The 72,089-nt window shown below is 46.7% G+C and overlaps 1 protein-coding gene across 1 annotated transcript; it reads right to left on the reverse strand.

Annotated features, from left to right (window-relative positions):
• Window positions 1-6,348: 6,348 nt before the first annotated feature.
• MXRA5 (matrix remodeling associated 5) lies at window positions 6,349-31,827 on the reverse strand. The gene is made up of 7 exons (XM_045874189.3): window positions 31,209-31,827; window positions 28,922-29,137; window positions 23,674-23,803; window positions 23,054-23,444; window positions 15,771-20,729; window positions 12,176-13,076; window positions 6,349-8,631 (listed from the first exon to the last, which is right to left on the reverse strand). Exons 1-7 carry the CDS (start codon window positions 31,253-31,255, stop codon window positions 6,723-6,725), a joined length of 8,553 nt encoding a protein of 2,850 aa, XP_045730145.1. The 5' UTR covers window positions 31,256-31,827; the 3' UTR covers window positions 6,349-6,722.
• Window positions 31,828-72,089: the final 40,262 nt, after the last annotated feature.

Raw genomic sequence — 72,089 nt, forward strand, 5'->3', positions numbered from 1 at the left:
CTCTCTGCTGCTGCTTGTGCATTTCTCTCTCTCTCAATAAGTAAATTAAAAAAAAAAATCTTTGAAAATAAAAAGAAAATTTTAATGTATGCCATGTTTAAAAATCCACCTGAAATACTGCCCTGGACTGCAGGTGATCGTTCTCTGGGGCTCACAGATGGGAGAAATGTGGGATCGCCCTTCCACTAGTTCCTTGATCTAGAAGAAATCATGAACACTTGAAGTCCTCTCATACATTTTAAATCGCAGCGTGTGAGAGAGATTTAGAGAATTACAACTCATGTTCAAACTTGAGTTATCCTCTCTACCCATCAAGATGATCACAATAACGATAAAGGTAAGAGTAGCTGGTTTTTCCACATTTCCATAGAAAGCTTTTTCCAGATATTACCTCATTTAGACATTGCAGTGTTTTTGTGGCTCATGGTCTTTTGTGGGACTATGCTGTGGGTAAAATAAATAGTTTAATCTCTTATGTGGGACCGTTCTATGGGTAGAATAAACTTCAGCCTTGCAGGGGCATAAACCCAATTAGCATGGGTCTCTGCTTTCAAGAGCATCATGTTGGCCTGGAAGGGAGACACCTGATTGGTGAGAATTAGTCACATGACCCCATCTGGAGGCAAGGGAGCCTGGGAAAGGTGGTGTCTCCTTTCTTCTTCATCAGCTTACCCTGGAAGGGAGACATATCATTGGTGAGAATTAATCATATGACCCCACCTGGGTGCAAGGGAGACTGGGAAATGTGGTGCATCCTTTCTTCATCAGCTTAGACTGAAAGGAGACACCTGATTGGTGAGAATTAGTCACATGACTGGATCTGCAGGCAAGGGAGCCTGGGAAAGGTGGTGTAACCTTTCTTCTTCATCGGCTTAGCCTGGAAGGGAGACATATCATTGGTGAGACTTGGTCACATGCCTGCATCTGGATGCAAGGGAGACTGGGAAATGTGGTGCATCCTCTCTTCATCAGCTTAGACTGAAAGGGGACACCTGATTGGTGGGATTTAGTCACATGACCCCATCTGGAGGCAAGGGAGCCTAGGAAATGTAGTCTGTACCTGGGAAACTGCACTTCACCAACATTCTGCAATATGGCAGGAGATGCGTGAGACTTCAGGGATAGCTAATCACCTTTGAGTCATGGAAATCACATTCTTATCAACATCTTAGCAAGGGAAGGGAACTATGAGCCAGATTTAGATCCAGGCTACCGTCTGTGGCAAGGCTGCTTTTTAAAAATGTCTTCTATGTACTAAAATGGGAGTAGCATACCAAATAAAATATTACCAAGATTTTTTTAATTCCTTTTTTGGGGGTTGAACATGATTACAGAGTTATGTTTTCCCTCCTATGTGTGACTTTTGAAATTATCCAGATCTACACTTGGAATCCCATCTGTTCATTTCTCCATCTCTTGTTACATATTCTAAGAGAAAAAGACTTTTAAAATAAGAAATAATTATTGAGACTATATTAAGATGTGTGAAAGGGGCTGGAGACCACTCAGGATTGTGGCATTCTCCTTTATGGATGGAAGGCTTTTCATACGTCAGAGTTATCTGCTCCAATGAGGTACAGTCGGTGGGGCAATGAGTCCTGAAAGGTGCCAGGTAAATTTTTATGGTGTGTCGACAAGGTGTAGCTAGGCCATAGCGCACACACTGTGAGATTTAGGTAGACATTTTGGAGAGTAAAATATTCAGCAGGAAATTTAAAAATTGATTTAGTAGTCTGCTCAAATATGAGTCCTTGAATCTTGAATCCCAATATATTCATACATATATGATTTTATATCGATTTGCATATATTTTATACATTTATGTATTATGTACTCTATCTACCTACCCCTCTCTCTCTCCTCTGTTTTCTCACTGCTTTGCTCTCACATCTCAACGTGTTTCTGACACTACAGACCGGGACTGGACTTTCTTTTTACACAGTCAAAAGGTGTCATAGAGTTTCTAAAACAAAACAAATGCTTTTTTTAATCTTTCAGATGATTGACGCTTTTTTTTAAATAGGACTTTTGACCATTGTCCCATGATCCATATGTTATCTCAGTGGTTTTCCTAATAATCCTTTAAAGTGAGTGGTGTCGTTGTCATCTGATAGACAAAGAAACGGAAGCTCACATAGATCACACCTAGGTTCCCACAGCTGTTAAGCGACAGAACCTAAATTCATTCCCACATCTCATTGATTCAAAGCCTTGTTTGTCCTGCTCCATTCTAATAAGCCTCATGGTTGAGCATAACCCAACCTAGCACACAGGTTGCTTCTGGTTCTTGTTCTGCTACATGGCTCTGGATGGGCAGGTCACAGCCAAAGTCACACGGTGTAGGAGCAAACCATGTCATCACTAAGAACTCTTCCTCAGAATTCAAGTCTTCCAAGAGCGTTTGTGAAGCCTAAATCAAATGCAGTGTGTAACGTGCTTTGGAAACCACAGCTAGTTTAAAAGCTCCGGAAATAAAAGCTTAAGCATGGACATAGCAATGCATATGAACTACATGCAGTGGGTAAGTCTCTGTTCTAAGCACGGTATTTTCTATCTTAACAATTACCTATAAAGTGGGTGTGCAGTGAGCTTCCTCTTTTTCCCAAGTCTGGAAACATAAGCACAGGAGGTTAAAAAACACATACCGAGGTTTGGTTGTCTATTTGGGGAGGAGGACCCTGCAACGTGGTGGAAATGGGCATATTAGACAACCCCCCAGAGCTTTAAACCATAAGAAAATGCACAGTGGGCCGTGGCATAGACTTGCCAGACCACCTATTGACTCTCGGCACAAAACCCACCACTTGTTCATCTCAACCTTGACAGATTATAATCACAGAGGCTTCTCCCTCAAAGATTCTGGTTTAATTGGTTAAAGATATGGGTTGGTGTATTGGGTTGAATGATGGCCCCACAGAAGATATGTCCACATCCTAGACCCTGAAACCTTGAATGGACCTTACTTAGGAAAATAATCTTTGAAGACATAATTAGGTAAAACATCTCTAGATGAGCTTGTCCTGGATTATCCAAGTGGACCCTAAATTCCATGACAGGTGTCTTTATAAGAGACAGAAAAGGAGACACAGACACAGAGGAGAAGCCACGTGAAGATGGAGGCAGAGATGGGAGGGATGCGGTCACCAGCCCAGGGATGCCTGGAGCCCCAGAAGCTGGGGGAGGTAGGAAGGACCCTCCTGGAGCCTCTGGAGGTGGGGAGCCTGCACTGCCCGGGTCTCAGTGGCCCTGCCCTGCCTTGATCCTACACATCTGGTCCCCAGAACTGGGAGATCATAAATTTCAATTCTTTTAAGCACCCCCCGAATTGGTGGTAATTTGTTACACCAGTCCCAGGAAGTGATCACACCAGGACGTGAGGAATTTTTAATCTCCCCAGGTGATCACAACACGAAGCAAAGGAGGAGAACCACTGGCTTCTTAGGATGTAACAAAGTTAACTCTGTTAGGAAGCCTGAACGGCCAGACACTCAGGATGGAGTTAAAATGACCTTTTGGGCTTTCCTTTCCAGAAATATCGGGTCCTCCTGGAACCCAGAAACTCACTGTACTGCCCGTAGTTTGGGCCTACTTGATAAAAAAGTGCAGAAAAAGCGCCACAGGATGCAGCATCCTGCGGTCTGGATTTAGTGGCAGGATGGAGGCATCCCTCCCCACATCTAGACTCCAGTCCAGCTTCCCTGGAATGAAAGCTGCATGTGCCATTAGAAACCAAATCTTAAAGAGAATCGCCTGGGTTGGGTTTTGTTTTCCAGTGAAGCCCTGGGAGCAATCAAAGACGGACAACTGACTGCTAGCTAAGGATTTTGCTTCAGCATGCAGATTTACAAGCACATATACCAGATGTTAGAAGTTTGTGGAGAGCGGGAGTGGGGGGAGACTATCTCTTAGTTAACATATTATCTACAGATCATAATAGAACCATGTGTGATTCCAATTAATGATCTGAAGTCACACACATCCCCATTCTGGGCAAACTGATTTAAGTGTGTTTGCTCCTGGGGGAGTGGTCCTTGTCTCCCAGCCATCTCATTCTGCCCTGACATCAATCTTATGATTTCTTAGCCATAAAGATGTTGCTTACCCTTCCATCTGATGTGGCCTTTGAGTCCCCTGGAATCCCGAAAGCTTTCTGAACCACATGTAAGGAATCTGAATGTCTCAGGGTTGTATTAAGCTGACCTGTACATTTGTTTTACATCCTTTGAGAAGACAATAAGTGCAGACCATCAAATGCCTCTTCCTGCCATCCTAGCTTGCCTACAGTGGGACATGGCAAGTCCTTAAGGGCGTACATAGAGCCTACCTACAGAAGTGTATCTATCTACCTACCCATCCATCATAGCTATCTATCCATCCTTCCATCTTATTTATGTATCTATCTATCCACCCATCCATCTATCCATCCATTCATCTATCTCTATATCTATCATCTATCTATCTATCATCTATCTATCTATCTATGTATCTATCATCTATCTATCATCTATCTATCTATCATCTATCTATCATCTCTCTATCATCTATCTATCATCTATCATCTATCTATCTATCTATCATCTATCTGTCATCTATCTATCTATCATCTATCATCTATCTATCTATCTATCTATCTATCTATCTATCATCATCATCTATCTGTCAATCACCTGTCATCTTCATCTTCATCACCATCATCCTCCATATATCTAACATCTATGGCAGTGGTTCTCAACTAGAGACAAATTAGCAGGAGCATTTGACAATATCTAGAGCCAACTTTTAGTTGTCACACCTAGAGCGGGGCATGCTACCAGCATCTATGGGGTAGAGACCAGGGATGCTGCTCAAAACCCTACAGGGCAGAGGACGCCCCACCCCACAGAGTCATCAGCCCCAGATGGGTGCAGAGGTTGAGAAGCCCTCTGGCTGAAGCTCTGTGTGTGGAGCATGAACTCTTGAGGCAGGATGTGTTTCCTACACATCTCGGTACTCGCAGGGCCCCTCCCTGCATCTGGCACACAGTAAAGGCTGTGCGGATATATGTGAGCAAATGCACGGGCTAATGAGTGAGACACCGTCTGTGCATCCCACAGCGTCATGAAAAGCCAAGCTTTTTGCTTCAGTGACTGCCGTTCATTAAAGATTGACAATCACTGTCCTTCTGTCAATACTGCCAGTCATGTTCTTCCCAAATCTTTCTCTTGACTTTTGTTTTTCCTCTTCGGGGAAGCACAACAATGACTGATTTGTGTATTTGAGGAAGACTAGTGCATGTACCCCACATGTGGTTTTCCTAAAGAAAAGTTCATGAGGGATTTGCTAAAAAGGCACCACATGCCCATCCCCAGACCGTCTTGCTCCATATTGGAACTGTCACCCCCCGGGACCGAGGGATCCCACCCTGAATTCCTATCAAATACATCGCTGGAGCCACTGCCTTTGACTCTGTTTCCTTGCCTGATATACCCTTGCAGAAAATAGAATAATTCTAATGTGGTGGGGAAAAAGCAGTTTTTGAAAATTGCGCTTTACCTGCAAAATCACTTGAAATGCCCTTGCCCTGGAAAATAGTTTTATCGTTGCCCGGTTATTTGGAAAATATTATTTTATTATCAAATGTACATTATATTGACCTTAAAAATACAGTAAAGCAGTCATGGGGATAACATGTGTCCTATTTTCCATGAGCACACATTGACGGGGGGCGGGGGGTGGGTGGGGGAGACACTTCCTGGCTTTTCCAGGAGGCTCTGGATTCATTGTGCAGGGTCACCGCTTAGCTCTCTCCTGCCCTCTCCCCCGACTTCAGCTCTCAGGATAAATCCACAAACAAGGACATTCAATACCCCAGCCTCCCATACCATAGGGTTGCTGGGGAATGTAATATAATAGCGGTTACTGAATTTGCTCAAGGAAGTATAGGGGATTTGTTTTTACAATTGTATTTCCATGCCTGCTCTCATGTATCCAAGTCTTGTAAAGACCAATAATTTATTATTTTTAATGAGACAGAAAGTCTTTCTTTCTTTCTAGCCTCATCGTCTGATTGGAAAGAAAATATAAAATGTCTTTATGTAAGACATTATATAAAAAGTGAGTTCCAGGGAGAAAGTGAGTTCCATTATATAAAAAAGTGAGTTCCATATAAAATGGTAGCTGTATTGTATGAAACATGTACGTTACAAAAACATCAGTCACTGTGGTTCTAAGCCCTTATAGGGCAAGCTGGAGTTCTAAAGTGACAGGAAGTAAGTGAAAGACGGGTAGTCATTCTAGAACATTCTATCATATTAAGACTGCAGCAGGTTAACTAGGGGATGCATCTTCAATGGGGCAACAAGGCACTGGTCATCTCTACGGTTTATTTTCAGTGAGTGCTCCTCAGGTGTGCCACAGATGCCCAGTAAAGCATAGACGTGGCGTCTGCAATGTTCGCCCACCTCCGGTGAAACGCCCCAGAGGCACAGGCGGCATGCCATAAACATCAACCAAAGTCCCCGGAGAGGCTGAACCATCCTTCCTGCGTCTGCATTGCTTCCTTTTGCCGACAAGGCATAGGTCAAAGTCAACATGAACCTGAAACCCAGCTGGGGGCCACCGTGCACCATGACAGATCAGTTAAGAGTTCTGACCATCCGGCCGCGGCAGCTTTCCTCACCAATGACGCTTTGTTCTGACTTTCCAAGCAATGGTCGTGGAGTCCATGTACTGGGGGTGGCGTTTCAGTAGACGTGGATATAAGTAGTCTTTGAGTCAGTGCCTAGGATGTTCTTTGCGGTGCACTTGTAGAAGCCTGCATCTCTGTGTGTGGCCTGCTGGATGGTCAAGGAGCCTTGGGGATGAAGGAATCTGTTCCCATAAAGACGGGCCTGCGCCCCGGCGGTAAGGTGCGATTTGTCTGGCAGGTCCCAGGTGATCTCAGCCTTGGGAATCCCCATGGCCATGCAGTTCATCTTGACGGTGTTCCCGGGCCGCGTGTAGATGACGGGCGTTGGCTCACTGGTGATCCGGGGAGGGTACGCTATCACGATAACTGGGAAGTTCATGACGGAAGGGCCGTACTCAGTGTCCACCTTGCACACGTAGGTCCCCCTGTCGAACACGGAGGCGTCACGTACCGTGAGGGTGCCGTTTTCCCAGAGGGAAAAGCGCCCCCGTGTTTGGGGGCCCTCTAAGAGCAAGGTGTTGGGGAGTGTCCAAGAGAAGCGAGCCGGCCGGCCCCTTGGAGGGATGCAGTGCAGCTGCAGGGTCTCCCCATTGATGATACTCACCAGATGGTGATACTGGTTACTGGTCTCGGGTTTCAGCCCCACCTTCAGAGAGACCAGCCTCTCCGTGTAGCCGGCAGAGTTCCGGGCCACGCAGCGGTAAGCCCCAGCGTCCACGGAGGAGAGGCTGCTGATGTGCAACATGCCATCACTCTTATGGTAGAACCTCTGCAGCTGCTGGCCGCTCTGGAGCTCTGTCCCATTGGGAAGGACCCACAGCAGGGTGGGCGTCGGGGTCCCTGCGGCCGAGCAGTTGAGACTGATGGTGTGGCCGGCCATGGCCGTGATCTTCTCGCTGACAGGGTCATGGAAGATGGGCTTCTCCACGGGCTCCAAGACAGTGAGCTGGACAATCAGCCTGGCTTCCCCTCCCTCGTTGCGGCCAATGCATGCCAATTGCACGGAGTCGCTCTTCCTAAGACTCCTGATGTCCAGCGTGCCGTTGCGATGGATGGTGATCCGATTCCCATAGTAGGGGGCCGGCAGAACCACGCCCTCGGGAAAGGCCCACAAGACTCTCGGGGTGGGGATGCCTTCTGCCTGGCAGTCAATGAGTTTGCGGCTCCCGCCGGCAGCGATCTCCCGCACGGTGGTGATGGCGTTGGGGTTCCCGTTGATGGTGGGCGACTGGACGTTGACATGAATCCAGACGGTTTTCCTGTCCTCCCCCGCGCTGTTCCTGACCACACAGGTATAATTACCGCTGTCTGAGCGCTGGGCTTTCTGAATGAGGAGAGTGCCGTCCTGATATATCTGGTACTTATCAGAGGAGGCGGGGATCAGCCTGTTGGTTGGAGAAAGCCACGTCACCTTGGGCGTGGGCTCGCCTTTGGCTTCACAGGCCACGGTGACCACGTCGCCATAGGGGACCTGGACCACGGAGTATGTCTTGTTCCGGATGGCAGCGGGCTCAGTCACCACCTTGACCCGCACCCTCATCTCATCCTTACCAACCTGGTTTTCGGCAAAGCAGGTGTAATCCCCTTCCTCCCGCATGCCCACCTCATTGAAGTAGAGGGTCCCATTGTTGAAAACCACGTAGCGCTTGGTACGGCCACCGCCGTCATCAGACTGCATGAAGGAGTTGACCAGGCTGCCATCCGGGAGGCTCCAGGAGATCTCAGGGTTGGGAAGACCAGTGGCCACACAGTCCACCTTCAGGTCACCCCCGTAGAAGACCTTGTGGTCATTTTCCTCCTTGTGCTCAATCTTGGCCGGTTTCATGACCACGTTCACCTTGAGCACGACAAAGTCGTCTCCAACCTTATTCCGGGCAACGCACAGGTAATCCCCTGCATCTTTGTCTGTGACGGATTTCACCACCAGGGTCCCATTGGCGAACACCTTGATTCTGGTGTCAAAGCTGACCGGAAAAAAAAGAAAGAGGAGGACGTCAGTCTCCCATATGCTCTATCCTGGCTTTAGGTCACTGGAACAAAATGAAAACATGTGGTTCTGGAAACTATCTGGCCACGTGGCTGCTACTGCAAAATGTCACATTGGTTCTGCAGCCTGGAGGGGACTGCGTTGGACTGCATTCACAGGCGGAAATCATTGATTTACCACAAATAAGATGTCGACTCGGTAAGAGTCTGACCTTTGGCTGGCCTGGTCCTTGACTCAAGGATGTGAAAGGCAGTCAAAGACTTCCAGCCTGTTAGTGTGGGTGTGCGTGCATCTCGTATTTGCAGGGCGGTCAGGGCTCAGCTTACAGTAATGATAAAATCAGGCAAAATGCGACAACCATGGAGAGAATGAATCTGAGTGAACTCCATAAAGAAGTGGAGTTCTTCCTGAATAAAATGCTTCAGCTGTCTATCCTTGATAATCTTGTATTATATTATCTCCCATTATGAGGCAAGAGACTGCCAAGTGGCTACTCTATGCACTGTGTAATTGGGGTTATTCCCAGAGTTTTAATGCTAACATTGGGTTTTTTAGAACATGGCAATATTGATGTGACGTTTCTTCCCAAGAACTTGTACCTAAAGCTGGATGACATTCACCAGCCAGCACCCCAAGCCAGCGTTCCATTCCCCCATGTGAAATGATGACATTGGACCTAAGCCCACACACCTCTGGGTTAGTAGTTCAAAAGCTTTTCAAGCCCACACACCTCTGGGTTAGTAGTTCAAAAGCTTTTCAGTTTAAAGGAGCCGATAATGGGGAGAACAATAGGAAGGTCTTCACTATGTATGTGACCTTTTTTTAAATATTGAGGTGTCCTTGTGTGTCAGACTAACATAACATAATAAAATTAAATTAAATTTAAAAAAAAAGAACCCATGTTTTGAATAAGAGGTGGAAAGACTTGGGAGGTTCTTCCTTTAGAAGTGTCCAGACTGAAAAATCTCGATTACACATAATTTATAATGGTGGTATTGGAGAAGGAGGGGGTTGAATTTAAATGCATAAATAATTCCTGAACTTTGCATTATTCGAACAGCATGTGTGGAACTGTGTTGTAGAGCTACCAAAAAAAAAAAAAAAAAAAAGGAAAGAAAGAAAGAAGAAGAAGAAGAAGAAGAAGAAGAAGTCTGCCTATGGTTGAATCAACCTGATTATTGTGAATAAAATACAAACAACTACTAACAGTGACCAAATAAACTGTTTTGTTGGCCGCGAGTGCAAATCAAGTCAACATAAATCAGCAGGAGAGGAGCAGACAAACATATTTCAATGTGTCTTAGAGTTTAGAATCCAAAACTTTGTGCAGTAGCTCATGTCTGCCAGCATTTTGAAACTTCAAAGTGGTGATTCCTAGCCTCGGTCATAATCACAATCCATGGAGCAACCCAGAAACACAGACATGCCTACCCACCGCTGGGCATTGAGCTTCAAGAAAAGTTCCAATATCTCTATTTTTAAATAGTCCCAATGTGAAGGGGAGGCATAGAGCCCGCTCTTTTACAAAACTCACATGGGTTGTTTAATCACACTTTCCAAAGAATGCAATTAGTCCAAATTTAGTAATAATGAAGCCACAGAGACGGCGATTTATGATTTATGGGGAGATACTAGTAAATTGGTTCACATTCGTAGTGGGATCACATTCTTTTGCTGCAATTCATTCAACACTGCCTGAGCCGTGCCAGAAAGAGCTGAGAACAGTTCTTCCGCACATGGCAGTACATCTGCTGAGCTGGGATATAGTCCAGGGAAAACTGCGTACGTGGTATTCTGGATGGAGTGTGCAAGGTTCACTAGGCACCACCCAACTGTCTAAAGTTAACAGGCTGCGAGAAAGCGCGTTTGCCTTCTTCCTGCATTGGAAAGAGAGGGGGGAGGCCAGGCACAGCTGCTCAGAGCCCCTGAGCGCTGGCTTCCCTCCCTGCATCCTGGGTGGGACAGATGTCCACATGCATTCCTGCCTGAGCTGCCGGGCTGTGGATGCTGGAGACACACCATAAGCCAGGGTTTCTCCGCCACGTTCCATTTTGCCAACCATTGTCTCTGTGCTCTGTATCTTGAGACATGTATTGAAGAGACATTGGCACTTTTGGATCTAGCCCATGGTTTCTCAGCCTGGGCACTGCTGATATCTGGGGCTGGATGACTATCTGGGGTGGGGCTTCCTGGGCACTGTAGGGTGCTGAGTAGCATCCCTGGTCTCCACCTACCAGATGCCAGTGGCAGCTTCCACTCTAGTGTGACAACCAAAAATGTTCCCAGTCATTGATGAGTGTTCCTGGTGGTGCCATCTGTCTAGCTGAAAACCACTGAGACAGATGATAGATAGATAGATAGATAGATAGATAGATAGATAGATAGATAGATAGATAAGATGGATGGATAGATGGTTGGATGGACAGATAGATGGATGGATAGATGGATGGATAGATGGATGGATGGATGGATGGATGGATGGATGGATGGATGGATGGATGGATGAATGGATGGATAGATGGTTGGATAGATGGATGGATGGATGGATGGATGGATGGATGGATGGATGGATGGATAGATGGTTGGATAGATGGATGGAGGGATGGATGGATGGATGGAGGGATGGATGGATGGATAGATGGACAGACAGACAGATAGATGATAGATCAGTTGTGTTTCATGCTAGGTCAGAGTGTCTCAGCCTGGGCACTCCTGACCGTTGAGCTTGGATGACTCTCTGGGACGGGGCATCCTGGGCATTGTAGGGCTTTGAGCAGCATCCCTGGTCTCCACACACCACATGCCAGCGGCACCGCCATTCCCTGAATTATGCCAATCAAAAATGTCTCCAAACATTGCGCAGTGTTCCCTGGGGCCAAAATCACTCAAGGGGTAGAGAACCAGTGCTCAGGGTGCATACGTGTGGGAACAGAAGGCACTGGATGAGAGAAGGTGATCTTCTTCGAAGCCAAAATAAACTGTTAGAATTTCAGTTGTGCCAACCCAGTGCCCTAGTCACCTACCTTTAACTTTTTTGTGTTCACACCCTTTCACTCTTAATCTAAGCCTGTTCTATGACAAGATCTGCAACTGCGTCTACAGTGTTCTGTTGAAATCATACAATACACAAAGAAGGCAAGCTAAATGTGGTACCGAATATTATCACTTAACATACAAATAAATATAATCGTTAAAACAAAAGTTATCGGTTCATTTCTTTGCTTGGAGAGGGAGAGGGGCGGGAAAAGAGGAGAAAGTCCAAGTGTTTGTCCCAGTTTATAAAGACAAGATCTCACTGGGCTAAAGGGAAATGTGTCCGCCTCCCCCCTCGCGGCACACACAGGGAGTCAGCTCTGTGCATCTTCGCCCCGGACACAGAGTCATTCCCTCCTCTGACCGGCCCCATGGAGAGGGCTCCCAGGATGGCCCCAGGCATGTTTTAGGACGCGGTGCCCAGCTCCCAAAGGGGAAGCAGGAGCATCAGAGCAGTGACCGGCGGCGAGCCAGGAGCAGGCACGTACCTGAAGAGCGAGTCCATCATGCGCTTGGACGGCAGCCGCCAGAGGATGCGCGGCCAGGGGTCCCCCGAGGCGCTGCAGTCCAGGCGGAGGGTTGCGCCATAGCGCACGTCGGTCCTCTGCGGGGAGGTGCCAGTGATGCGCGCGTTGGCCGCCGCGCGCTGCACGGTCAGCTGCACGGTCCTGCGCGCAGAGCCCACCAGGTTGGCGGCCACGCACTCATAGCGGCCGCTGTCCTTGGGCGCCAGGTTACGGATGTAGAGCGTGCCATTGGGGAAGACGAACAAGTTCCCGTTGATGAACTGCGAAGGGCGGATCTGGGTCCCGTCCCACAGCACCCAGCGCACGCTGGGCAGGGGCGCGGCCTTGGCGGTGCAGTGGATGTGGATGCTGAGCCCCGGCGGCAGCGAGATGTTCTCCAGCTTCTCCTGGTGGATGACCGGCGGCAGGGCCGCCACGTGCAGGCGGATGGCCAGGCTGTCCGTGCCCGCCGAGTTGCTGGCCACACACTGGTAGACTCCTCTGTCTGAGAAGGAGGCCTCTTTGATGGACAGCGTCCGGTTTTCGTGCAGCGTGACCCTGCCCTCCACGGGGGACACGGTCTGCCACACCCTCCTGTCCGGGAAAATCCAGGAGATTTGGGGGGCTGGCGTTCCCTTGGCCAGACACTCCATGGCGATCGTGTCTCCCAGGTAGACGGTGACATCCTGGTAGTGGGAGGCGAGGATCTGGGGCTGCTGCACCGTGACGGACAGCAGGACCGCCATCCTGTCCACCCCGTGCAGGTTTTTGGCCGTGCACACATATTGGCCTCGGTCCTGCACCTGGACCTTTCGGATGACAAACGTCCCGTTCTTCAGGACCTCGAACCGTTGCACTCTGGTGTTAGGGGTCATGAGAGCACCTGCAAGTCAAAACAGGTGTAGTCAGGTTCTGCGTAGACACACCGTTTCAGGAAAAACCAAGAAGGAGGGCTGTTAGGGGTGTAGCGGAATTCTCCCCTCTGTGTCCCAAACAGCAACGGCGAAGGCCAGCCCCCACCTCCAACACGGAGAAGACAGAACATTCTGTTGCACCGTTTTGGACTCTTACACCAACGCCCCCTGCAAGCAAAGGGCAGCCAGCATGGGCTTCGTAGAGTGTTCTGGAAGCTGCCAGGAGGCCCAGGCCCTCCCCAGGGGACCTCCTCGTCACTTCAGCTCCTAGAGACGCCAGCCCACCTCACTGGCACAGCTTCTGAGCTCTTGAGGTCCCCAGGCTTGCCGCCACCGTCCACCTCTACCCGGCCAGGCTTTGGAGTCCAACACGAGCCAGAGTGAGCGGGTCATTTGCTGCCCACTGTGGCTGAGGTGAACGCCAGGTCGTGCACTGTTCAAATCGGGGGCGTTTGCTTCTCTCTCTCCCCACCCTGTACTTCCTATATTGTATATCTCATCTTCCTGGGGCTCTGCCACAGTGAGGATCGGTATGAACCAAGTGTTCCTAATGCTTTGGCATCTGGGTCCTGCTGACTCTGGTGGGAGGATAGCCCGTCCCAGAGCTAGGCAATTCCTATAGTTGAGAAGCAATGCACCATTTAAAAGCAAAACAAGCAGTGCAGAGCCCGCATTCCCACCCCTTTGTCTATGGGGCTCTCACACGCCCGGGCCACCATGCACCTGCCTTCATCTTCCCGGGGCACGTACCAGACACATAGGGGAGCCCCTGTGCCCCAGAGCCCACTGAAATCAGTCAAGCCAGCCAGCGCCAAGCCTGCTTACCCTGCCTCACCTGTTTCTTCTTGCAGAAACCACAATAAAGGCTCTTGTAAAGGCTCTTGTGCACGTTTCCCCCTCTCCCCCCGCCTGCCGACAGACCCTGGTCCTGCCCTGTGGGGTCCCCTCCTCGTGGAGAGTGAATAATAAACAGTCTTCCGTGGCAGGCATTTCCTGATGTGCTGGCTTACCCTTTCTGAAGAATAACAAATCCCAGATTTAAAAACTGGAAAGCCCTGAGCTATAGCATTCTCTTCATCTCCCACACAGCTGGGTTCCCGGGTCCTGCTTCCATCACCGGCCATTCCGTGAGCTCTGACAAGCTCCCTCTGCTGCGGCCGGCAGGAGAAGCTGATTCGTGGCATGTGCACGTCTAGTGAGGGGACATGGCCCAGAGATGCTCTGATATCACACAAGATATGGACAACCCTACAGACTGATACAAATGGGATGTCCCAATAGAGAAACAGAGGCGCCATCCTTTGAGCATGAAAACCCCATGGTGTTCCCCATTCGCTCCTTCGAGCAATATTCCTTATTAAATCATTACATAAACATATGACATCAATGACGAGCTGATCAAAGAAGTCTGTAATCCCCCTGTGCCCAGAGCCTCTGCTGAACTTTGGAACACGTCCAGCTCTGGTGACATAAACCTAAGCAAAGAATGCACTTGAACTCCCTCAAGTGCTACGAGCATAAATCATTCCTATATCATCAAAGCGGAGAAGAGAAAAGGAACGATCCCGCTGATCAGAATCCAGGCCTGAAGGATATGTCCGTGTTGGGGGGCGGGGGGGACAAAGGGAAAGGGGACGAGGTAGGTCTTTTCACGGAGGCTGTGGCCTCTCAGATGGTACTTTTCTGTGTCACCTGACAGTTGTTTCCCCATTCAAAGGAAAGGGTCATTTTTACGAAGCTGAGAGCTCTTTGGGCATCCCAGAATTCCAAGTATAGGCCATTGTTATGAGCTGAATTGTGTCCAGCCAAAATTCGTACATTGAAGCCCCATCCCCTAAGATATCGGAATATCACTGGTTGGAGATGAGGTCATTCAAGAGATGATGAAGTCAAAATGAGGTCATTGAGGTGCACTGTAATCCAAGAGAACTTGTGTCCACACAGGAATAAGGGATGAGGACAAAGACACGCACAGAGGGACGGCCACATGAGGACACAGGGAGAAGACAAGGTCTACGCGCCAAGGAGAGAGGCCTTGGGAGGAACCAGCCTTGCTCGCCTGGATCTCAGACTCCCAGCCTCAGCCACGCCTCGATTTCAGACTTCCAGGCTCCAGGACCGGGAGAGAATAAAGGTCTGTCTATGAGGCAGCTAGTCCGCGGTGCTTTGTTATGGCAACCCAAGCAAGTGAACGCGACCATATCTCTAGGTTCAAGTCAAAGCAATGTCTGATGAGTCCAGAACAAGCTGCATTGACATCTGGCAGCCAGTGGAAGGGCAAGGGCAATCTGCTCACTCTTCCTTACCTTCATGGCACCCCACATGGGTGGTGGAAGGGTTTTGTGCTAGGTTTCTCTGGGAAAAGGCAAGTGGTTCCTTTATGAAATATTCCCGAGCCTAGGTCATTCCCTACCCAAAGAACCTATGACATGTCTCCATAGTCCCATTAAAATCTCACATACCTTAGAGCTCAAGAAAGAGCTCTGGGTCCTTACTTCCTGTCCCCCTAAAGGAATATCCTTGTACCTAGGTTCTCAGATGTCCCCTTCCATCCCATCCATCTGTCCTTTACCCAGACTCTGTAGTTTTGCTTGGGGTCACAGACTCAGGTGACCTCCTTCTACACCAACCCCGGTTAAAATGCAAACACGTAAATGCCTTACCTGTAGAAACCTTTGTCCAGGTAATGAAAGGCGTGGGTTTCCCCGTGGCCTCACATGGGAGCACAGCATCTGTCTCTGCAGTGACAGACACGGTCTGAGGGGATTTGGTGATAATTTGGGGCTTTTCCCCAACCGTCCAGAATTTGGATGCAGGGGGTCCTCCAGCAGAGAAAAGCTTTGAGGTGCTGTGATGGAAGCTTCTGGAAGGCTGGCCAGAAGATGCCACAAAGGGGATGGAGCTCCGGGTAGAGTAGACCACAGGGACGTTCTGTACGTTTGTGGAGGGTGGCCCGGTAGCCCGGGGAGGATGCAATAATGGAGGTGCCGGGGGACCAAAGTCTGCGTGGATGATGCTCTGAGAATGTATCCTATTGTAGGGACCTGGGTTGACTTTTTTGTCTCTTATCACAGGGGCAGAAGAGGTAGGCACCTGGGGTTTCAGAGTAACTCCCAACTGTGGGAAAGAGAGAGTCCTGTTGAAAAAGAAAGGGAACCTTCCATTGGGATAATGGGGGACTCTTGAACTTGGAAGCTTGCCAACAGGGTCTCTGAGATCCGGGATGTTGTTATTCCCAAACACTTTGGAGTTGCCGTTGAATCGGTCCATCCCTTGGTCAGTAAACTTAGTGGAAATGCCAGGTTTGGGCTTTAGCACTGGAACAACGGGAGCTGTCGTACTTGATAATCTTGGAGTCATCAAGTGCTTATTCTCTGGCAAAACCCTTGAAGGATACGCCGTTATTCCTGGTTTGTTGGTTAAGTGACGAGGCGGCTGGAAAGTTACAAAGTATCTAAAGGAGCCTTCTGTGGTCGTATGTGTTGGCCTCACCGTCCCCCTCGGTGGGATCGGTTTGGCAGGAACTCTGGCTGGCTGGGGGAAGACTTGGACTCTCCCGCCCTGGTGCTTTCCATCGGGGCCCCGTGGGAGACTGTTTTCGGTCTTTCCATCAAAGGCTTCTTTTTCCAACTGCTGCTTTCGAGCTGAGTTAAATTTATCCTGGTTGGAAGAAGGGGTGGATAATTCATTTGGCGTCAATACATGCTGAGTTCCCTCATTATTCACTGGGGGTGCTTTGGCTTCTGGGACCCCCACGTAATTCAAGAAAACATTTTCCTTGGAATCTGTTGATGTCGGAGGTGTCTTTGAAGTAAGAGGTGTGGGCTTCGTGAAGGTCTGTACCAAGGACACAAGAGTGGTGGCTGGGAATGGGGATGCTGGCTCCCCCATTGGGGTAGGAGTCGGGGTGTGATGCCGAGGTCTAATTTCAGCTGGAGTGGTTTCGTGATGATCTTGAGCATGGATGGTGGTTTCTGCCTCACTTGAAGGCAGGACAGTGGTTGAAGCAACCACTTCCTCCAGTTGAAACAGTGTAGAGGCTGCAACTGATGGTGGAAATTCCGTAGGAACACCCAGATCCTCCAACTGTTTAAGAAAGGGTGAGTCTGTAAGGCTTTCCACGGAGCTGGTAACAGGTGCATCTGTCTGCAGCCTCCCAGGCTGGGCTCCCCTTGGGGGATTCCAGCGTGAGGCTCCTGGAAAGCCAGAGGGAGCCGATTCCTCCTGAAATCCTCCCACGGTGGAGACCTCAGAGCCAGGAGGTGATGCGGTATTAGTGAAGGAGTCGTCAGGGACCGAGCTGTCGGTTTTATAGTCACTGATGTTTGTGACACCGTAATTCTTCATTTCTTCTCCGTCCCATGCAGGCTTATAGGTGACTGGAATTGCCTCTTGGAATTTACTGGGTGGTAAGTGCCTTTTTGTGGCAGCTGTCACAGAATCTTCCACTGTAGCTTTCCCATGCAGGTCCCCAGGTGTCAGGGAAATGGTTGTCAGTAAGAGTACAGTTTCTGAACTGGGGGCAATGACATTTTTAGGTTTGTTTTCCGGGGAAGGGCTGGGCGTGGATGCAGAGTCTGGAGGGCTCACCGTGGAGGTGAAATGCCGATGTTTATTTGGCCTCTTCCCGTGTTTCCTTCGTGGGGTCCCCTTGGATACGGGTTCCGTCTGCTTCTTCATCTCCGACTGCTTGGGGGTACCAACGGTGCTGTCCACCGAAGATGTTGGCCCCGGTGTATTCCCCACATGGTCTGGAGCCTTCGCGTCAGGTACTTGAGTAGGTCGAGTAGAAAAAGCCTCCACTGGGGCAAAAGTCGTGGGCACGGTTTGTTTATGGCGGTGTCGGAATCTGTGGGGGCGGAATCTCCTCCTCCCATTGGGTCTCTTTCGGGAAGGGTGAGTGGTCAGCCCCCACGGCAAAGTGGCCTTTCCGGTTGGCGTCACTGCTGCAACCGTGGTGGTGCGTTTGTCAAAGAGAGCATGAAGCGTGGTTTCCCTGGGATGTTGAAAGGGAGTGATGCCATTTACTCTCAGGGCAGGGTTAAGCAGAGTGGTAGATTCGACACCCTTTCCCATACTCTCAGGACTTGGGGAGTTTGTGGGGCCTCTCTCTGGCATCTCTGCTTCCTGTAGTGCCTTGGAATTCTCCTCTGTACCCTTTTCAATCAGCGGGTTGCCTTGAGTGCTTAAAGCACCTTTCGCAAGCCGAGTGTCATCTGTTTCTCCCTGTGGATGTCCTTCTGATGGGGCATCTGGCTCCCCTAATGTGAGCCCTTCTAATGGTTCAGATGTCCTGGAGTCATCAACCCACATGATGGTGGTTGGTGTAAAGGGAGTGGAGGTCAGCTCTTCCATGTTCTCTTCATCTGGTTGTGGGTTAGTCTCCAAATCTGGGGGAATGTATGGTACAGTCTCGGACTCAGCCAAGGAGATGGCGCCCAACAGAGACTCGTACTCATTTGACGTAGGCTCTGGCATGGATCCAGCATCTACTGCAGGCCAGCGCTCTGTGGCCATGTTTTCACTGGCGGGCTCCTCGTAGACCAGGTCCAAGGTCTGCAGAGTAGGAGAAGATTCATGAGTTATGGATATCAGGGTGCTGGCTATTGCCCACTTTGGGTCAGCTTCATTGGGAGTGGTATCCTCAGTCTTAGAAAAGTCATGGTCAATGAATTCTTCCAGATGTGCGCTTATCACTTTGGGCTCAGCAAGAATTACTTCATCGTGCCCACTTTCCAGTCCCAACCTGGTTGAGGACACAGTACTGGAAACCTGATCCTCCTCACCAAATAGAGATGCATCTGCCGAGGTTTCTTCAGCACTGGTTGTGGTCTGTGCTGGTGATACCGAGGGGGGAGGAACAGCAGGCCGAAGGGGTGTCACTTCTGGACCCACAGATGGAGGCGTGGTGGTTCTAATGACTTGGGGTATTTCAGTTCCCTTCGGGAGATTTTTCCCACGTACTCTGGCTAAAATATCTGCCCAGCGCTCTGGATTAATCTGTTTGTTGGCCATATTTATCCTTCGCCTGGACTCAAACACTCTGCGACCTTCTGCGATGTTTGTCTCGGGTTCTTTTTCAGAATTCTTCCAGTGTTTGAGTTTTCTTCGCCCTTTCTTGGGTTTCTTACCTCCGGTGATGGCATCGTCTTTTGTTTTGATGAGTACCTCTTGGTCCTTTGCGTGTAGACCTCTCCTTGAAGTGTTCTCTTTGTCTCCTATGCCTGAACCCCCTTCGTCCTCCACAACATCTCCTGGCACTCTGGAAAGACTCGTCCCACCTGGGTGTCTGCCCTTTTTGGATGACCTGCCGGATCCTTTCTTATTCACTGTGACCCCCACAGTAAAGTGATCCGCCCCTTGCTGGTTGACAGCCACGCATCTGTAGTAACCACCGTCACTGACTTGGACCTTTGGGATGGAAAGAGTTCCATTTGCCAACACATATGCATGTGAGGTGTTAGCCGAATTATTAATTATCTGTTTGTTTGGAAGAATCCAGCTGAGCTGGGCTTCGGGGATAGCCAGAGCACTGCAAGGCAACATCACTGGCTCCCCTGGGTTCTTCTGAATTGTCACCGTATGGCTATCGGGTGGCTGAGTGGCAGGCGGTTGCACAAGGACCCTGTATACCATCCGGTCCATTTCATCCCTCACCTGAGCAATGCACTGGTACAAACCCGAGTCCGACTGCTCTGTCGATCTGATCCTCAGCCAGCCACTGGTGAGGATGGAGAACTTGCCATTTTCGTCCTCCATGGGTGCTTTGAGGACAGAGCCATCCGGGAGCACCCAGAAGATGGACGGACTCTCAGAAGCCTTCACGTTGCAGCTCAGTTGGCATGGGCTCCCTTCCAACACAGTCTGAGCTCTTTGCACGGCTCCGCTGGGCTCGATCATCACCCAGCTTCTGCTCCGAGACTGCCTCACGTCTTTGGTGGGCATGGTTAATGCATAGTGGGAATAATAGGAGAGCAGCACCTTTTTGGCCGTACTCTGACGTCGGTTGAGTTGGAGATCTATGGTCGGCTGCATGACCCATTCCGGTTCTGCAAGAATGTGGGCTCTGACGCCCGTGTAGTAGAGGGCATCGTCATCCACGTCTTGCCTGTAGTGGTAGGCGACCTTGGGGTCTTCGCGGAGCGTGAGTTCTTGGTTCAGCCTCACGGGGACCTCACTGTAATAGGCGATCAGTTTCCACAGCTTCTCATAGTTTTCCCGAGTCATTGGACACTCAAAGTCCAAGGCAACAGTCGCGTTTATATCAATCTCTTGAGGGTCCGTCTGGTTCAGGTGAATTTTGTACACATCCATTGGCTTCTTGATGTCACAGACCAAGTTCACTGTGTTCCCGTGCTCGTCAGTCATATTCAAAGAGATGTTCCATGGGGGGAATTGGAACCCCTCCAGAGAGAGCTGGCTGTCACCGTCCTCTTCTAGTTCCTGCTCCTCCTCGCTGTTCCTGCTCCTGTTCTGTCGCAGAGGGGACACTATGGAAGGCTTCAGACAAGTAATGTCCTTCAGCTTGTGAATCTCCTGTTGGTGCAGTTTGAGGGGACTGGAGCACAAGGTGCATAACTGACCACCTTCATAGGCTTTGTCCTTCTTACACTTCAGAGTCCCTAAAACAAATAATCAAACAAACATGCCATAAGCTAATGAACCCAAGAACGGCATGCCTCGCACACGGCCAGACGGTAAAGTCTTTGTGTGCCTCTTTATCACCTCAGTGCATGTCCCTCATGATTTAATACCTTACTCATGTCTGTGACTGCATGAATGACCTTCAATCAATTTAGCACAGAGTGTGGTAAGGAACTACCATTTTAGAACTACTTGACAATGAATAATGAATACTTCTTTCAAAAGTATTTTTAAGTTTTTTTTTTTTTTAAAGCAACTCTATTCACACACATTATACAACTTACCTTCTCTAAGGGTCCAGGAGAATCTACATAAACAAATGCAACCCGTGAAAATAGTTCCAGGTTAAAGGACCCACTTTTGCCATGAATCACATCGTATGTACCTTTTATAATTTTTTTTTCTGTTGCTGTAATTTCTCATTTCAGGCACTGTCTACATTTTGGATTCACATTCTACTCTTGGCTTCCAGGACATCAAGTCTTCCAGAATGTTGTCCTAATCTGGTCTGCCTCTTTCACTCTTTTGTTCTTCATGGGCCCCTGACTCATTACTGATGGAGTGTTCCTTGACTTGGTCTGGGCCCCCTTCCATCTCACTCTGCCCCGTCATCCATGGCCTCACCCACATGTAGGTTTCCATCATCATCCATTATCCAACGATGGTTCCCATATGTGCTTCTCCCGTCAACACACATCTTATGAACTCCACACCCAATTTTCTACTTGATGTGTCTGTTGCAAAGTCACAAAGTCTCCTCCAACTGACATTTGCAAGGCCAAATTATGTTTTCTCCCTGCTCCAGACCTAGATGCCTTTTTATAGCAGTAAATGGAGTCACACTATCTCGCATTGGGGAAAGGAGAAGAGTACAGTCCTCTGAATATCTGCCCTCTTCTTTCCATTCTCACTGGGAACAAATCAGTCAAAGGACCATCATCTATAACTTGGAAGCACATGAAAGTGGGACATAAGGTGTATGTGCAGAATGGTCCTAGATAGGCACAGGCCAAGATGCTAAGTAGAAATTGAGGATAGCAAGACCTCTTAAGGGAGGTGATTTAAAAACAAATTTTTAAGGATTTTATTTATTTATCTGAGAGACAGAAAGCACGAGCCAGGGAAGGGACAGAGGGGCAAGCAGACTCCCCACCGAGTGCGGAGCCTGTCGTGGGGCTCCATCCCAGGACCCCAAGATCATGACCTGAGCTGAAGTCAGATGCTTAACCTACTGAGCCACCCAGGCGCCCCAAGGGAGGTGATGTTTTAACAAAGCTCTGAGTGCTGAAATTAAATCAGACCCTGGAACATCCAGCAGATGCATGGTCTTCGCGGGTCCAATGACACTGATTGGGAAATAAGTTTGGAAGGTATAAGGAAGCAAACAGACAGCAGTGTGGCTATAGTGAGTGACTAAGTGGGGGACCTGCATGTTGCAGGAGGGTGGGCACGGTTGTGTAGGAACTCCTAGTAAGGAGTGTAACGTTCCATTCCAAGAGCAATGGGAAACCAGTGGACATTTAGGCAGCAGTGTGGCAGGACCACACGCTTCCTCTGACAATTTGTTCGACAACTGCTCTGGGTAGAGTTGATTGAAGGAGAGGTGATCAAGGCTGCAAAGACCTGCCCAGAAGGCCCGACTCTCCTACTAGAGAGAGAAGAAAGGAGCTGGACCCAAGCTGCAGGTCGTGGGGATAGACGTGAGCCAACAGACCTGGAATATGGTAAACCCAATGGGATTGAGGATGGGTTTCAAAGTGCGGCTTGAGGAAGGGAGTGAAAGAAAGACAAAGAAGTAAACGCTTCCTTATTTTGAATCAAAATTTACTGTCTGGCAATATCTACACAACTCTCCTGGTTTTCTGTTCTCTTGATCAATGCAGAACATCCCTCTCCCCCATTCTTAAGAGAATAACGTCATAGCCACTGCTGGCCTTCTCTTTTCCAAACTTCCTTGAACACCTCCTCATGGGACAGGGATGCACGGAAAACCCCCCATTTAGCTGTAACCCAAAGCTGCACGTAACCCTCCAGATATCCAACTGAAGACAATCGTAGTCAACTATATATAACTGATTAAGTGATCATCGCTTTATATTTCACAGAAGGATACATCCATTATGGAACAGGGGTGTCTTAACATCGAGGTTGTACGACTTCCATGAGTGTTTCCCGCCATACCGATTTGGTGATGTGCTCTTCACAAGATAAAGCAACGTCAGAACACCAGAGAATGGAACCTTTCCAGAAGGGTCAGGAATGTGCCGCGGGGAGCCACGTTCGCTCTGCCCTCCTCTCTTACCTTTCGATTTGGCATCCCACTCCAGAAACCACTTCATCTCGCAGTCACATGACCACGGATTGCCATGCAGGTAAAGATTCTCCAGAAGTGGCATGTTCTGCAGCATCCCCATGGGCAGAGTCCTGATCATGTTGTCAGCGAGGTAGAGATGTCTTATGGTGGAGAGTCTGAAATAATCCAGAAACGTCAACGTGGAGAACGTGCCGGGATGGAGCTGCTGCAGCATGTTTCCCTCTAAGTGGAGAAGCCTCAGGGATGTTAAGCCATTGAAAGCTTGTGGGTGGATAAATTCGATCTTGTTGTGGTCGATGTGCAGCCTCATTAAGCTCCAGAGCCCCTGCAGGGTCTGGGCTGTGATCACGCGCAGCTTGTTATAGCTGAACTTGAAAACCTACAGAGACAGGGGCGTAGCAGAAAATCCTGTTTATAATTTACAAAGCCACAAGCAGGGACAGAAACCAGAACAGAGGGCAGGGAAGTAATGACATGAAGCTGGTTTTTAACCTAAAAAAAAAAAAATGGCAATTTTATTAATCGTTTGGGAGCATTAGATTGTTCCCACTATTCATTAATGGTCCTACAGGCTGTAATTACTGATGCTTGTAAAAGCGTGAGTTTACCTGGAGGGAGCTGAGGTCTCTTAAAGCCCCGTCGGGGATGCTGGGGATGTCATTGCCATGAATCATAAGGAGCTCCAACTTGGTCAGTCCCGCAAATGAGGTTTCTGACAAAGCCTGAATACTATTAAATCTAAAAAAAAAAAAAAAAAAATGATAATAGTAATTGGAATAAGAAACAATGAATGCTTAAATCCCATATGGGAAAGATTCTGCAGCCTGCCCAGGAGTAAGTTAGCAAAATGTTGACTCTGAGGTCTATTGGTGCCATTCCCAAAGCACATTTGTTGCTCTGTGTCCGTGTCCATTACCAGGGTCAAAAGGAAAGTGACGTATTTTTATTCGCCTTCATTCAGTTCAGGAATATTCGCTGGGAATTTTGACTAGGAACATGTTAATGGAGTTAGAGGCGATTTTAGGGAAACAAGTAGGATTTAAGTTCTAAAGGAAGTTGTTCCAAATGGCTCTTCTTGGAAACTTGCACTGAAAGTGTCAGTAATGATGAATGACACACGGGTCATTGAATGCAGAGACTTAGCATGAATGCAAAGAAATAGGCAGCTTGGGACATAGCTTGCATCACAAAACAAGAGAAGGAGGTGCTCCAGGCTCTAAAGGACCAAATGAAAGAACTAACCACCCAACACACCAACACCATATGTCACAAGCACAAACCGGCCATTTCTGATGGATTCTCTAAATTATTTGTAAACGTTCTGGTGTGTTTTGGGTTTTGTGTTTGCATCCACATTGGTAAAGATGTTTTCTTGACCAATCTGAAAATTCCTCATAGCTACATTATTGGGGGCACAAGGGACTCCCCAGAGTCAATCCCTGGGGAAGGGATTCTGAAATGAATGAAGAATCCTGTAGTGGAGGGCATTTACTTTATGCCACTGCTTCTGCTGAAATAGAACACATCTAGCCTGACATTCTGTATGACTTCTCCCTATTTCCTAGATAAAAGGAAACAGATCTGGACACGAGGCAGGTGAAGTGCTCATAGCCTAAAACACCAGATGACGCCAGGTCTAATTTTCTTATACATATGTGCCTGAATCCAGACCCGGAATTCAAAGTCAAGATGTTGGTAATCACTCCTCTAAGAGCCAGGTCTAGGAAGCATTACCTTTCAGCTATAAATTCCAGGAAATACAATCTCTGAGAGCAAACCACTCACCTTCATTACTTGGAACTCTTCATAGAATTACTTTAAACATTGCATTGTTTTATAAAACCAACTTATGCAAAGGAAAGGTCTGATGGAAGGAAATGTATCCTGTCTCATTAGGAAAAAGCAATAGGGATTCAAAATAATGCACAGGGACAATAGAGTAAAAATGTAATCATGGTTCCTGTTTGTCATTTAACTCATGGAGTCAATAGACAATTAAATACAGAGGTTCCCTTTTCTGGATTGTATGGGCAGTATCTGGAGACATGCTTGGGCATCACAACTGGGTGGGGGTGTGTTGGTGGCATCTGGTAAGTAGAGACCAAGGGTGCTGCTGAACACCCTACAATGCACAGGAGGGCCACCCACAAAGAATGACTCAGCCCCTAATATCAAGAATTTGAAGATTTGAAAACTTCCCAAGCAGAAGAGATTCTGTCTGTTGGTCTGTCTTTCTATCTATCCATCTATAGATCTATCTGTCCATCTATGCATCCATCCATCCATTCATACATCCATCATCTATCTACCTATCCATCAATCCATCCATCTATCATCTATCTATCCTTCCATTCATTGATTCATCCATTCATCCATCATATCTATCTATCTATCCACTGGTCCATCCATCTATCTACCCATCCATTCATTCATCCACCCATCCATCATATATCTACCTATCCATCCATTCATCCATCCATCTACCATCTATCTATCCATCCATCCATCATCTACCTATTCATCAACCCATCCATCCATCTATCATCTATCTATCTATCTATCTATCTATCTATCTATCTATCTATCTATGGTAGTGGTCTGAACTGGGTGGTCTTGCCCCCAGGGGACATTTGCAATATCTTGAGTCATTTTTGGAGATCACAACTGGGAGAAGGAGAAGGTGCTACTGGCATCTAGTGGGAAGAGGTCAAGAATGCCACTCAACACCATGCAAAGGAGGACAGCCCCTACAACAAAGAACTATCCTACACAAAAATGGAAATAGTGCCCCAAGTAGACTGAGGTTGAAGAACCAGAGTTTAACCCAAGATGGGATAGTCTACGAACTGATGCACCGCCTCATTCACTTACTAATTAGGATTCTACAGTGAAATCTGTCTGGGATGGTGAACCTAACAGGGAATGGATGGCAGAATCTAAACTCCTTTCCATTTCTGGATGCCTGAGGTTTGCCTGGAGACAGTAAGTTAGGGGGAGAATCGTATCAGGTGAGGTAAGTGGGGTTGGCAGGCAATCTAGGAGCTGGGGGTCCATGGGAAGGAGTGTGCTTCATTTGCTCCAACTTCAATGGGAAATGACTGGAAGGTTTTAAGAAAAGGAGTGACACGGGGCACCTGGGTGGCTCAGTTGTTAAGCGTCTGCCTTCGGCTCGGGTCATGATCCCAGGGTCCTGGGATCGAGCCCCACATCGGGCTCCCTGCTCTGCGGGGTGCCTGCTTCTCCCTCTGCCACTCCCCCTGCTTGTGTTCCCTCTCTTGCTGTGACTCTCTCTGTCAAATGAATAAATAAAATCTTTAAAAAAAAAAGAAAGAAAAGAAAAGGAGTGACACAGACTAAGGTATGTGTGAAAACAATGCTCTACCACATGGAGAGGGAGTAAGTAAAATCACCCGAGAAGACCCTGAAGGTAAGAAAAATAGAAAGACCAGAAGGAGGAGGCAGGTCTTGGGACAGAGGAGGTGAGAGTCAAAGGCTCAACCTCTAAGCGGGTATTTTCTTCCCTCTGAGGACCCAACACATGTGGACGAAGCCTCTGTGCGCCCATCTAAAATCCAGCAGGGAGACGGGGAAATCAGCGTGGTGCTCAGGGAAGAGACAGGAATGAGTCTGCATGGAGAGTCTGCAACATTATCAGCCACTCGTCCTCCTGTGCACAATGCCTCCCTCACTTGCTGATTGAGGGTAACTGACCACGGAACCACGTCAAGCGAAATGTTTTCTCGTATCTCAGAAATATAGGTGAGACTGCTTCACCAATACCGGTTAGAATCGCAAAACAAATTCTAAAATTAAAAAAGGGCAGCGTGGGCATTTGGAAAATTCAGAAAGAGGTCATCAAAACGAGTCTTTTCATCAAGGGGAAAATAAAAGTCTTTAAAGGTCTAGAAATATGACACTAAGTGGATGATATTTTTGGTTGTTGTTTGTTTACTCAAAAATTCTTGGAAAGTAATTTTTGAAAAAGCTCTGGGGCTGTCCAAACAGGAAACAGCAGATCTCTTTTTCCATGGTGACTGAGGACCCTGAAAACATCTCTGGGGGAATGAAAGATTTCATTAGTGCTTTGCCAATAATCTCTCATTCCTTGAGAGTTTTCTCCTCCTTCCAGATGGCTCGAAGACAAATCAGACCCTGAGTCCTATCTGTATTAGACGTTGCTCTTCTTCCCCACCCCCCAGCAACAAAATGCACGATGACAGTCTCATGAATCAGAGAAAGTGCTGAGAGAGAAGAGTGATCTTATTGATTGAAATGAAATATGGATTCATGTTACCAATTAAGCCAGATGGAAGTAACGTACGTCGGTGCAGGGAAGCTATTCCTTAACTGGTTTCCTTTTTCCTTTACTATCACACCACAGCATCTCAAAATACTATTGCCGTCAAAAGGAAAAGAAAGCATCTTGATGTCTATGTTCTATTCCAGCGGCCAAGCATTTGGGGAGACCGTAATTCACAGTCTTTACCATTTAGAGTTCGTTAAAATGCAACCCGCAGAATCTATGTTCTAACCGAGAAATTAAGTTTCACCTGTACGAAATATTTCCATGTAAAGACGAGTAGAGGGAAAATGTCACAGAAATTATGAGGTATATACGACTCGACAAGCCACGGTCTAGTGGTGTTGCTAGGATCAAGCCATCACACCGTTAACCTTGTGGTTAACGTGGGGCATCTTCCCTGCCCCGGTTTTCAACCGGAAGGCCAGTAGGGAAAACGCTGATGCTCCAGACCCTCAACACACAACAGGGGGCACATTCATGTCTTCTGGGCGGGACACACAGCGGAAAACCATGTCCTCCACCACCCCCATTCTCCCACTTTCTCGGGGAATCCATGAAGTACCTCCAACTCTGTGCTCGCCAAGGGGTCAGGCTTGAGCGACAAGGTGGTGAATCACAGCAATATGGGACAATATGCTGAGAGTGGTTCACGAGGGCAATGATCTCTGTTAATTCCCATTCTCTTCTTCTACTGCTGCTGGCCTTTATAAATGCAAGAAGTTCTTTTTTTTTTTAGACTCTGTGCTATAAGATGTCCCAGCATATGTACAATTATCTGTTCATTGACTCAGGTTTGGCCATTTCATTTTACTAAAACGTCCCATCAGTGGCCAGTCATCCAATCCTAAATTATTTTTGTTGTTTTGTGGGTGGTTGAAAATAGTTTATGTATTTTGTTGAGAAAGTCCAAGTAATTGTTTATAAACTTACACATGAATACCTGTAATTCATAGCAACTAATATTTATGTACAGGAAGCATTTCTGCATATGAAACAAAATTTTAAAATAAAGGGGCTCTATCTGAAATGCTTCATAAAAACATCTCTTAAAATATATCCCATTTTAAAGAGGCAAAATCTGCAACAATTCTTTTATTTCCCCAAGGTCACAATCGCATCATCCGGACAACTTACAGAATGTCAGAAATGTCCGATTTATTTTAAAATTATGTTTAATAGCTTCTGAGGTCTATTTAAGTAAGTCTATTTTTATATTTAGGTCTGTGTCTGATACATCCGTTCGGGCCTATTATCTGGAAAATAATCGTTATCACGGGAAATCTCTGGACACACTGCAGTTGTTCAGGATGCTGGTTATTAAGCCTTGTGATAGTGATTGCAGTTCATGGATAAACTCAGATAACCACCCCCAAAGGATTGCATGTAGTATAGTTAACATCCATCACCCCCGATTCTGCCCATATCGAGGTACACAAAGCTAGATAGAGTGACACAGAAAGGAAATAAGCATTTGCAGTTACGTCAATGAGCATACATGTATGAAAAAAACAAGCAAAGAGGCTGAAACTGTTCAGTAAGAATGTGGTACAAACCCCAAATTGATTCTTTCCACTTGCTTAGAAATCCCAGCGGGCACAGAAGCCAAGGAGCGAAATGTGCAGTGGACCTCGCTAGGAACGTAGCAGGTGCAAGGGTGAGGACAGGCGAGCGTGGGTCGAGGATGTCCCCAGAGCAGGATCAGCACCACGGAGAGTGCTGGCCAGTGCCCCTGCCTTGGCATCTTGTCGGGGTGCGTTATCCCTGGACACCTGTGGGGGAACCACAAAATGATATCCATTTATGGCCAGGTCGGTCTTATGCTCAGCAGATGTTGTTGCAAGTGTTCATTGCGATTTCGAGCTTCCCAAGACATCGTATGGTATCCTTCAGTGACACAAGGTATCTGAGCCAAGAAACACGAAACTCACTTTCCTCATCTTTCCCCGTTAACTTTAATCGTTACGTAGGATGCAAGGTAATGGCTGATTTTCACACCACGATTTGGAAATAGTGTGTGATGAGCGAGGGTAGGGAATACACACACCGACACACTAAAATATATATATACATATGTGTCCAAATATACATATTCGTGTATATATATTTGTATATACGTAGAGGGGAGAGATACATTCGTGTTTCTATAATAATAAAGTAAATATGTAAATATTTATGTAAATATTTATGTGAAATAACTATGTGTCTGCCTCCAATGTCAATTCCGAGCCATTACATATTGTACGTATTTGAAGTAAAAAAAAAAAAAAAAACTTATCAAGAGTGTCGTTATTAAGAGTGTTTCCCTTTTTTAGTGACATTACTTAAAGTTTTCAATATATCTTCTGAAAGTGTTTAAAGGGTTCACATTCACTAAGGAAAAATGTATTCCATTATATGTGGGTTTGTGTACTATCCTTAATTTCATTTTTTTTTCTTGGAAGAGCCACAGGGTTACCACGATGCACCATCGTTGTTCATCGGGGACACAATTTATAAAATGTGACATTAAGTGACGAGGAAAGTAAGTACCTGATGACATATATTCAGGCAAAGGAAAAAGATCAGTGAAGTCATACACACAAAAAATGGAAATGCTCGGATATTTCAAATAATAGGCTGCCTCAGCTGTCTGGTTTAGAATACCCGTGGTTATTTATTTTTTCATGCATTGGCCATCCCTTAATCATTTTATATGCTCGTCATCTCTTGAATGAAGTTTACTTAAAAATAGTAATGCACGTGGAAAGTAAAGTGCACAACACAGAAACGCGCCTGCTCTGGGCAAACGCTAACTGCTGATACCAAGCTCATGCGCTCGCACAAGCTAGGGGCATCCCAAATCCGGAGCTTTTCCGTCCTTTAAATCACTTCCAAATAGATACTCTTTTAAGCCCGTGTGCGTCCTCTCTTTGGGCTGCGCGTCAAGCGCTCACGGTGCAGACAGCCCTGCGGGAAGGAAATTCAGGCTTCACCTCGGCGCCCGGTGGCGAGAAGGTTCCTACAGCCCCACGGAGTGCAGCCTCCCCGGCTGCCTGCGCGCTTCCCCTCGGCGCTGGGCTCCGCCGCCCGCAACGCGCGCTGTGCCCATGGGCGGCCCCGGCCCCCGAGGGCGACGTCTCCTCCGCACCCTGCGCTCTCGCCAGGTCCTCCCGAGAGACCGAGAGCGCGCGCCCCCCGGGGAGCCCAGGCCTGGCGCCGCGGGGGGAGGCGCCCTGAGCCGGCAGGGCCGCCGGGGCCCGCGGGGAACCCGGAGAGGCTGGGCCGGGGCGGGCTAGCTGGCGCGGCAGCCCTGCGCCCTGGCCGGCTTCCAGCGCCGCTCCAAGGAAAAGTTGGGCTTTCCCGGAACGCAGCTCGGGTGGCCCGGCGGGTAGCCCCTGCTGGGACCCGCACACCAGGAGCCGTCTCTCCCGGCTGACGACTTCTCCAGCTTCCGTGCGGCTCAACCCCCAGCGGGCGGAGGCTCTCCCCCTTTAGGAGGAGGAACAGGAGAAGCTTCAGCGCAGGGCGCCGAGGAACTCTGGGGAGGCCCCGCAGCCGTGCTGTCCCCTCCAACGCAGGGCGGACTCGCTTTCACTTGGAGGTCCCCTGGGCACCTCCCTGGAAACCAGGGATGGGTCGGAGCGAGATTGCCAGGTCAGGGAGGGCAGGGGTAAAGGAGAAAAGGATCCTCCCGCCAGATTCGGCTTCTCTCCTGCCTCCGCACTGGCCCCTCAGCCAGTGCCAGGGACACTGCCATGCGTCTCTTCGCCTTCGCCCAGCCTTTCCCTTGGCCGAACCCCAACTCCACCCCTGCAGCAGGGTCCGCGCCCCCCGGGCGCCCAGGCTGCCCTTGGTCCTCACCTGTCCTTCGGAAGCCGCGACACACGGGAGCGGGGCGCCCTGAGCATCCGCGGGGCCGGGGCGCGCGAGTCACCGCCGGGGGTCCGCCGGGGCCATGCCCTTCCCGGGCCGGGGGCGAGGCAGCGAGGCTTCCCAGCTCGGCGCGCAGAGCCGGATCCCTTTTATTCGCGTCGCCGAGAGGCTTCCCCGAGTCCACGCCTCGGCCCACCCCCACCCTGCCCTGCCCCACCCCGGGGAGACGGGGCGCGGGCCCGAGCCAAGGGACCCTGGCCGCGCGCGCTCTGCGCTCAGCCCTCCTCGCGCCTTTTCATCGCGCCTCGGCCCGGGAGGGCACGCCTCGCCCACTCCGGCTGGAAGAGCGGCCGCGGCCCAGCGCGCGCGGCTTTGGGGCAGAGTGTTCCCGGTCCCGGAGGCCGTCCGGGGACCAGGGGCAGCGGGAGAGGCAGGGAGCGCGCGGCGAGCCGCGGCTCACGGTCCGCGCCCCGGACCGCTCTCCCCAGCAGGGCTGGAAGGACGCTTGCTTTCTTTCCGGGGAAGGGAGAAGGAGCAGGGTTTGCACTCCTCCGGGCGGGACGCAGTCTTCCCTGGCAGCTTCTCTGCACCCGTGTGCAGGCGGGAGCCGGCTGCGCCCCGCCGGCAGCCCCCAGCTGCAGGCCGCGCTGCAACGTGAGACCCGCGGCCACGCCCTCCCGCGTCTGCTCTTGCTCCTGGACGCCCGCCTCTCTGCAGCTGCCCCAGCCCTGCCAAAAAGGTGGAACTGCGCTCCTCCCGCCCCGAGGAGCCTGCGGGGGCAGCGCCAGGGCGGGGACCTCTGGGGAGCCTCGGGGTGTTGGCTGGGGGGACGTGGGAACGAGCTGGGGAGAGGGCAAGGGACAAAAGCTGCAGAGAGCGGTGCGTCTGTAACTCAGAAGGGGAGGGAAGAGAAGGCCGTCTGCCTTCCAGAGGGAATCAGACAGGAGGAAGGTAGGAAGGGCTCAGGTGAGTACAATCATCAGCGGAGGACCCCCCCCCCCACTCCGCCCCCCCGGGACAAAAGGATAGAGCCACTGTGAAGACAAAAAAAAAAAAAAAAAAATGTGTCCAAGGGTCAACAGCGAGGAAGGGAACATTCCAGAGGTCCTGGTAGAGCCTGGTGCATGCCCAACACTCTACCACGGGCTTTTAGGAGGTGCCCCAAAGGAGCCCGGGGCTGAGTTGCTTCTGATGCATGGAGTCTGGGCTGCCTCAGTTTCTCCTAAGAAGCACAGTGTCCAGAATTCCTCTCTGCCCCTTGCCCAGGGTGGCGTCCACAGCTAGGAAGGTCAGCGGTAGGCACTGTTTCCTAAATGGGTTGACTCCCTGGTTCTGTAGCGTTGGTTTTCAACAATGTGTGTTGACATATTTTTCAGGGACTAGTTTTAGGAATTCTCTCTCTGGGAGTGCCCCAAACCCACCAATGGGATTTATAAAAGTGTTGTCCCCAGAATATCTTCTGATATTTATTGATTGGATTGCCATCACTCTACTCACCTGAACTGGAAACTCACATCATCCTCCCCATATATCTCTTCCGTGGGACCTCATGGTCAACTAGTCGCCAAGTCAAGTGTATCCTGACTTGGAAGAATGGGTGGGCCCCCACGCCCAGCTCTCTAGCTGCTTTGGTAGGGGTACTCATGTCTAGCCTTCTGGTACTTCTGTCGGTCTCTTCCTCCACCAATTCCTTCTTTACTAAATCTCCAGTGGGTTGCACAAATGGGAACGGTTGCCATCATCCTCAAAACAAGTCCTGAAGTTGCCCGTGGGTGACATGCCAAGGTCTTCCCAGACGGTCCCAATGACCTTGCATCTGCTGGCCCGTCTGGTTGTGAGGAATTGGTGGAGATTCCACAAAAGTCTTCTCTTCCCAGTGTCCATGCATGTTCTCTTCTTGAGGTACTTGCTCGAGTCCGTTCTTTGCTGCCCCTACCTTGATAATCTCCTCCCCAACTTCCTGTCACAGCATCTCCTAACTTTCCTGCCCACCCATGTGGCCCTTTGCTTAGTTATGGCGAATTACTTACCCGCTTCTAAATAAATGGTAACATTCTGAAACGTGGAGACTGGCGTGGAGATAAGCATACGCCAGGGGCTCAACAGAATGCATGGACAGAATGAAGGACCGGATGACGTTCAATTCTGCTAAGAAGTGTGTAGATTAAGTCAGTCCATGAGTTATACAACAAATGCATGAATATAGTGTTACGGATTCTCAGTGATTCCGTAATTTTAAAAAATCAATACTTTGGTGCATTTAATCCTTTTGTTTTGACTTTGGTCTTGGCAGCATTGCCTGCTTCCTTGGTGGTTAACTCCACGGGCAGGAACCATGTTTTACTTGAGTCTCCACAAGTGCCAACAAGGTTCCTTGAATGCAGAAGGCTTAGAGATGCATGTCGGTTGAGTTAAATTCACCTGTTTCTCCCTTTTGCACTAGGGTGCAGGTTAGGGAGGGAAGAAGACGAAGGGCAGGTCAACCAGCTAGGAGAGCTTGTAGCTACCTCTAATGCGCTTGGAGCAGAGGAATGGTATTGACCTCACTATTGGCCAGAGTCCACTGGAGTCCAGTGCCATGTGCCTTGATGGATGCATGGTGCATGTAGCCATCTGTCAGATACTGCTTTCCCGTGTTCTTACATGAAGTGGCAGTTCTCACCTTGAACTAGAATTTTGACAATAGATACACTACGGACTGGATTGTGTCCCCTCCAAAGTCATAGGTACAAGCCCTACCCCTCCATGGGTTGGTATTAGGAAGTGGGGCCTTTGGGACGTGATTGGGTTTAGAGGAATTCACGAGGATGGAGCCACCATGGTGGGATTCGTGCCCTTGTAAGTGGAGGAAGAGATCGGAGGTTCCTATCTCTGTCCACCATGCGAAATCACAGAGAGAAGACAGCCATCCATAAGCCAGGAAGAGGGTCCACTCTAGGAACCAGATCTGCCGGCTTCTTGACCTCGACTTCCAGCCTCCAGAACCATGAGAAATAAATATCTTGTTGTCTAAGACACCCAACCTATGGTATTTTGTTACAGATGCCCAAGCTAAGACAATGTACTTGGTCATGAGCTCTTGCCTACTGTGGTCTTTGGTCTACAAGAGACATCTATTAGCCCAAGGTTTTTACAGGCCCCGTGGTACCATTTATGGGGGCAGCGACTCCTGTGTGCCCAGATGCCCCGGTCGGCAGGCTGGTAGCAGGCAGCTTTCGGAAGGCGGATACATGGGAAAGGCATCACTGAGATGTGTCTGCTCTTGAAATTCAATGCTCTGCACGCGGGCATTCAGACGGAAATCCTAATGGCTTTGCCGGACCAGTCCCCAGCCTCCAAATCCTGTCCTTGACCAGGCTTTTCTTTTTAGGAACACGAGGATACGAAAAGCTCATGGCTCAGAAATCCCTACAGTCCTTTGCTGTGGGGAACCCCCCATCCGTGAGCCTGATCTGCATTGTTATGAGACCCTTAGCACTGTTCCTCTTGTTAGAAGGGTATAGACTTCCCCTGGCATGGCAGAGCACTTGGTAACTGAGTCAGACGGCTGGGCTCAAGCTTCCCACCTCCTCCTGCTTGCTCTTTCTTAGCTGGGTAGCCCAGACCATGCCATTCGCCCTCCCTAAAATCAGCTTTTCCAAACATAAAAGAAGGATGGAGTGACGCCCACCTATCAGGGGTAGGGTATCAACACACTGAGATAGGACGTACAGAGAACCCAGCAGCTGCCCCGTATCTGTGTCAGTATCTACCATCGGGTGAACCTAGCCTCACTTATTTTTAGTGCATTCTCGTGGCTTTCATCCTCCTTGCCCCCAGTCTTTCCCCCAACACAGGATCTCGGGGATAGACTGGCAGTTTCTTGGATGAGATGACACTCATAAGGCCTGTGGTTTTTGAATGGGAGAGTTTAATATTCGAAGAGAGGCCGTGCATGGCCAGGGAATGACGTGGCTCTTTGCTTAACAGGGACTTTTAACGTCGCTTCTGGGTCACGTGACTGGCCTCCATTTCCCCCACCCCCCGCCCCCCACTGCTGTCTGGCTGACCGTCAATCCTGTGGGATGACCCGGAGACAGAGAAAAACGTCTACTCAGGAAATGTCTACTTGCATAGCTGGGAAATCCCTTGGGGTGCACGGATCGCTGGTGGGGACGTATCCTTATTGGAGCAGAAACAGACTCTGCGGAATGTTCCGTGGGAAACTTGGCCCCCCGTGTGTCTAGGGTAAACCTGCAGGGAGGATGCAGGCTACTGGCAATCTTGCCGAATGCGAGGGGGTATTTTTGCTCCGTTTGTTCACAGATACAGGAGTCGGAAATTGCCTGCTCAGTTGCCTACACTAAAATGCTTCCAGATTTTCTCAGCAGCGTGATTTAAAGCGGCGTAGCCTGCCGGAGGAAGGAGAGGTGTTTGTCGGAGACACTCTGCAAATCTCCCAAGCACAGCGGGGTCATCTTTGCAAAACGGGCTGGAGAAAATTCTGCTCAGCTGGGAGGGCAGCAACGTACAGAAAAAGCATGGTGTGTAGATGCGAAGTCTGGGAAGCCTGTCGTGGGGGACGCGCTAGAAGGGGTTTCTGGGCAGCGCAAAGGGTCTCGGTCCATCACTGCCCCTCAGCTGAGCAGAAGCGTCTTGAACAAGGCAAGTCATGGGCACACATGCTCCTTCCCTCTGGGTCTCCAAATTGCGCTTGGTGGAAAACCACCGCAGGGGGATGAGGTCATGGAATTATTCCTCCCTCCTACCCCCCTGCACACTGCACAGGCCGGGGGCAGGCAGATGGGGGCAGGCAAGGAGATCTCAGCACTTACTAAAGCATCCCCTCGAAGACCTCAGCTCTGGATGGCAATTTGGCAGAAACCGAGATCCGGCTCACGTTTCAAAATAAGAACTGCCGAAGGTCTCGACTTTGACTTGAAAATATTCATCTGAGAAAGATGTCCTATACTTGAGGAATATTCAACATGCTCAAAAAGGGTTGTGAAGACTTTTTTTTTGGAACAGGACATTTTGGCCTGTGCTCATGCTAACTCTACGAGCCCAGTTCGAGCTGCCTCTTAGGAATGCATGCCAAGTCTCTTCGAGGGCATTTCCGGGGGAAGCGCGCTCCTTTAGAAGCTCCTTCTGAGCTCTGAAGGCTCGTAGGACCCAGCCCTCCAGTGCGTCCCCCAAATTTCACCTGTGGATGCATGCATGCAGGCAAGGCTCCCGATTTTTGGTGATGTCAAGTGGAAGGAGTAGCCTCATTAATGGACAGAAAATGTGTTATGGAGAGAGTTTAAGTCATTCTGGAAACATACAAGTAGGAATAAATCCTCGTGCCCAGTGGCCCTACCCTGCATGTCAGGAAAGAGAAACATGCTGATTTTCCCCCGGTGGTCAATGCCCCTGCGTGTTTGTAGGCAACGCAGCTTAGGCATCCAAAGACAAAACGAAACGAAAATCCGAACCAAAACAAAACCCCAAACCAAATTTCAAAGTCATCAAATATGCTTCGGAATGTGGTCTTTAAAGATGTAAATAGAATTCACTTATGAATAAAGTGGAAGGAACGCTCGCCTTCTTTGCCGGAACAAACCCTGGGTGTGCTGGTAAGCCCGTGTCCACGTTCCCCAAACTGCCAGGAACACCTGTCGAGTTTTCCCCCAAGGCCGCCTTCTGCTAGAGCCCGCTTTCTCCTGGGCTGAAAAGGGGAATACGGCTGCCCATCTTTGGAGAGCAATAGGTTCACCAAAGCCTTCCCCATTCTCTGACACCTTTTTGTACCTTGGTATATAGAGAATAGGGTCCAAGAATGCAGAGTCTGTTCTCCTAAACATTCGTTGTCCATTCTGAGGGTGTGTGTGTATATGTGGGAGAGTCTCTCTCCCTCTTATATTGGCCTTGTTCTTTCCTGATTCAACCAGGCTAGTTGCTGCCCCAGGACCTTTGCCCTGACTGTGTCTGTTTTCAGATTGCTTTCCTTTCAGCTCCCCCCATGACCTCCTCCAGCACCTTGTCCTGGTCTTTGCTCAGTGATTCCCTTTTGACAAGTCCTGCCCTGACCACTGCCCCTGTAGTTTCCAGTCTCATCCCCTGCTTTATTTTTCTATAGTTTGGAGCTGTGCAGAGGCAGGTGCACCCTAAGAGAGGCAGACGAGGCCAGCAGCTTCGAGTCCAAGGTTAGCGTTCCCAGGGACTGCATGGTTTTGTGATTCCCAGAAACATTAACGGGACCTTCTCAGTACCCACTAAACCCAATTCGCACCTCTATTGCTTTCCTAATTTGAGCTGAGTCGTTTTGTTGTTGTTTTTTAACGTGCAGTGAAAAAAGTTCTCAATGATAGAACAATCAGGGTTCAAATATAAACCCAAATTTTTTTTAAGATTTTATTTATTTATTTGAGAGAGAGAGTGAGAGAGAGAAAGAGCACAAGAGGGGAGAGCGGGAGAGGGAGAAGCAGACTCCCTGCTGAGCAGGTAGCCCGATGCGGGACTCGATCCCGGGACTCGATCCCGGGACTCCAGGATCATGACCTGAGCCGAAGGCAGTCGCTTAACCAACTGAGCCACCCAGGCGCCCCAAACCCAAATTTTTTAAAAAGATTTTATTCATTTATTTGAATGAGAGAGACTGAGTGAGAGAGAGTGCATGAGCAGGGGAGAAGCAGAGCAGAGAACCCGCTGAGCAGGGAGCCCGACACGGGGTTCGATCCCAGGACCCTGGGATCGTGACCTGAGCCTCAGGCAGATGCTTAACCAACTGATCCACTCAGGCGCCCCTAAACCCAACTTTTACAAAATGGTGTCAATTAGGACAAATGATCATGGAAGACTCAGCACTTCCTAGAACAACAAACCCAGTAGCACACTGGTAAGAAAATGTACAAAAGAAAGCATACATTTGCTTTGTTTTCGGTCTTGTTTTATTATTATCGTGAAGTACAGCGAGGTCTCCGTGAGTCTCAGTCCTTCCTGAAAATGATTACCGACGTAAGGGTCCACATTTGTAAGCCGGTTTAAAGCCTGCAATCCTGGGGGCATTTCGTGCACTCACAGTGTTGTCAACCATCACGACTATGTAGCTCAAAATGTTTGCATCATCCTCGAAGGAGACCCATTACGTGGTCACTCCCCACCCCCGTCTTCCAGCCCCCGGCAACCGCTCACCTTGCGTTCGCATGAATGCATGAATTTATCTGAGACGCAAATGGAACCCCACGGCACCTGGCCTCCCACGTCCAGACATTCATGCCCTCCTGCTAATGCGAGAGTCCACAGGACAGCATAAATCTGATCATTGTCCCCTCCACTTTAGCGACTTTACCTTCAAACATCTGACTCTTGATTTCAGCTCAGGCCATGATCTCAGGGTCGTGAGATGGAGCCCCATGTGCATCAGGCTCTGTGCTCAGTGTGGAGTCTTCTTGGGATTCTCTCTCTCCCCACTGCCTGCCCCCTGCCCGAGCTCTCTCTCTGTCTCTCTATATCTCTAAAAAATAAATACATAAAATAAAGGTGCTTCTCAAAGGCACTCACTGAAAATCAGGTGGCATAAATGATGTTTTTCAGAAACACAAAAATTTAACAGAATAATCTGAGCCCTTGCTACTTCTAGTCCTAGAGGAAAGTGCAGAGCGCACGTGAATTAGGATCTTAAAACAGGAGATCCGTGCTGTGAATGAACCACCCACCGTCTCCCCACGCGTCCTGCGGGAGCATCGCCGAGGGGCTGATTTTGTTTACTGAGCCCCATACCCTGGATCCTTCAGTGACAAGCGTGGTGCAGGGATGTTATGTAACCGTTTCGAGCGGAGACTAAACATTTCAGGACTATTAAGTAAGTAAAAAAGCAAAGTAACATGTTGATACATAACCCTCAACCCTGGGGCCAACCCACCTATTAAACACCTGGAAAATTATATCTTTTGTGTGTTTTTTTTTTTTAAGGAATACAGATAGAATATACATACTTTCCACATATGGAAACAATAACCTGCATATGTAATGGAAGCCGCGGAATTAATTGCAAGTAAGGACATTCTTGCAATCATGGGAGCGTGACCTCGATGGAGGGAATCCAGACGTCCGATGACCTGCATCCTTTTCTAGCTTTGGTTGTTAAAATCTCCGTCAAGTAACAGAAATCACAGCTGATGTGCTTAACTGCAGAATGACTGAAGGAAAAGAGATCACTGGGCTTGCAAAGGAAATAAAATGCAACAGGGGCAGTTTCCTATTTGGTTATACGTTCCCCTTGGGATTTTATCACCCGGTCGGTGGCTGAATTAATTGGGTTACCTCCTTGCCAAGTGCCGGGCCAGACTTAATTGGTTGACTGTCCCCAGTGATAGGAGCTTGACTCTTTCAAAGGCAGGTGCGTTCCACATTCAGCCAGCCCCATTACCCCAAAACTCCTCCCTTTGTCCGTTCCATGAGCCACAGGTGTACCCTGAGGGCCAGGCTGGGTATCTGTGCGACCTCATCTGTATGGCAGCCTTTTGATTGTTATGAAGAAAACAGTCCCTGTGCTTTCTGTGCATTATTTTCTTTAGAATAAATGCGTGCTTGTTCCTGTTCTGGCTGAGAGGACTTGCACCCGCCTTCGCTTATCTCCATCCTTTCAAAATGAAGCACCTGGCACTCATGGGTATATCCAGGTGGGCCCACGTCCAGAAGACTATAGGCTCTCTCCATCAGCTGACACAGACTATCAATTTAAATTTTTTTTTTTAAGATTTTATTTATTTGCGAGAGAGAGAATGAGAGACAGAGAGCACGAGAGGGAGGAGGGTCAGAGGGAGAAGCAGACTCCCCGCGGAGCAGGGAGCCCAATGCGGGACTCGATCCCGGGACTCTAGGATCATGACTTGAACCGAAGGCAGTCGCCCAACCAACTGAGCCACCCAGGCGCCCCAGACTATCAATTTATAGGTCTGAAATGCAACATATACGCAGCGCTTTACAGGAACAAAAATGTGGTTTTCTTTTATTCGAAGCCAACCCCGTTTCTTGGCTGTGCGTTCAGGCGTAAAGGGGACTGGCAGGATTTAAGTTGCCCAAGACGGCTGTAATGGAAATTGAACATCATGAAGGAAAAGTTAGTGGGTAGGTTGTATTTGCCTGTTAGCTCCCAAGGGGAACGGTGGCGATTTTTTTCTGTGCAATTCCATCCTCAGGAATGCGTGTCATTCGGTTCCCAGAAGCCACCTCGAAAATCATGGGGTACCCCCCCAAGACATGCAATGCACACAAAAGTCCAGGTGCTCCACGAGGCTAGCCAGCGTCTCCACCCCGTGTCCCACACCATGAAAACACCGAGGAGCCGCTGAGGAATATGTGAGAAGTAGCACTGTGGCCCGTCTGCCGAACCTCATGAAGGAAACATGCTGGAGATGCCAAGCGAGGGTTTTGCAATTGGCGGAAAGCACGGCAATAATTCTACTAAGAAATATCAGGGAGAGAAGAGCAGGCAGAGAATATGTTGCCTCCGTGTGGGAAGAAGTCCGGCAACTCCGTGTCCAGCATCTCTGCCCGTCCCGAGGCCACAGATGGACGGGATGTAGGTTTGCCTGTGAACGTTTGATGGGATAAAAGGACAACCTTTGAACTGAACGGTTTGAGGACAGCGGGGGCTAAGCCAACCAGGATTGCGCCACGTTTCTTGTCCCCCACGTGAAAGGCTGAAATGGGTCTTGTCTGTCTCGTGTTTCAGGAACACGTGGCCGTATGAACGTCCACTCAGACAAAATACGGAAAATGCTAAAGTAAATAGGACTGCCTGAGACATGCAAGAGGAAATGTTTCTTTCCCTCTTCCCTTCTTTTTTTTTTTTTAAAGATTTTATTTATTTATTTGAGAGAGAGAGAGAGAGCGCACATGAGAGGGGGGAGGGTCAGAGGGAGAAGCAGACCCCCCGCCGAGCAGGGAGCCCGATGCGGGACTCGATCCCGGGACTCCAGGATCATGACCTGAGCCGAAGGCAGTCGCTTAACCAACTGAGCCACCCAGGCACCCTCCCTCTTCCCTTCTTTATGTCTTCTCTTCTTCCCTTCTGACGATACAAAGTGATCCCTCGGACCTGCCTGGTCATGGTGCCTTCTTCTCGGCTCATGGTGCCTTCTCCTTGGCTCAGGACCCCTTCTCCTGCTTTTCAAGCAAGTCAGCAATGTTGGGTCAAGCCTTGCTAAGCAGCCACCTCTCTGGTTCCCTGTCTTCTGCTTCTTTTTCCATGCTCCTGAGCCCTTGTGGTTCCATTGGGCCCCCCTGCATAACCCAGGACCATCTCCTCATTTTAACATCTCCTGCCTGGCAACCTGAATTCCGTCTGCCAATTTCATTCCCGTTGCCATGAAAGGTAACAAATTCCCAGTTTCCAGGGATTAGGACGTGCACATATTCTCCAGGTGGACCATTCTCTGCCTACTCCTTCCATTTCCCTTCTAAGAACGAGGTCTCCATCCATTGCCCCATCTTCTGTTGGATTTCCCCTTCATTTTAATAGACACCCTTTGTGTATTCTCCATATTAACCTCTTGTCAGGTTGATATGTGTGGGTAGCTGGAAGGGGGTACCTTTCTGTCTACTTTATACTTTTTTCTCAGAATCCAAATGCTTCACCAGGATACATCGAGGCACACTTGTTTTTTTCAAGGACTTTCATCTGGGAGTCATGAAAACCCAGATTTCAGGGGCACCTGGGTGGCTCAGTCATCAAGCACCTGCCCTCAGCTCGATCCTGGGATTGAGCTCCGAATCGTGCTCCCTGCTCCGCGGGAAGCCTGCTTCTCTCTCTCCCACTCCCCCTGCTTGTGTTCCCTCTCTCGCTGTGTCTCTCTCTGTCAAATAAATAAGTAAAATCTTAAAAAAAAAACCAGATTGCCAAAAAGTTCATAATCATCTAATAAAATGCTGTTAATTCTGTCGGTGTGAGAAAAACACAATTGATTCCTTTCAAAGAAGTCGGTGCATTCACTTGGTTCTCTTCATCACCCCCAGAGTTTATTTTGTAGGCATGAAATCATCAGAGGTCGGCTCAGAGTAGAGCCGGAGGCCCCGAGGCTTCTGTGCAAGTCATTTACTTGGGGATAGAGGGCCAGGAACACAAGTTCAGGAAGTGGAGGGTGGGGTGAATCGGAGAAGGAGGGAAAGCCAATTTGAGGACACATTAGTGACTTAGCTATCAGTGCTGGCAATGGGAGCTGGACCTGCAGGTTCTCCTGAGGATTTTAAGTAATCTCAAAGCTCTGCACAGGGAGGACAAGAGGGGAAGTTCTTTATCCATGTGCTTCTATCCCTGCATTGGTCCAGGATGGCTCCCCCTCCCTTCTGAATGTGCATGCCAAGAGCTGGAAAGATTCTTAGGACAGCTGAGTGACTCCAGCCAGTATGGGTTCTCGGGGAGCTGGGGCAGCAACGGTGTCCCCAGAAGAGGATTCAAGATGTTTGACGTGGTAGGCAACTTCTGATAGATAGTATAGATCTGATGGATCAGGTCTTCCATAGATTGGATAGATTCCGAGAGACTGATAGGTAGACTCTTCTGATAGATTGGATCTTCCATAGCATTTAAAATTATGATAATGGCAACCATAATAGTTATTATTCTTAGCAGAAGGGTCCTATATATATGCCACCACTGATTGTCCACTTTTGCTTTTCCAGGATGCAATGACCTCGCCAACGTTCTGGGGAACCATTATCTCTCCTTCTCCAAAAGAGGGAAGAAAACAAACGTGATGATTTCTGCAGTCAGGAATGCTAGATTAAAGGGGCGCCTGGGTGGCTCCGTCGTTAAGCGTCTGCCTTCGGCTCAGGTCATGGTCCCAGGATCCTGGGATCAAACCCGGCATTGAGCTCCCTACTCAGCAGGAAGCCTGCTTCTCCCTCTCCTGCTCCCCCTGCTTGTGTTCCCTCTCTCACTGTGTCTCTCTCTGTCAAATAAATAAATAAAATCTTTAGGGAAAAAAAAGAATGCTAAATTAAAGTCAAAAATCTCATCACTGAGACTAGAGGTGGCATTGGTTGGGAATATTGGCCCCACTCATCTCAATCCAACAGAGGGCTTGGACTGGCTCATATGAAAAATAAAATTCGGTAATAATCTAGGGTCAGAAAACTGTGTGGGTGTTTTTGTAAGGGGAAAGTAATAAGGATCTTGCAACCTAAGTTGGTGGATATAACCATGTTAATCCATGTGGGTAGGTAGGCAGATAGTTGGATAAATAGATAGGATGATTGATAGATGGTTAGATGGATGATAGATAGATAGATGATGGATGACTGGATGGATAGATAATGGAAGGATAGATGGATGGATGAGTGGATGGAGAGATAATGGATGGATGGATGGATGGATGGATGGATGGGTAGATGGATAGATAGATAATGAATGGATGGATAGATAGATAGATGATAGATAGATAGATAGATGATAGATGATAGATAGATAGATGATAGACAGATAATAGACAGCAATTAAAATGAAATGCAGTACCCCATATGCCAGCCAAGTACTGCACATAATGAATGAGGAAGAGGAAAAATTCTCTGCATTAAACTTCTGGGCTCCATGTAAATCAGAGATTCTCCACATTGGGGGAGACGGTGAGTCAATTTCATATTAAATCCTTCTGGACTGATTGTCCATCTCTCTGCTCAAAACCAGCTAGGACCCCCCATGGCATCAGTATTGCGTTAGTTTTGCGGGAAGAGGGAAGAAAGAGGACGTGGAATGGCAAAGAGAACCCAAACAAAAGTCAGAGAGAGAGAGTTTGCAAGAATAGAAGCTTTTTTGTTTTTACTTAAACCTTAGTTTGCTAAGCCACCAAGAGCCTGAAGAGCACAGGTTGGTGGGGCAAGATTGGATGACAGAGAAAAGGATAATCTGTTCTCGAGGACAGGTTGGGGGACAGGTGGTTAGGGGACAGGAGGGCTTGAGATGTCCAGGTATAAATTTGTCAATATGCATTTGTTCTTAGGCGCCCCCAACAGACATTAGCAGGTCCTCATGAATTCATTCTGTGGCCACTGTATCTTCAGCGAGGGGAGAAGGTAGGGCCGATCTGTTGGGATGGTGCCCGCAGCAAGGCTGGCTCAGGACCAAGTGACGGATGGGGCAGAGTTACCCAGAATGCCTTTCTCCTTCCTCATGGCAATCGATCCACACCTGTGGCACCTCCTACCTGGAGCTCTGCATGTGCAGACAGCAGCCCAGTGCCTCTCCCAGGGGGGACAGTCTTGTATGCCCCCACTTTCTGGGGCAGTGCAGGTGCAGGGTTCCCCGGACATGGTGGGGTTGCACGATTAGCTACAAGACTTCAGTTTCCGTTAGATTTTCTGACGAATCTTTTTTTTTTTTTTTTTTTTTTTTAGTGTAAGTCTATCCTACATATTTCAGGGGTCATATTTAGACTAAAAAATTACCCGTCATGTACCTCTGAAACAAATAATGCAATATATGTTAAGAAACAAAAAAAAAGAAGAAGAAGAAGGTAGCGGGAGGGGAAGAATGAAGGGGGGGAAATCGGAGGGGTCGACGAACCATGAGAGACGACGGACTCTGAAAAACAAACAGGGCTCCAGAGGGGAGGGGGGTGGGAGGATGGGTTAGCCTGGTGGTGGGTATTGAGGAGGGCACCTTCTGCATGGAGCACTGGGTGTTGTGCACAAACAATGAATCATGGAACACTTCATCTAAAACTAATGTTGTAATGTATGGGGATTAACATAAGAATAAAAAAAAAAAATTACCCGTCATTAATCTGAAGCTCCCCTTTCACTGGACATTCTGTATTTTTATTTGCTAAATCTGACAACCCCCACCAGATTTGCTAAACCTGACAACCCCCAGAAGCACTCAGCCAGCGCACCACTGACCATTTGCATTTTGAGAAGTAAGAGATGATAAGTAGGTTGGTATTAGACTAAAAATCTGGCTCTTGATCATCAGCAGATCATCATTATTATTATTTCTTCTTGTTACTATGTTGGTTGCTTTGGGTGGGAGAACTTCGCCGTTTGCCTCAAATCACACCATGCTAGGGACCCCTGTGGTACCCATCTGAGGTCAAACCTGCTTGGCGATTCGTGTTCATCAGCCCCCGGGTCCCTCATCAAAGTCGGGATGCTCACAGGCAAAGACGCTGAGCCTTCTTTTTTGAAAGTAGAAATGCAGACTGAATATATTTTTGAAAATTCCTCTCCCTATGTGATATTAAAGTATTAATCCTACTCTTCTTTTCAAAAGACTGCAACTTCTTCATCCTGGTGCTGGAGTGAGAAGTAACCTTTGATGATATTCAAACCCTTTGGATCTTTAAGCCAACTACATCCAAAATTGGGGTGGGGAGGAAGACTTGACATTGTTAGAAATTTTCACTTGAACTCTTCTTACAGACACCACAACCCAGAAAAAAAATATCTGCCATGATTTTGCTACAACAGAATATGCCATCAATGCAAAATGTAACACGTTTTAACTGAATGAGGCATATGGAGAATATCCATTACGCGTGGAAGACAGATTAATGAAAAAGAGGATAAACCAAGATCTATGGCACGTCAGTGCCTGAAGGAAAAAAAAAATAGCTTAATAAAGAGAAACAACTGCATCTACTTATATAATTTTGGCAAAGACGTTGAAAATTGCAGCATCTACAGCACATGCACATTTTAACTGTCACTAAGCAGGTAGATTAAAAGGAGGGAAATGTGGTGGTCAAAAAATAATTTGATCAGAGGCATTTCAAATGGAATGAAACAGATGGCAAGTGGCCATCCGTTAAGTTGCTCCACATCTTGGAAGGCAAATGGAAAAAAGAAGCCAATTTCCAAATTAAAAAATAAAGCCTGAGCCGGAAGAATGTCTCCTTTTCTTTCTTTCTTTTTTTTTTTTTTTTTAATTCTTTGCAAGTAACTCTCCGAGTTACTGATCATCTGGGAATTTGTGGTTACAAATTGTTAACGTATAATTTGTTTCTAAGATTCCACATAGTGCCCTGGAATTGGAACAGATGCTCTTTTGGGGTTTAGCTTTGGTTTAGGGGGGAAAAAAAGATGAGCTGTTGTAGGACTCTTTCTCAATACTGTTTACTTTGAAAGAGGTTTAAGATTCCTTTTTGGCTCATAATTTATCCTGCATTAAGTTAAAGGATTGTGAGAGCAAATCTCTGTTAAAGAAATCTTTTAAAAAGTGTACACTTTTAAAAAGTGTAGATGTCCTATGAAGGTATGTGGACTATTCTGGGGTGAATGTGTTTCTTGGAAGCCCGGTAAGAGCTTTTCAATATAAAATTGGTACTTTGTAATTCAGTATATGTGGTTTTGTGTGTACTGCTTTGCAGGGAGGAGAACCAAAATATAAGGATCTGAGAAATCCTTTTAGACTAGTGCTTATAAAGCTTTAATGTGCATATGAATGGCCCAGGGATCTTGTTACAGTGTAGATTCTGGCTCCTGGTAGCAGGTCTGCAGTGGGCCCCCAAATTCTGCCTTTCCAGTGGCTTCCAGGCAATGCTTTGGTCCAGGGAACCTCACTTAGAGAAGCAGACCCGTGAAGTCAGAATCTCCCGGAGCAGAATCTAGCACTGGATTGGTTTTTGAACTCCCCAGGTCACACTCATATGCAGTCAGGATTGAAACCCTGATGAGGGACCCAAACCCAGGACCCTGGGACCATGACCTGAGCTGAAGGCAGATGCTTAACTGACTGGGCCACCCAAGCGCCCCTGTTTAAAGGAAGTTTAAAAAACTTTCTTTATTCGTTTTTATTTTCATTTTTATTCTTACGTTCATGATTTTTGTTATACATCCAGGTGAGAAGAAATGTGGAGGGGTACCTGGCTGGCTCAGTTGGAAGACCATGCGACTCTCGATCTTACAGTCATGAGTTCGAGTCCCATGTTCGGTGTAGAGAGTACTTAAACATAACATCTTAAAAGAAAAAAAAATGTGAAGTAAAATATGGAGGGAGGTGAAATGAGAAAAAATAGAGAGAGAACAGAATAACGTCTAAATAATGGCATCATGGCTATGGACCAAGTTCTGGGCCATGTTTCTGTCTCTATTTAACACAGACGCCTGGGTTTTCCAGAAGAGGAGAATAAGATCTCATGCCCTGAGGACTTATAACATTCTGTTCACCTTAGCACAGAATGGATTCAAGGAGCCAGAACCTGGGAACCAACTTCCCAGTTTCGGGCACTTGATTCTCCATCACCCTAGCATCTGTGATCTGAGGAACTTTGAGTGATCCAAAAAAAAAAAAAAAAAAAAAAAAAATCAGGTCCTAAAGGCCAAAGGGGTCCAAATGCAAGAAATCTGATCACAGATGTATTCTTTCCGTTGCTCCTTTGGTGTTGACATTGCTTGTCAAGTGGGAAGAGGCCGTTCTTTGTGCATGTAGAAGGAGCCACCGTCTTGGCAAGGTGGGAGGTAAACAGGGCAGGTGAGGGAGAAGAGAAGAGAGACAGACAGATGGTTGAAACAGAAGCACTCAGCCAGCGCTCCGCTGGGCTCCAGACTAGGCAAGAAATAGCCCCACAAACTCACATTGTCCGCTGGGATGACACCACCATCTGCCTTTCCTGACACATCCACGCCGCTTCATCTGAAAGACATTGTTATTAGTTCTAAATATGTGCTTTGGGACTTTTTTCCCCCCCACAAAACTGATTTCCTAAAGAACCACACAGCGCCATCAGCCTGAACCCTCCTTCCTCATGAGAACATCAGCAAGACCCAGTAGATTTCTCACCATGCAGATTAACGAAAGCATAGAACAGCCAGGGGTCAAGAGAAGAAAAGCGTAGGGCTTCCACCCGTGCTGCCCCTTTTGCAACTGAACAACGTGAGGGAAACCCAGGGCTGCCCCAAATTCCGTACTTCTAGAAACACACTTTGACAGCGACGAGGGCTTCGGGAGAACATGAGAAACAGATTTGCGCAGATTCTCCTGTCGAGAAGTTTCACATTGAGAAATATCCGTTGGCACCTTATAGAAACCGCCAGTGAAACATACCTCGACAGAAGTCATCAATTCCAAATTCAGAGGACGGGGATGGCTGAGAACTGGCTTCTCCTATGGCCGCACTCCCGGTTTGTGTTGGAACAAAGTCACAAGGGTATTTAGGATCTTCTTACGCATAATAAGCTATTCCTGCTTCAACGGGTTCACCATTTTTCCTCAGTTATAATCTTCTGGTTGGACAAAGATTAAATAGAAAAAGCAAAAAAAGGAAGAATTTTTTTCCTAGCTTAAAGTTTCTGTTTCACACACACACACAAAAATCCCCGTTTATTTATACTTTGAAAGAACTCCAAGATCCTGATGTGAAAAGAAGAATAAAACCCACATATAATGATTATGCGGAGCCCTGAAATGCTCTGTTGTGTAGACCAGCGGTTAAGAACTCAAAGGCTGAAGCCAAACGCTGAGTTCAGACTCCAGCTCCCACTTGGGTAATCACAATCATCCTGACTCACTGGTTTCACAGAGATAATGTCTGTGAAGCAATTAGCAAAGGGCTTAGCACACAGACAACATTCAACCAATATTATTGTGATGCTTTTATAGCACTTTTGATTCTTTACAACGGAGGACTCGGTTCATGTGTTTCTCCTTATTTATTTATTTTTTTTATTACCATCCGGACAATTAGCTCTTTCTTTTATGTCTTTACTATTCCAGACATGCGAACAAGACCTAGGAACAAGATGCTGAAGCCATGAGATAATTTAAGATTTGTGTGCAGAAGGAGGTAGACCATCAGGATATGAAAGTGTCCCCCAGGGAATGGTAGAATAACACATGGAAACAAAAATGATCAGCAATATGAAGACCAGGAAATAATGATTTATCATAATCCATCGCTCTTGCCAAAAATGATCTCAGCAAGCAGGGTTTTAGGTAAATAATACGTGGGAGGTTTTTAGTTGGAGATAGCCAATGCACCCATTGGAATTCCGAAAGGCAGTTCACGTGCGGTAAGTCATATCCTCTGTGCAACAGAGCAGTGCCCGGGCTCTGTACTCAAAGACCTTTGGTAGACTTCGTCAGCCCCCTCTATCTGCATGAGCAAAGCCAACCCTTTGCCAGGCCTAATTCACTGTCTAGACATGGAGATAATCTGCTGATTAGACTCAAGCATGGAGTCTTTGTAGGGTTGCTCGCTGCAAACCTAAGGTGCCAGATTACACCCGCCATATCTCACCTCCAGTAAACAGCAGGATCCAACTTACAATGGCTTCTTTTGAAGCAGGAAACATTATTCCACAACCAGGATATTTTTTTTGCAACCTGAAATGGCATGCTGCCTGGAGCAATGAGTCCTGTGTGTGTGTGTGTGTTGTCTTATTGCTCTGGCCCTAATAAACACTTCACCCTATATGGGTGGTTAGGTAAATTTGACAAAAATGTAAATATATGCAGGGTTTGAACTCAATCGATTTTGCACTTTATTAGGATGCTCTAAAAATGCTACCCTGTTCATGTTTATGTTCTTTGTGTATGAGTTTCCATGAACCTATTCAAGGGAGTCATACTTCTTGATCACCTTTCTGATTTACCCTGGAATCCTATAAGTGACTGGACAGTCTGGACAACCCCAGAACCAAGTTACTAAGACTTGGTTCAATGAGTATTTGTGACAAGTTACTAATGAATGACAGCTTTTGTTGCTAATGGGAAGAGAGATACACAAAATCCATTAATCTGTAAAAATTGAAACTCCTTGCATGAACACTCTGGGCCAAAGTTTCAAAACCCTATAAGCCATGGTTTTAAAATAAAGCTTTACATGATTTAAAGATCATGTCTTCTGCCCATTTGATTGGATTATTTGAGGGGTTTTGTGCGTGTGTGTGTGTGTGTTCAGTTGTATACGTTCTTTATATATTTTGGATACTAACCCTTCATCAGGTATGTCATTTGCAAACATCTCCTACCACTGGGTAGGTTGTCTTTTACGTGTGTCCATTGTTTCCTTTACTGTGCAGAAGATTTTTATCTTGATGAAGCCCCAATAGTTTATTTTTGCTTTTATTTCCCTTGCCTCAGGAGACATATCTAGAAAAATGTTGCTATGACAATGTCAGAGAAATTATGGCCCCATGCTCTCTTGTAGGATGCTTATGGTTTCAGGTCTCACATTTAGGTCCTTAATCCATTATGAGTTTATCTTTGTTAGCTATAGTGGAATTAAAACAAAAATTAGAAAAATAAAGATCATGAATCTAAGCTGAAAATTGGGGAAGGGGGAAGCATGAAACAAGTACCTTGAAGTAAGCTGCCCTGGTTCTCATTGACATTGAAAGACCTAGAAAGACGGACACTACCCAGTTCAGGTATGTGCACAATGAGGACAGGTATGAGTGGTGTGATAGAGAGACTGCCATGGCCTCGTCTCAGGAGGAACCAGCCTCAGCCCCACCTGGATGTCAGACTCCCAGCCTCCGGAATGGTGGGAAATCAAGGTCTGTTGTGTAATCCCCCCAGTCTGTGGTTGGTACAAGATGAAAGTGTTGTTGCTTTGTTACGGCGGCCCTAAGACACTAACACACAGATGGACGTGGGCGTTCAGAGCCATGTCCTAAAGCCCTGAGATAGACTGCTCACTGAGTCAAGCTCTCTGCTCTGGGTCTCGCTCTAAATGGATTCATCATCTCATCCTCTTAACCTCTGATTGACCTGCAGAAGCAGCTGTATGCATCTCAAAGTTAAAAATATGCCTGGCATTAGTCAGCATCACAGGGAGGCCCACCCTGGGTCTGGGGGAAGCCACAGCCTTCGTGGCTCCATCAAGGCTCCCAGAACATTTCTTCAGATCAACATTGTGCTCGGCTGTCCCCTTCTGGAGGGTTGCAGAGGGGACACCACTGTCTGCAGGGTCGAAGGGTCTTGGAGGTAGAGGCAGTAGGCCTTGGAAGAGACTGTGGGAGAAAAGAGAATGAAGTGTCAGTCAGCTGAAGGCAAAGTCCTTCTCTGGGAGTGGGGGGTGGGAGGAGAGGGGCGGCAGGTCTTTGGGGGAATCGTGTGGGAGGAGGGAGCGGGGAGGGGGAAACGGTGGGCTCAGGAAGGGGAGGCTGCAGGGCAGAGGAGGCAAAGCAAGGTGAGCAAGCCGAGAGAGGAAGGCAGGGAAGGACGCCGGCCACCCAGACTGCTTTGCTTGTGGCTCTGCTCTCCGCGCTGGCCGCCAGTCCTCCCGTGGCCTCAGCTCATCCCGGAGCTGCTGGTTCTCCCGCTCTGCTCCGGGCTCTGTCCACCGCGTAGGAGGCCAGCTTCCAGCTTCCTCTCCAGAAACTCGCCCCCCACCCCAGGCTGCAACCATGCTCTCCCTGGCAACCTTTCCCGTGGCCTGCGAGAGACCAGGAGACCACGGTGTACAGCCCCATCCCAAGAGGGCATCACCTCCTGGTCGGGCTTCCTGGACGATGCGGGCTGTCTTCTGTCCCCCCACCCAGCAGGGCTGGCTGCTGGCCACACACTGGCCGCCCCCGGAGCGGGGCCCGATACATCTGGACGAGAGGGCCTTCAAAGCCATGCAGCCTGGTCAGCAGGCGTGGCATGGAAATCACATTTGCTGAACATGCATTTCCATCCAGGAAAACAGAGCCGCTTCCCACTGAACAGACTTTGGGGAGGAGGGCGGCCACAGTGCACCTCTGACTCCTTGTGGAACATACTGTGCCTCGTGAGTGAAATCGTGAACACATAGTTTCAGGAACAGTGTTCTGCTTTTCCTAGACTTGGTGACTTTTGGAACATTAAAAAAAAAAGAAAAGAAAGAAAAGGGGGGAAAAAAAGGCTGCCTTTTGGCAATTGGCCATGGCGTTAAATGGAAGATATGTGCATATTAATACTTCTGCATATTAATGATTTTAGTTTCAGGTTTAAAAACCCTCCAGCACGTCCTCACATGTCCTCTCTTATATCTTGTTAAACTCATCAAGACCAAAATACAAACTTCTGTTCCAGCGTGGCGGGTCCGGTTCCACGTGCCGGGGACCTGGAGGTCCCCATGCCACCTGCTCTGACCAATAGCCAGCCTTCACGGGTTGCCGTCATTTGTCTGCATCTCTGTGCGGCCGTCACCGTCAATCTAGTGCAAACAACCATAGACTCTTACCCGGACGCTTTATCTGCTCTTCAAGCGGCCACCCTGCGGGTGGATTCTGATCCATATTGCTTACCCTGCAGCCACAGTGACGTTTTTGAAATGCACCTCTAGTAGAGACAGCCCTGCTTCTTTACCCCTTGTAGCTGCTGGCCTTTACTCCCACAACGGATGCTCTCCTTGACACAAGACTGAAAGCTCTGTCCCTGCTTGCCTGTCTCCCTTGTGTCCCCTTCCCACGTGCCCTCCAAACACCCTGGCCCTCCCCTGCTTCCACTGCTGGAGACGTTTGGATGGACCGTGTCTTCCATGAAGACCCTAAAGCAGGGAGGGTCTGTGTCTGACCTCCTAGACCAAACCTCTCGCTCTGTTACACATTCTCCAGAATGCTGTACGTGTCCATCGTGGAACCTACCACGGTCTGTCATGATGCATCCGCTAGCCTGACCGTTTTATTACTGTCTCCGTCCACCAGACTGTGGGTTCCACGACCACGCTTGTCTGATCGTGTTCACTCCCTAATCACCGTCACTGAGCTCCTTCCCTGGCCAGGAAGAGGCAACTACCCGTGAACAGATGGAGACGGAAACCGGTCCCCTCACTACGGAGCTATTTAAAGAGTGAGCTACCAGAAAGCCTGTCTTGGCCGGGAAAGTTAAACAGGAAACTCTGTCCCCCAGGAGTTGTTCTTCTGGCTCCTGATGATACTGAAAAGCAAAGAATATACTCGTGTAGCTCACACAGCAGAGTTCATGAGTATGTTCAAAGATGTTCCTTATTTATCTCATGGCAACAAATTCAATTTAATGTGGTTCACCTACTTAGCTTTGTTTCACGTCTGAACTTTGAAATTCTAAGGGTGAGGACTCTCCACGAAGCATTTCTTGCCTCCAATCATACTAATCCTCGTAACTGCTGGATCCGGGCAATGACCCCAGGCAGGGAAGCTTGTAGTAATCTGTTTTCTCCAGTTGCCAGGACTCAGGTTCAAGACACCTTATAGGGACTGAGGCATTTAATGAGCAAATAGCACGTGGCATTCCTTCTCCAGAGCAGATGGGCTCGTTAATTTGAAAAGGAAAGTAACTTTCATCAGACGTTGACTTCTGGTTCTATCCCTAGTTTCGTGTCCCTGGTACAGCTGACCCTTGAAAAACACCGGGGTTGAGGTGCCAACTCCTGCATTATTGAAAACCCACATGTAACTTTCGATTCCCCCCCAAACTTAATGACCAATAGCTTCCTGTTGACTAGAAGTCTTACTGAGAACGTATGCAGTCGATTCACATGTATTTTGTATGTTTTATGTACTATATACTGTGTTCTCACAATAAAGTAAGCTAGAGAAAAGGAAAGGTCATTAAGAAAATCATGAGGAAAGGGCTCAGTCGGTGAAGCGTCTGCTTTCGACTCAGGTCACGATCCCGGGGTCCTGGGATTGAGTCCCCCATCGGGCTCCCTGCTCAGCAGGGAGTCTGCTTCTCCCTCTGTGCACGCTCTCTCTCTTTCTGTCTTAAATAAATAAATAAAATCTTAAAAAAAAAAAACCCAAAATTATAAGGAAAAGAAATTGCATTTACAGGACTGTATTGTATTTGTCGAAAAAAATTCCTGTATGTGTGGACCCATGTAGTTCAAACCCATGTTGTTCAAGAGCCAGTGGCATTGTATTTTTCCAACTGCCGCCATGACAGTATTTCAGAGACCCCCGGAGGCCATAGGACATGAGAAAAGGGTGGTTTGTGTATCCTAGCATATGGAATCCCACTAACATTAGGAGAAAAGAGGAGGTCTACATTCGGTTTGGAGAGCGCTCTGGGACAGAAGAATAGGCTCACTTCATCCAGCCATGGGCACCTTCGCAAACCCTAGGAAACACACATATGAGGAAAATTTGTATGCATACCTTGGGCAAAGTCCTTGGCATATGGCATTTGACTGAATCTTGTCCAAAGCCCAACAAGGTGCAAAGATGGTTGATTAAACATAAATTCTCAGGAATTGAGGTCAACCAGCCGGCCAGGCCTTGCTTTATTGGGTGGGCATTAACAGTCTCCAACTCCAGATTGTGCTCCCTTTTGGAGAGCAAGCCTGGCAAGATAATTCAGCCAGTATATAGAGGCCAAGTTGGGAACCCAGTGCGTGGGATGCAACTCAGCTGATTTAAAAGATTCATGTTTAAAAAAAAAAAAGTAATAGAAATGGTCAACTCTTAAAAAAAAAAAAGAAAAAGTCAACTCTTTCTACAACCACTCTTTGTAAGGTCATGACAAATGGAGAAAAATATTTAATTGGCATGAGGCAAATTGGCTTTTTTTAAGTCTTATTTTTTTAAAGATTTTATTTATTTGACAGAGAGAGAGAGCACAAGTAGGGGGACATGCAGAGGGAGAGGGAGAAGCAGGTTCCCCGCGGAGCAGGACCCCCGACACGGGGCTTGATCCCAGGATCCTGGGATCATGACCTGAGCCGAAGGCAGACGCTTTGCCGACTGAGCCACCCAGACGCCCTTTAAGTTTTATGTTTCAAGAGTAGTTTTAGGTTCACAGCAAACTGAGAGGAAAGTCCAGAAAATTCCTCTATAGCTTCCAGTCCCCAACACATGAACAGCCTCCCCACTTCTACACCCCCCATGAGATGGAACATGAGTTTCATCCCCACATGGGCGATGGTAATCGTCAAAGTCCAGTGTCCATGAGGATTCACTCTTCGTATTGTGCAGTCTGTGGGTTTGGACTCTGATACGTCTGAATGTCCATGGTGTACACTGGATTGACCCTTAGTTTTGTGTAGTCTATGGGCTCAGACAAATGTGTAATGACGTGGATTCACTGTAAATCAGCTTTTTTATTTAAAAGCATGGGGTCTACACAAATTTCCATGAAGCTAGTAGATGAATTGCTGCGAAGTCTCAGATTTAATTTTGATCTGTAGGTAGGCAGGGGCACCTTTCGTGTGCAATAGCGTGCTGGGTTACTTTCCTAACGATGCTTCCAGAGGCATGGCGGATAGGCCTCGAGCATAACCAGGAACATTCAGACCTGTCAGAGTCGGCAACAAGCAGGCACTTTTTTTAAATGTTGCAATGAATTAACTAGCTGATTAATTAATGGCTTCATACCTACAGCAAAGGTTTGCAAACTTAATCATACATTGGAATCCTGCAGAGATCTTTAAAGATACGGACACCCAGGACGTCCGTTAGATATTCCAGTCGATTGTCCAGGGATGCATCCTGGGCATTAGGACTTTTGAACGCTCCCCGGGGGATGCCGATGTGCACCCAAGTTTGGGACCCTCTGTTCTGTAGAACGACAGAGCAGAGAGACCCACAGATGTTGTGGTGCATGCGGTGCTCGAAAGTTGGAGCTCGCATGGTGAAGTCACTGACGGCTTGTCATCAACTTTGTTGAGATATCAACACCACAGAGATCAGCAAATGCCTCACGTATAGATTTTGGCAGTCTTTGCAGGACTGGGTTCCTCAGGCAATCAGGAGCATGGAGTCCCTTGATCCTAGTAAGCAGATGGAGCAAAGAAGGCCAAGGGGTGACCATGGGGGACATTTGAGAGACTGAGGCTGGCTGGGTAGCCCAGGGCAGAGGTTAGAGGACAAGGGGCTGTCCTGGCGACCTGAGGTTGACAGCAACACCCCATTCACCCAAAGCTCATCTTTAATCTCCTGCTCACGGCTTATCCAAAAGGCATAAGAGTCACTTAGAAGGTACAGAGCAGGGAAGCCTGGTTGGCTCAGTCGGTGAAGCATCTGCCTTTGGCTCCGGTCATGATCTCGGGGTCCCAGGATCGAGCTCCGTGTCGGGCTCTCTGCTCGGCAGGGAGTCTGATCCTCCCTCTCCCTCTGCCCCTCTCCTGCTCAGTCTGTCTCAAATATATAAATAAAATCTTTTTTTAAAAAAGATTTTATTTATTTATTTGACAGAGAGAGACAACAAGAGAGGGAACACAAGCAGGGGAAGTGGGAGAAGGCGAAGCAGGCTTCCTGCGGAGCAGGGAGCCCGACGCGGGGCTCGATCCCAGGACCCTGGGATCATGACCTGAGCCGAAGGCAGACGCTCAACGACTGAGCCACCCAGGCGCCCCTAAATAAAATCTTTAAAAAAAAAAAAAAAAAGAAGGTGCAGAGCTTTGGCAGGACGTCACACCCTTTTCCTGATTTTTACCCTAAAAACCGAAATGAGCCCAGTTTGTTGGTACATCTACAGGGTCCCACCAAGGTTCTCATTGGTTCTAGACAAAAACCAGAGCCAAGAAGAGATTTACTGCTTCTATGCGTGTGTAAGTACAACATCCGTTTTCTGCATTATGTATGTGCATCTGTCTGTGGATATGCTTCCTATGTAATGTTACAAGAAGATGTTGAAGTGAGTACATATATATATATATAAAAAGCAGCCTGTTTCACTTTATCCCACTATTTTTAAACAAAAATTTCTACCCACAGTTCACATGAAAGCTGCAAGACTGTTCTTGCAGGAATATCTATTCCAATCCCGCGGGGAGGATGGAATGCAGCCAAGTCATTTTATCTCCGTCAAAGAGGGATTTTTTTTTTTTTTTTTCCGCCCAGACTTTGACCCGGTAAAATCAACCATTTTAGAACACAGAAATTGCTTTTAAGGCAAGACGAGTTCTGATTGTTTGTTTTCGATTTTCCTCGTTGAAAGTAGTGAACTTTTCTTGACAGCCCCTCTGGGCAAAGCGGAACATTGGCAGATGGTGCCAATAAATGAACAGAATGAATTAATACGTGAGTTAAATAAATGTAAGTAAATAAATGAATTCATGCAGGAAAATCAGTGTTTCCTACTATTCTGTGTCTTATGTGCCCTTGAAGGATTGCCTGAGGGACATGTACTCAGTTGGTTTTTCTGTAGAGCTTAAATGATACCTTCCCGTCAACTCACGTCGATGGAAAGATTTGGAGTTTCAGAGAAATCAACCTGTAGAGGTCAACACACTAGTGTCTTAGAGGAATGTCTCCCCAATACCGCTTCTGATCCAGGATGGTGGTTCATGTGCTTACGTCAGGGCGTTCTCAAGGATATTTCTACTAAATCAACCAACACACATGGGAAAGAATTTCCCCCAGTATCAGGTGATTTTTATTTTATATGATGGAGACCATGGGTTTTTTTTTTTTTTTGACTGATCGTGATTTCCTTCTAACTTTATAAGGATTGCAGAAGGAAACCTGACTCATTCCCATGGCAAGAGCACACGCCCATGCACCTGCCAGACCTGTGTTTATAAGGGAGTATTGCCCAGTGGTGAGCTGCCTGAGCCATGGACTAAACAAATCTACTCTTAAAGGTGGAGTCCTCTTGCCCCGAAGTGAACATGATCCATATTCACTTTAAGTTTGTGTGCATGTGTGTGCAATCGTGTTTGTGTATTTCCATCTCCTGAGCTGCTGTGAGTCCATAAATCACCAACCATCCAAAGCCAGCATTTAATTCCGTGCTCTGGTGATGTATCTTTAAACGCATATTTCTCTTTTCATAGACATTTGGCGTGCAAACCTCTAAGTGTAAAAATTTGCACCCTGGAGAGCAGTGAATGGAATTTCAAATATACATCAGGAAAGTCGAGTGAACCTTTTCTCATGGGAGACTAAACATGGAAAATAGTTTTTTGTAACCACCTTTTGTTGTTCCCCTAAATATTGAATTTCCCATGTGCAATTATTGATGGTTTATATTTTCTGATTTATGTTATTCGAATGGCACATAAGTTTGAATCCCAACTTAAAAAGTAAGGAATCAATGCACATAAAGGGAGCGGTGTCACAATGTATGCATCAGTTCTGCGAGTTTGTAAATAACCTTGCACAGTTATTTACTGCCTACGCAATTCACATTTCTCTCTCTTTCTCTCTATCTCTATCTCTCTTTTTTTTGTTTTTTTGTTTTTTTTTTTAGTGAAAAGTTATGCCATGTAGGACAGACTGGATTCTGAGAGTTAAATTGATTTTCGAGCTGTCAATCCTCATAAAGAGAACGTCCCAAAGTGTGAATGGAGGGTGGTACAAAGTGACCTCTGAGTCATGTGGTTAAATGTTCAACGAGTAATCGGCATTTCATGCTGAAAAAAAAAATAGGTTTCTTGCTTCCCTACATTCCCTGTAAATAATGTAGCAGCAGGATCATAACAAAATCGGCCAATGTGAGCAATGCAATGGAGTGGTAGATCCATCCTGTTCTATGTCCTTTCTCTCATTAGCTGTTTGATCCTATTCATTCAGTTATGTTCCCCCTCAAACTCATTTTCCTTTTGAAACCATGTTTCCTGTGGAGGGTACAGTCGAAATGCTAAAGAAAACTTGCTTTCCCCAATGTTCATAGCAGCAATGTCTGCAATAGACAAACTGAGGGAGCCGAGATGCCTTTCAACAGAAATATGGATAAAGAAGACGTGGTCCATATATACAATGGAATATTACTCAGCCATCTTGGGGTGCCTGGGTGGCTCAGATGGTTAAGCGTCTGCCTTCGGCTCAGGTCATGATCCCGGGGTCCTGGGATCGAGTCCTGCATCGGGCTCCTGACTCGGCGGGGAGTCTGCTTCTTCCTCTCCCTCTGCCTCTCCTACTGCTCATGCTCTCTCTCTCTCTCTCTGTATCTCTGTGTCTCAAATGAATAAATAAAATCTTTAAAAAAATATATATTACTCAGCCATCAGAAAGGATAAATACCCAACATTTACATCAACATGGATGCAACTGGAGGAGATTATGCTAAGTGAAATAATTCAAGCAGAGGAAGTCAATTATCATAAGGTTTCACTTATTTGTGGAACATAAGGAATAACATGGAGGACATTAGGAGAAGGAAGGGAGAAATGAGGGGGGGCAAATCAGAGGGGGAGACGAACCGTGAGAGACTATGGACTCTGAGAAACAAACTGAGGGTTTTAGAGGGGAGGGTGGTGGGGGGATGGGTTAAGCCGGTGATGGGTATTAAGGAGGGCACGTACTGCATGGAACACTGGGTGTTACACGAAAACAATGAATCATGGAACACTACATCAAAAACTAATGATGTACTGTATGGTGATTAACATAACATAATAAAATTAAATTAAAAAAAAAAAAAAGAAAACTCGCTTTGCCTAATCCTGCATGCCCATGATGTCAGGAAGCTGAAACAGTAAACAACAAGGAGAGTGTTCCTCCTCTCGATTCTTTCATTAACGGCAAGATCCTGATCATTGTTGACATCATTGTTTGGTATCCAAAAGCCATTTAGAGCTTTGTGGTATTTTGCTAAGGCTTCCATAACAAAATACCACTAACTGGGTGGTTAAATAACACACATTTATTTCTCAGGGTCCTGGAGGCTGGGAGTCTGAGATCCAGGAGGGGCTGAGGCTGGGAGTCTGAGATCCAGGTGGGGCCAAGGCTGGTTCCTCCTGAGGCCTCTCTCCTGCGTGTGTAAATGCCATGTTCTCCCCATGTCCTCACGTGGTCGTCCCTCTGTGCATGTCTGTGTCCTCATCCCCTCTTCTTATAAGGACCCCAATCCCATGGGTTTAGAATGCACCCTAGTGACCTCATCTTACCTTAATCCCATCTTTAAAGGCCCCATCGCCAAATACAGCCCCATTCTGAGGTCCTGGAGGGTGAGGGTTTCAACATATGAATTTTCTTTACCGATTCCTCTTGTGTGTAAATACTTGTAAACTGGTAAAAGCCAGTCCTTTGGCATATATTTTATGATCTTGAGGTAAAAGTCATTTCAGCTCTCCATAAATTCCATGGAAAGTAAGAACAATCATGGGAGAGAGATGTTGATGAAAAAAATTTATAATAGTAGATACACCTGTTTCCCAGAAGACACTAATTCTGCTTCCTCCACTCTTGGGTAATACTTTGCAGAAGGAGAAACATTCCATAAGAATAAAAGTGCATATGGATTCTCTCTGCTTCTTGGAGTTCCTGTCCAGCAGGTTAAGAAATCTGGAAAACCAATTCTCTGGCTGTTCAACTAATTATTGTGACAAAAATATGCATTTGTGCCTCCCACCCCAAACACTTTTCAGAAGGCAATCCATTTTTTTAAAGAAAAATTTAAGCCAAGTGTTTGCCATTAACTCAATATCCAAGTTAAAAAAAAAAAAAACTCTGTGTTTTGAGTACAGACCATTGCTAACTAATTTGATTTTCAGTATGTTCATAAAGACATAGCACCTAAGTGACTTGCCAGTTTTAAGCAGGTTCTCAGGATCCGGTTAAGTCTTTAATTTAAGATCAGGTACTCTATCAGGGAACTCTCCCCAAGGTCGTTCTGATTCCCCGTTGCAATTCCCATACAGCCTGGGCTGGAATGGTTAGCTATGAGCACTTATGTCCAAGACACCCCTTATTTCATGTCCATGCTGTCCTGTTGGTGACCTGATAAGAGGTCATTTGCAAACTATTGCACTTTTGGTTTTCAAAACTAGTGGCATCGAGAAAGATGAGATGAACTCACACAACTTAGTGGCAAGAAAGCAAACAACCCAATTTAAAAATGGGCAGAAGACATGAACAGGCATTTCTCTAAAGAAGACATCCAAATGGCCAATAGACACATGGAAAAATGTTCCATGTCACTCAGCCTCAAGGAAATGCCAATCAAAACCACAATGAGCTATATCACCTCACCCTGGTCGAATGGCTCAGATCAACAACCCAAGAAACAACAGGTGTTGGTGAGGATGCAGAGAAAGGGGAACCCTCGTGTACTGTTGGTGGGAATGCAAGCTGGTACAGCCACTCTGGAAAACAGTATGGAGGCTCCTCAAAAAGTTAAAAATAGAAATATCGTACAGCCCAGTAATTCCACTCCTGGGTGTTTTATCCAAAGGGACAGAATCACTATGTCAAAGAGATATCTGCACCCACATGTTCATTGCAGCATTATTGACAAGAGCCAAGACATGGAAGCAACCTAAGTGTCCATCGGGGGAGGAATGGATGAAGAAAATGTGGTCCATGTGCACAATGGAATGTTATTTGGCCATGATAAAGAAGGAAATCCTGCCATTTGTGACAACATGGATGGACCTGGAGGACATTTTGTGAAGCCAGACAGAGAAAGACACATACTGTATGATCTCACTTACATGTGGAATCTAAATACAAGTGAGACTCATAGAAACAGAGTAGAAAATTGGTTAACCAGGGATTGGAGGTAAGAGTGTGGAGGAAGATTGGACAGTGTCCAGCTCCTAGTTTTAAACCTCAAGGAAAGATTTTTCCCAGGCTTTCTGTTGGAGGTGAGCCTTTTCTCACTCTCAGAGAAATGATGAGGTTTTTGTTCTCTGTGGTGGAAAAGAAGGTGTTTTCCGTTGAGGAGGGTGTCTTAAGTTTTGCTTCCATCAAAAACAGAGCCCCAGCCAGAGACCTGGATGAGGTAGTTTATTTTGGAGGTTGTCCCAAGAAACTGGATGAGAGACACAGGAAGGGAAGAAAAGTGACAAAGGGACAGCTGGGCTTCAGTTCCACTGGGGACTCTGTCAGCATTTTTGTAGAACGTGTATCAGGACTGGTCCCCCAAGCATGGGACATCCATGCCCCAAACCCATTCCATTGTTTGTGAATAAGCCAGAGAGCAGTCACCATCACGTCCCTTCAAAATCTGAGCTTTGCACAAGCCCTGAGATGAACATGTGTGGCAGCAGGCGCTGCGGATAGAATGTTGCCTGCATGCACAGGAAAAAGGGGACACCATCTAACCCTGGAATTGGGTGCCACCAAGGAGATATGCCATGAACTGTGTGTACCAGCCTTGTGAGAGTTTCCAGGGGCAGGAAATGAAGCCAGAAATGTCATCATTAGTCATTTCAGACACTCCTTCCATTTGAATTAGAGGCAACAGAGACAAGGTAGATGCCATTGCAGGGGGAATGGTGCATTTGATAAAGGGAAGGCATGGTTGAATCCAGGTGATAGAATCTATGTTTTCTGTAAAGTTTAAGGTGAGACCCTTGACTTAGATTGCAGCGGGGATATTGGGGTTTTAGGGAAAAGGGGACAAGATGTAAAATAATAATTTTAGAAAGTGGGATGAAAAGTGTCCTGAGGCAGGGGTGTGTCACAAAGGGACTGGTACCACACAGAAATGGGCATGAGGGTGTGGTTTTCCTCCAGCCACACCCAGCTCACCTGCATTTCCTGACTGGGTTTAAGCAGGGTTACTGTGGATTCCCATCGTCAGAGCAAGACTTTCTGAGCTAAGGGTGTTTGCAAGATAGTAATCACAGCTCTTAATCATGCAACTGAACATATGGGGTGGAAATAAAAGCAGATCAAAGTATAGGGACCCGGATGGCATGCAAGGAGGCACCTAGAGGGAATAACCCAGACCTGAGCTTGAAGACCTGTGTTCCAGAAGCCAGTATTTCAGACATGATTGGGGATGACCAATGTCACTTGACTGCAAACGAGGACAGTTGAGAGAGCTGGAGGAGAACATGACTTGGGATGTACTAGGTCAAAGATACACATGACTTTCACAGACTTCACAAGTATTAGAATTGTAATTATCCGACTCAAATATCACTTGCATCCCGTCATTGTAAGTTGGCTCAAAGAAGCCATAAAAATAACTGAATGCATTTCTAAATGACCAGAGAGAGGAGAGTCTGTTTTCTTAATTCGTCTGGCTTTTGGGGCAGGTTTCCTTTTTTTTTGACTGTAAGACTATCTTCCTGTGCTTTACGATGATATAGTTTTCTTTGTGAAAATTTAGGACGATGGCACTGACATCTGAGATCACGAAATACTTTAGGAAGAGAAAACTCGTTAAATTATTTTCTGTGTGTACTTTTTGGATGTGCCTTCAGAACTAAAAGGTGTGTGTGTGGGGTGGGGGGTTAAGTAAAGCCAAAAGCTAAAAAAATAAAAATAAAATAGAAGAGAATGGTGAAAATTTAGCATTTGGACTCCGTTTGCAATAAATGAAGGTGCATGCCTTCCAACAAATCCAATTCTTAGAGAAATACTTTCTCTTTCAGAGTGTTTTTAAACAGGAGGAGCAAAAGGCAAGAATGTACAAATCACAGGGCCAGTCGTGTTGACTCTACGGTTGACGTACCAGCTCAGTCTTTGGGGGCCCAGTGGCTTCACGTGATATTAAAAACGTAATCGAGGTAAACGTTTTCTCCTGGTACATGGTAATTACATCTCAACAGGACCATAAAGTCTAGTAGTGTAGGCACAAATGCCCCTTGAGGTGCTCAGGGGCGCTTAATGGGGAGCCCCACCCACCTAAGGTGCTCCAGGTAGACCCCACAAGATGCATCCTCTTTTCTCCTAACCACCTTCCACCCAGCCATGCGTGGGTGGATGCCACACACAGAACCAGCCTGGGACATTGCCCAAATGAGACACTATCTCTGGAGATCTGTCATCACCTTTGGGACTACAAAGTGAGTGCAGTAGGAGTTTGAAACTGTCTGGTCCTCTTCCGTGTGTGGACCCTGCTCGGTCTTGTTCTACACAAAGCAAAGCCCTCTGTGCTCGATGGCAGATGATGTATTAGTCTGCTAGAGCTGCAGGAACAAAGCTGCACCTCCCCGAATGGGGATGGTGGTTAGAAAATTATTTCCAAGGGGGTTGCTATAAATGGCAAGTGAGTCCTAGAGCTTTTGGAACATGATACATGTTCAGTAAAGGTTTGACGTCCCTTGGTAGAATGGGAATATTATTTTCTCTCTATAACCCCCAAAATGTCTTGGTCGGTTTGCTCTGTTAAACCTGCGAGAAGGGATTTTAGAAAACTAAACAGTTTAGTCTGAGGTTTTCTTAAATGGTAAGGTTTGCCATTGCCTGTGGGTGGATGTGACCAGAGCTGGCTCAGGAGTGTCGGGTAAGAAGCAAAAAGAGTCATTGTGTTCCTGGCATTTTAAGGATGCTTTTCATTGGATGACAAGAGCGGAGGATAGCATCATGCACAGATTGCAAACTGACAGTGAGTCTTAACGGGTTCAGTGGCAAGTCCCATGTGGGAAGGTTACAAGATATGGGGCTGCCAGTTAGTTGCACAACGTGCCAACAGGGATCTGTGCTAATGAGGACAAATATTTGAAAATATCACATGTTAAACTCTGCTTGTCAGGGGCTTGCAGGGACATGGCTTGTGGTGCATCTGAATGGAAATGGGATTTTCCTTCAGTTTTGACAAACATATTTCAGAGCCCCACAGACACCTAGATGAAGCTACAATGATAATAGTTACTTGGTAAGAAAGAAATTCACTATACGTTTTAATTTTTTAAATTTTATCTCATTTCATTTTTAGTTTGTACAAGGTTTTTTTTTTTTATTGTGGGAAAAATACATTACACATAGCACAACACTTAGATCATTGCACAACCATCCCCACCATACGTCTCCAGAACTTTCCATCTCCCCAAACTGAAGTTCTGTCCCCATGAAACACTAACTCCCCATCCCTGTCCCCAACCTCTGGCACCCATCCTTCTACTTTCTATGGATGTGACTCCTCTACGGACCCCATATATGTAGAATCACACAGGATTTGTCCTTCTGTGTCTGGCTTATGTCACTCAGCATCATGTCCTCAAGGTCCATCCATGTCGTAGGAGGTACAGAACGTCCTTCCTTTTCAAGACTGCGTCATATTCCATTCTATGCATGGACCACATGCTATTTATCAATCCATCCACCCATCCATCCATCCATCCACCCATCCATCCATATATCCATCATCCATCCATCCATCGTATCTATCTATCTACTATCTATCTATCCACCCACCATCCATCCATCCATCCATCCATCCATGGACGCTTGGATTCCTTGGCTATTGTGAATCATGCTGCTGTGAACACAGGTGTGCAAATATCTGTAAGCCCCTGCTTTCAATTTTTTTGGATCAATGCCCAGTCCTGGAATTGCTGGATCATATGGTCATTGTATGACACAAAGCACTCTAAATAAACTTGCACCCATATGCTTTTTTATAAAATATGTTTTAGTAGCCCAGAGTTTAGGATTATGTCATTCTGAATATTTATAACAGGGACCCCAGAATTCTATTCCTTCATTCACAGCTGAGCAAAAGAACATGTTAATCCTTTCTTTTCTTCATAGGAAATTTATTGTTTCTCAAAATCTACGGACCCGAGGTCAAAGTCAGATTTTATTAAGGTGGTATTAGGTTTACTAAACAGGTGGCCACACAGGCCACACGGGTGTGGGAGAAACCAGTATTCAAAGATGGGTATAGTTTAATGTAGAGGCAATTTCAGTTCTTCCACTAATTATTCCTGTCTTCCTCTTCTCCTTCTTTTATTTCCAGAGACTTCTATCCATTCTTGTGTATGTCGTCCGTCTGTTAGAGGTCTGCCATCAATCCCCCTGTATGAAAAGCCAATCTGCAAAAATCCCCTGTGGCTGAAATTTTGAGTAGTATGTATGATCCAAATACGTTTTATGTTCTTTCTGGCTATTTTGTACATATGAAAGGGCTATTTTCTCACTTTGAAAAAATAAGCCAAGATCCCTTGAAAACCACCACGAGACAACTTTCATGAGATCAGTGGAAACCAAGCTCAATGTCATTATCCCATTCATGTCCACAGCCCTTCACCTCTAATACTGTTTACAGATGATCTGGTAACTCATAGGTTCTTTTTTAAAGGACTGACATTGTGACAGATGATAACTGAATGCATGAGTTATGGCACACTTAACCTCAAAAGGAGTAAGAGTTTATCTACCAAGACATTTGTCTCCATGCCTTTTTTCCTACCGCCTTTATGTCAACTCTCTTCTGGTTAAAAAGGAAAAGGGTCAAGAAGTTGCGAAATTTAAATAGAAGAGAATTTAATGATGTGATGCAGGGAAGAGTTCGTTTTCTTGAAACTGTGGATATGTGTGTTCTAATCCCACGGCCAGACTCCAATGGGACAAAATCTTAAGTAAGCCTTACTGTCATCACCTCTCATTGCCTTATCTATGTCATAGAATGATCATAAAAATAGCAGCTAATCAAGTTGAGAGGTTTTTGGAGATTTTTAAAACGTACTAAAATAGATGGAACCTGTGTTTATTAGTTTTACCTCTAAGTCCTTAAAACACACCCAGTAGCAGAGCCTGCATGCCATGTGCAAAACTAACCAGTTTAGAACACAGTCCTACTTTGGAACTTCAGTTGAAATATTTTCCAGAGATTGTAAATGGATAAAATATTCTCTAACCAATCCACCCCTGGTTTAAAAAAAAAATGTCTTCAGGTAGAAACAGAAATAAGAACCCATCTCCTATGCAAAAATATCAGAATGAGAACAAAGAAGAATCAGAACCAATGTATATATGGATTACTGTAATAAAATCAGTCATTTCTTGGAGGGAAAAAATAAGATGTGTGCATGGAATGTCATGGATTTTATAAACGGTGGAAGATTGTGGCTGGATTCAAGAGCCAAAACTTGCTCTTTTGCATTACCAATGAAAACGCATTCTCTTCCCTTGGCTGATAATATAGGTGAATATGGCAACCCATATTTTCCTGTTCATGTCTTCACTATTCTGCCATGTGTTTGAACTGTGTTTCTCAGCGTATTGCATTCTGTGTAAAATATATCTACACGGATTGCAAGGTGGAGAACTTGGAAGTTCAATATTCCACGAGGTTAGGAGGCCATGAGCACAGCAAGGAACCAAGTAAAGGATGAGGTACAAGCCACCACTGTATTTTTGGTTGGTTTTCTTTCTTTAGGACAAAGCATCCAGCAGACTTTTATGACCTGGACTCCCTGCTTTTCCAAGTACATACCAATAGCACAGCCAATAGTATTTTTCCATTTTTGTACTGAACACAGAAGAAAAGCAGTTTTACATGCTATCAACACATCAAATTGTTTGAAACTCCTTCCAAAGTAGAATGGGAATGTCTGATAATCTTCATCTTGGTGTATTGCAAATCCAAACTTGTGATGCACCCATTTACAGACGCTCAATGGGAATCTTACACAGACACTTATCTGAGAGTAATGCCTGCACGTTGTTGCATGAGGAAAGAGGAAGTCACAGTCATTTCCCTGGGTGACTAGAGAAATATATTCATAAGAAAATGAGTTTGACAGAGAATGCCAGATATCTGTATCTTAACGTAAGGATCCACCAAATAGATTTATAGCTTAAAGTATGCTTATATTTTTTTGTTCATGATGGGTTTTTTTTTAAGATTTTATTTATTCATTTGAGAGAGAGAAAGAACACAAGTGGGGTGGGGGGGAGAGGGAAAGGGAGAAGCAGACTCCCTGCTGAGCAGGAAGCCCAATGTGGGGCTCAATCCAGGACCACAGGATCATGACCTGATCCGAAGGCAGACGCTTTAACTGACTGAGCCACCCAAGTGCCCCATGATATTTTTGTTTCTTTTAATAAACTCTACCCCCAATGTGAGGCTGGAACTTAGGACCCTGAGATCAAGAGTGGCATGCTCTACTGACTGAGCCAGCCAGGTGCCCCAAGGTATGTTTATATTTATATTTGTGGATATACATATTGAATACATAAGTTATATATGCATATATATGGAATAGTTGCAAATGATCATCTTTAGTTTAATATATGAATATACTTCTATATTTAATCTATGCTTATATCTTAAATTTGGGTTTAAATAAAGCATTAAAATGTAAAGGGTAAAGTGAGTAGAACCTTGAAGAAAAAAACCTACTCTTAGCCGAAGCCAGGAGCAACGTAAAATGATTATTCAGATGCCTTTTTTCTCTTATCTTGGCACCAACATTGGATTTTATGAAAGACATAGCCTGAGACCAACAACTGCCAACAGCATCGTTTTCATTGTCTATTTCCACCAAAATGTCAGTGCTCATAGGTAATATAATTTGTGCAATGGGATATTATATTATAAACACACTATCCCATGGTTCTGAAAACCACAAACTCCAGACTGTCCAGGGAGAGGAAGGACGAAGCTCAAAGAGTCCAGGCTGAAACGGAGTTAGTGGTTTTTTTGTTTTGTTTTGTTTTTTTGTTTTTTTTTTTTATTCTTATGTTAATCCCCATACATTACATCATTAGTTTTAGATGAAGTGTTCCATGATTCCTTGTTTGTGCATAACACCCAGTGCTCCATGCAGAATGTGCCCTCCTCAATACCCACCACCAGGCTAACCCATCCTCCCACCCCGGAGTTAGTGTTGTTTTGTGGCACAGTGTGCTTTAAATCTTCACTCACGAGCTTCCATGCTTCAAATGTGAAAACTTACCGTGGAACTGCTTCCACCCTCCCGTGCTAGTGATGGAAGGGAGCCCTGTAATTTCTGGAGGACACACACTCTCCCCAACTAACAAGGGCGGCTGGGCGTTTGCTGACATCTTCAGGAGGGGAGATGGGCTTCCGGTATTCATGGCGACCACCTGTAAGAACTGTATTGACTGGAAGGACAGTGGCCTCTCCAAAGTTCTGCAAAGGGTACACGTGGGCATGAAGAGGCCACCAAAATCTCCCTCCAGGACAGAGCGGGAGATAGAATAAAGTCAAGAGTTTTCCGGGGGGGGTAAGGAAAAAACCTCAACCCAGGTGTTTCCATATGAAGGCAGAACAAAGCTGGTGCTCATATCAGCAGCTCCTTGGGGAGAAAGGCTGGGTGCTTGAGTCATTTTCTTCCGATCTGAGTGAATTTTCTTTATCTACCCAAATCAGAGGAAGTCAAACTAAGGACACAGGAAGAAAAGTAAGCTCAGAGTTTTCCCAACTCAAGACACCCTGGCTCCAAAAAGAGTATTTTTGGTTGCCTTAACAAGCATAGGGAATTGAGAAGCTTGGGATTGGGGAAAATCACTAAGATCTGTAGCGCTGAATCCCATGGAATTAAAGTAGGTGATATCTTTGTCATATATTTTGTTCTCAAGTTACTTTATATGGCCTGAATTAAGGTCACTGTAGTGTCACATGAATTCCCCATCTCTGCCCTTCTCTTATTGATTTTTGCCAAGTTCCTGGATCTTCACTGAGGATGTGTGAGCCTGTGTGTGTGTTTGTGTGTGTGTGTGAAACAAATATCGAATTTGCTTCATGGAGCTTTGTTGAGAGCCTTGTTTGAGGTAATGCAAAAGGCAGTTCCTAAAATCCCAGTGCATGGTGGGTTCTAAAGGAAGGCGAGCAATCACTCTTTTCTTGCAAAACCACTGAGATGCGTGTCTATTGTAAGAATGGAAGAAGAACTGAGAATCAGTTAGCAAGAATATGTACAATAACATGAGTTTATCAGATCAGCCATTGTGCCTTTGGGATTGGTTCCTTGATGCAAGGGAGGAAAGGGCATGAGGCTCCCCTCTGCATCACGGGACAGGAAGTGGGCACCTAACAGTATGCTGCCAACAAAGGGAAGACCAGTTTCACGGGGGGGTGGCTTTAGAGAATGAAAAGCAGGTGCTATGGGGTCCCGGAGGGAAAAGGGGATGCAGATATGGAGGGAGTTAGAAAGACCCTGTTCAGTATGTTAAGAACTTAACAACAGGAGAGAAATCTAGTGAATTGGAATGCCTGGGTCCAGCCATGTAAGGAAACATGTAATCCCAAAGGGTTAGTACATAACCCTTGCTCCAGGCTCTGCTTTTAGGGCATCCAGAATGAGTCTGTCAATGGTAGCCAGCACGATCCATCAGTCTTAGGATTACTTGAGATAATATACACATACTGCTTCTCACTTGTCTGACCCATTATAGGTCCTCAGGATAAGTTGGGTCACCAGTAGAATCTAGAATCTGTGTATGAGAATCCCTCTGACTTTTATGAGTGCTTTTTGGGATTTTTCAACAGTTATTATATTTTGACCATAGCAAATGGTTGAGAAAGTTCTTTGCCAAGGAAAGGTCATTTGAGGGTGGCTACCCTAAGCTGACAGGGATGATGCTCTGAGGATTCTCGACACATTGTCAGGAGTTCCTGTAGGTAGGAAGAGAGAGGATAACGATGTCGAAGTAGTTTCCTATCCAACTTGACTTGCTTTGCCATGTTAGCTTCAGCCCTACTCGGGGTTCCTGGAAGGAATTCTAAAAACAGAGGGATTGTGACTAACATATTTTTCTAAGCTATTTGCAAGAGATGACATTAAACCACAGAGGTCCTGGGTAGGTGATACCTTATAAACAATGGGGAAGGCTGAGCACAGGGCTGAGCACATGGGTCACTGCAGAGGAGAAATTGGGTTGTCCTGGAATAGTCCATTTATAGTGACTGTGGAGGTCCCAACCACTGCATGGGGGAATGTTGTGGGCTTTAGTCTAGTCAGTGACAGGAATGTCTGCACTCCAGGGACATGGAGAAGAATAAATACAGAGAAGAAAACACTTTAGGAATTCCACAGCGTGAAATTTTTCAGCACTGTGAACGTTAATACATGAAGTAAAACAAAACAGGACAAAAGACCCTAGTAAGACATATACTTATGTATATTTTTTATTTGCCCATAACCATTGAGTAAATGCTTTTGATCAAAATTATAATGATTTTTGTCAACAGGAGATAAATGCATTGCTCTTAAAAAACTTTCATAATCCAGAAAGCAATAGTACTTGAAAGAATTCAGACTCTATCCTGATCAATATTTTTTTAAAAAAATATTTGTAATGAAAATGACAAGAGATGGAAGGAGAGTTGATATTTGTGTATTCATCTCAAAACTGGTACATTTACAAACAGTCTTCAGATCAGACTGAAAGACATACATTTACTAAAAAATGCAATTCAACAGTTGTCCTCAATTCCAATCACTTTAAAAAATGTCACCGAGCCATAGACATATGACCATATTTGCTGTAAGAAAATTAATTCCGCATTATTTATTTCATTCCTCGTGAGACTGACCCCAAAATGAAATCCTTCAAAAAAAATTCTTGAAAGCTTTTCACGTACTTAATTCTGATGACTAAGAGTCAGTAAAAGAATTTATTCCTTGTTTTCATAATGTATATGTATATTACACCACCTCATTTTTCACTTTAAATATCTCACCATTTTATTCATCAATTATATGTCTAGAAAGGCACATTGAGGACAGGGGAGGCCAAGGTTTAAATATATTTTTTTAAGTTTTATGTGAAAAGTTCAGTTAGCAGGCAAATGACTCATAGTGCATGCATGGAACATTAAGATGTGAGCTACACAGAGACAATGAGGGGGTCCTGGGACACCTGAGGACACTTCAAGGTCAACAGACTCACCTGTAGGCATCTTCCTAGGAGAAGGCAGAGGCCCACAGACAAGACTTGTGGGCGAGGTCCACGCTCTCCCGTGCACATGGGCAGAAAGGCAATGAGAACTCCAGGTGAGCACCCAGCCTGCAGCAGGTGGGGGCTCACTGTTTCACAGCACATAATGCTGCTTCTCACTGCCTTTGACAAGGTAGGTATTGAGTTTCCATCTTGCTGTTGATAAAAGTTCACCATAGGGGCACCTGGGTGGCTCAGTTGGTAGAGCATGCGATTCTTGATCTCGGGGTTGTAAGTTTGAGCCCCATGTTGGGTGTAGAATTTCCTTAAAAATAAAATCTTAAAAAAAAAAAACAGTTCACCATAAATGAGATGAGGAGTGTCCCAGACGTAGGAGCAGGTCAGGGATTCAAACCCAGCTCTGATGGATTTCCACCCCCAGCTCTGTGGATTGCCATTTTCCTACCAGGCCTGCCTCCCTCAGTGGAAGGAATGACCAAGTCCTCCTGGAATGTGCAAATGTAGGTCCAAGTCTCTCTGACCCACGCCAGAGTAGGT

Source organism: Mirounga angustirostris, unplaced genomic scaffold (assembly GCF_029215605.1).
Source record: "Mirounga angustirostris isolate CCGP_5_RB_7025 unplaced genomic scaffold, mMirAng1.0.hap1 SCAF_11, whole genome shotgun sequence".
NCBI lineage: Eukaryota > Metazoa > Chordata > Mammalia > Carnivora > Phocidae > Mirounga > Mirounga angustirostris.

Bases quoted from the DNA above. Each gene is read 5' to 3' on its own strand.
- MXRA5 (XM_045874189.3), bottom strand. From the start codon at position 31,255: ATGCTCAGGGCGCCCCGCTCCCGTGTGTCGCGGCTTCCGAAGGACAG. The intron at 23,804-28,921 runs GTTTGTACCACA...TTTTTTTTTTAG, and splicing joins GTGGAAAGAATCAATTTGGG to ATTTAATAGTATTCAGGCTT. The intron at 20,730-23,053 runs GTAAGAGAGGAG...TATTTGTTTTAG, and splicing joins GTGGGATGCCAAATCGAAAG to GGACTCTGAAGTGTAAGAAG.